The following is a 72,089-nucleotide window of genomic DNA, read 5'->3' as shown; positions in this document are numbered from 1 at the left end:
GAGCACAGGACAGATGTTCAGTCAGTACCTGGTAGAGGTCAGATGGCGAAGCTTCTACCAGCCAGAGGTGACAATTCCTGGGTATGTCAGTTCTCAGAGCCACATAGAAAGGTCTGCTCAGGAACTGATTTGAGACCCTCAGTTTGTTTTGATTTGTGATGCCGTATTTTTTGCTGTTCTCCCAAGTGACACGTCAGCTTTCATGATTTATTTTTCTGCCTTTTCATTCCATCGTTTCAATATTGGACTTTTGCCTAAGCAGCAAAATTCAAAGAAAACTCTCCTGTCGGAATTGCTGATGCAAAAGAAGACCGTAAGGCTCAAATGACCTCACGGCACGTAAAACGCTCAGTGAAAATGGTGACACTATTTACCGCCCAGGACAAAGAGGAGGTTGCTGTCGCCAGCTTGCAGGGTGCTGGTGAAATGGAAGCACCGGCTGCACGCTGCCTAACACTCAAGTCATATGATGTCATTAATACTAACAAAACAGACCTGTCTTAAGAAGGCCCATTATTATATATCATTTACGAAATTCTTGCTTTAGCTGCTTTCATTTTTAGCTACCCAGGACTACGATTAAGAAGCTGTTTAGTACAGTCTGGTCTAAAGCTTCTCGTTAGTCTAAGAGGAAATGCTTTTGTGTTGAAAATTAGCCCAACATTTTACAACATCTCAGTGTATAATTACCTTCAAGTGCCAAATATGTGTAATCTGATATAAGAAGCACTGATAGAAATTAGGTTATTAATTTTCTTCATTTGCCTTATGATTGCAGGAAAAGTACTTCTTTTTATAAATTAATCACTCTCTTTTGTAAAGACTGAATAAAATTATATCTGCCTATATCATTAATATATTACAAAGATGCATACGAGTGGCCTACAGAGTGGCATTTATGGCTTCTGGCTTTATGATATTTACCAATTAGCATTTTTTGTATAATTGGTGCTCAGGTCCCTGCTCCGCCAGTACATATCTGTGTCTCCTTGACTATGCTTCAATCTCTCTGTGCCTCAGTTTCTTTATTTGTAAAACGAATGTGTTGAGTTAGCTTATTTCTTACTCCTTGGGCTAAAAAATTACATGATTATAAAACAACTCTTGTCAACTACAGTTTTTTAACTTTGCCGTCAAAAATGCCTAACTATAAATAATGACACATTTACATTTGCCAAGTATTTATGGGCCTAATTCGTGTATACCCGGAATACTGAACTATATATCTTAGCAAGAAATGGGGGTTTGTATCCTAAACTTGCTTCTGTTCCTAAGAGAAAAGGTAAAGAGCTAAAGCTTATTTGTTTATCACCTCGGTTTAAATAATCCAAAGATTTTTGTTATTCTACTTCATGATCTTCCCCTTTTGGGGCGCCGAGGGGTGGGAAGGACAGGTGATAAAAGCAGCCGCCTCCCCCCCCCCAAGTGCTCAGCAGGTAACGGCTGGGGGCTAGGATGAAGGAAGTGACTCAGCAGAGAGCAAGGTGGGCCTGCTCCCCGCGCTCGAGTCAGCGAGGCTTAGCTGCCAGCCGCAGGCCCCGCTGGAGCTGGACGGAGGGACCCGCACGGGCCTGCGGCTGCCCCAGCGAGCCAACTGCACGGAGGGCCAGAGGAGCAATAAAGATCTCGGTGGACAGGCTCAATACGTAGGGGAGAAAAGGGTGCCGAGTTGAGGCAGCTTGTCTGCTTACTCTTCCCAGATTTACAAATTCAGTAAGTCGCTTCCCTTCTCACAGGAGACACAAAATGAGAAAAGGTCAGAGAGTTATCAGGACTGCGCTTAGGGAAGATCATCAGGAAGAGGGCGAAGATGTCCCCTCCCGAAATCCACGATCATAATCACTACTAGCTATGTCCCCCAGAAATAAACCTTTGTGAATTTTAAAAATCTTAGAAAATGCCAACATATGACATGTAAAGCAATTTAGTGTAACATTCCAAGTAGCTTTTTTGTCTGTAAGGAAACCACTGGTGGCTCTCTGTTTGCAGATGCTCTTTGCAAAGAAAAGTATGCAGCTGTTTAACATTTATCTCCAAATTTAACTGTGTTCGTATTACTATTGCTTACTTTGACATTTTAGTTTTAACATTTTTATTTAGGGAAATTAAAAAACAAAACACAACTTCAAAGGAGCTGTGAGTCATTTTCACAGTCTGAGTTCGCGTGTTTTAGAAGAAACTTCAGAAATGGCTTTGAATGGACTTGAAGAATGAAATGGTTTCTGAGATCATATTTAAGACTGTGCCATTTGGAACTTAAAATCCTACTTATGGGAATTGCTTCCGTGGAGATGTATATCAAGGTAGAATATATTTTGATAGAATAGGTATATTAGCAGAGCTTTCCATAGTGACTAGAAAAAAGACCTATAGTTAAATAATAACTAGCAAGGTAAGATCAAAGGAGCTGCAGTCTTAAGTACAGTTTGAATTTCATGACAATAGATGGAAATTATAGAGTGCAGATTTTATTTCAGCATAAAGATGAGCTCCCTAATGGTAGGAGCTGTCCAAGACTCAAATAAGCTGCCATAATCAAAAGCTGTACCATCAATTGGTGATGATTCTTGAAGGAGATTCGCTTGTATTGGGCGGCCTCCAAGTTCTCTTACAATTCTAATATTCTCTAAGCTACTGGAACATGTAATGATGTCAGCCCTTTACATTTTTTTTCTTTTATATTCATTAATGGAATAAAACTACGCAGCATGCCTCTGCTTACAATAGAAACAAATCCGGAACATTTAAAATCAGGGAAGGACAGAACCATTTGAAATTAATTTTTACAAATTAAGGTGTTAAGAACCATCTCTATTTTCTAGACATTAAAAGAAGATCCTTGCCAGTATGAAGTGTCTTATTCTATTATCATTCCATTGCTAATTTTGAAAATAGTTTCTGTGTATCGCTCCTTAATCAATGCTGCAAATGATCAAAATCCTCTCGGTAAAATTACTTGGCATAGTCTAAAATTTAAAAGAGGACACTCACGAACAAAGCTGCCCAGAGAGACAGTGATAATTTGGAAGCATATTCCTAAGGATTTGCTAAGTAGATGGATTCGAGTGACATGTCCATAATTTATAAACTAACCACAGCTTCTTGTTGTCAGGATGGATGGAGCAACACTGATTTACAGCCCGTGAGGCAGCAGTGGTCCAGTTGCATGACTAATTGCTTTATTCCAGCTTAGAGCCAGGCTTCACCAGGAACACGCCTCCTGATTTGATAATAAATGTCACACCCACAGTGACAACTAGGAGGAGCTGTTTGGTCTTTACTCTCTCAAAACCCACTTCCTGTGGCCAAAACGTTGCACCCACTTGAAATAAGTTCTCCTTTTGTATCTTTTGGTCAACTTATGTAAAGGGCCAAGAAAAATGCATGCATTTGAAGGTATTTGAAGAAAACACCATTGCTGGATTTTTTATGCCAGCAAAGATTCATTCCTCTGCCCTTTTTTGTACTCGGATACTTTCATAAGGTGTTTTGAAAGGATGAATTGTCAGCTCAATCATGAGCTCTCGGAGTTTTGTTTCTGTACATGGGAACTTACTTTCCTCAACTGCTGTTTAAACTGTGAAACATCTTTTCTCCCCCGTGGCCATGCCAAAACAAAATCCCCCATATCACCGCATAACTGAATCATTAACTGTTTGCATTTCAAAGGGCCATCAGCCTAAGCCTGAACATTGCAATGGTCACTTGTTAAGAGAGTATTACATTTAAAAAATTGTGCTGGAAATAGAGATATGATTTCTTAAGATCACAGTTGAGGACAGGCACAAGCTATGATATAGTTCATAATCGATAACAACATGACTAGAGGTTGGACACGTTTTCTCTGGTGTAGGACTGATGAAAAGGTCAACATATGTACTTTTAATTTTTTTTTTATTTTTGGCCTGCATTTTGGGGAATAAAGGACAAGATTGTAAAGCCTATGAACATTTATTTTTGCTCTCTTCCTAAGATGCCAAATCTATAAGAACCCGTATCAACTAAATAAATAGTATTAGATTGAATACATTCAAATAATACTAGGTTGAACCAACTGAAATAATTATTTCTGTAGATCAAAAATTGAATATTGACCATTTCATAGGGGTCAGTCAACAAAAATCTGTATTAGTTTTCTATTGCTGATTAACAAATTACCACAAATTGAGCAGCTTAAAATACCATTCATTATCTCACAGTTGTGTGGATCAGAAGTCTGGCTGGGCTCAACTGGATTCTCTGAGTAGGATCTCAGCAGCTGGAATTCAGATCTTATCTGGAGGCTCTGCAGCAGAATCTGCTTCTCAAGCTCAACTAGATTGTTGGCAGAATTCAGTTTCTTGTAGTTGTCGTCAGGGGTTGGTCTCAGAAACTAATCCTTGCATGTGGCCCCCTCCTCTTCAACCCAGCAAGGGTGTATCGAATCCTTGCACCTTAAATCTCCCTGACTTCTGCCACAAGCCTGAGAAAGATCTCTCTTTTAAAGGATTCATGTGATTTATTAGGCCAGATAATTTTTTTGTTAAGTCAATTGATTGTTAACCTTAATTACATCGGTAAAATCCCTTTGTCAAATATCAGAACTAATCAAGGCCTGAGCTCTTCATATTAGAGTGAGAAATCGTGGAAAACACTTTAGAATTTTTCTACCACATACATTAAACATGACCCCAGATGTCTTGGTTGTAAAATCCTTAATTGCCATAATTATGTTATTTGTGACCTGGAACCTTTCTCCAGCTACAAGATGTCCCTGAGAGGATGGGATGTATTTTCAAAACTGACAAACCATGAAGGATTTTTCTAATGCCTTCAATGTAGTCGGTGCTCCCCTAATACATTTCAATTTTAATCTTTGTTCCATTCTAAACTGTAACATTTGTTATTTATTTCATGAGTCAGTATTGAAAATAGCTGGAGAATGTTATGATAAAAATAAAAATCTCACTTTGCAATATATATTATGTATCAAATCATTACATTGTATACCTTAAATTTACACAATGTTGCATGTCAATTATAATCTCAATAAAGCTGGAAATAAAATTAAAATAAATCTTATGAGAATCTGAGAAAGTGCTCGAGAGTCCATTCTATATTTTTTACCTGGCACCAGTTTAAAACATAGCCAATATTTAAAATTATTGGTACATTTATGAAATTTAGAAATTACAGAAGACCTCTGCTTCTCAAATTTGAAAAAACTTATTTATAAATTTACTTGTAAAATTTATTTATAAATTTATTAATAAATTTATTCAAATTTATTACTCCTGCTAATAGAGGTAGTGATATTCAGCACGTTTCTACTTCTGGTTTAATTGATAGATTAAATTCAGTAACATATTAAGGGTTATGCCTGCCTCACAAGTTGTGGGGGCTGTGCCCTGAGAAGAAAGCACAGGGCATTTGTATAAGGCCCCAATATTGCAATGTAATCTTAGTCCCAGTTACATAATTTTGGTCGAGAAAATCTCTACCTCCTGGTCCACCCAGCTGTGTGTAGCGTCAGGCAGGCTGGCAGAGCAGACGGGCCCGTTGCTGGGGCTCACCCAGGTGGGCGGGTGGGAAGAGGTAGTTCTCGTCAGAGACGCAGAGATACATGCCAAAAGGCATTTGGTTCAGCCTCTAAGAACATTCTGGAATAGACTAATTACCAAAGAACTGCTCTCATTATTACAAAACTACAACAATAAAAATGTGTGTGAGTTTTGTAATCAGAGAATAAGAACTTTTTAAAACCTTGCTCTTTTGTTAAAGTCAGTGGCTGCTAGAAGCTTTTATTCCTGAAATAACTTTGGTTAACATTTAATAACGGAAATCCACGCAGCAAAAAATGTTTCCTCTAAGTCATTTGGAATAAGGGGAATCGTGCTCACATGGCACTTGGAGAGCCGAGGCCAGTTTAGTCACTCTTCCTCTCCATGTCGCCCCTCACGCTCCAGCCCAATTCCTGCAGCCAGCCCTACGCTCTCCTCTGTTTCCAGCCACCTTTCCCTAAGGCACACTCCCTCCATGAAATCATCGAATATATTGCTAAGTAGACCTTAGAAATGAATTAGAACAGCTTTCTTTTGGGATGATATGTTTCCAAGAAGTCAGTAATAGTAAAATATTTTAAAAAGGGAAAACCTAATTTTATCAGTGTTCCCCAAACAACTTGATATTGCAGGTACCATATCAGTTGTAGCTCAGACTGTGGCTAGTTGGGTCCTCTGTTTATAGACTTTATTCCCAAGTAGATGCTTTTTTTTTTTAGAAGTGAGTGGTCAACCTAGCTCAGCAATTACAGGGTGGAAGAGGCCTTGGAAGTTATCTAGTCCAACCCCATCATTTTTACAGAAGAGAGAACTCAGGCTCAGAATATGGAGTCCAACAAGTGAAACTAAGAGGGAAGAACATTCCTGGGAGGAAAAACAAAAACAACTTCAACAAAGGCACTAATTTGAGAAAAGATATGCTCAGGGACAACATTTTGACAACGATTAGGATGTGGCTTTGGATGCTCGAGTTGACTGTAAAACTTGACAAGTAAATGGTTAGGTTTAAATTATAGGAGTTTTTGAATGTCAATGAAAATAGGTGTTTTTTTTTAACTTATACAAAAATAGAGAAACTCTGATCAGGAACCTCATGGAGTTGCTACCCGTCTTCCACGATGACCAACATGGTCAGTCTTACTCCATCTATGGCTCCCCTCCCTCCCTCCCTCCCTTCCATGCCCCCAGATTATTTTAAAGCAAATCTCGGTCATAATATTAACTTATCTATAAATATTTCAGTGCATAGGTCCCCCCAAAAGGTTTTTAAGCCTTCTGTAAATAAGAGGAAGCCTTTGAATACTTTTTACCTGGGGAGCGACATGCTCAGAACTGTGCTTATTTAGAAAGGCCATGGTGGCAATTACCTACGGGATGGGCCGGACAGTACAGAGCAACGTAGCACTTAATACTTCACTGCCATTGTCGCATGTGCGGCGTTAAAATGATTTCCTAGTTTTCAAATTTGAAATATGTTGTATGGTTTCCTATGCTGGTATTTAGGGTAGAAATAATTTATACATTCTTGGCCAACAGAGCTATTTCCCTTTTGGAAGTTTTATCATCTTGATATTTCAGTTTCATGCTCTGTAATTCTGTTATTCGCTGAGGTGTGTGGCAATAAGGTAAGTGAATTTTTCAACTTCCGCTTATATATTAAATATTCATCTTTTATTTTATTATATTGCTCATAAGGACATTCGGAATACTAGCTTGATGTTTATGGGTGAAAACAGCTTTCTTAGCTCTAAAAAACTGCCTTTCGAGTTCCTCTTCTCCGTAAGTAGCAAAATATGTCCCATAAATTATTCAGACAATATGAAAATAAAATAAATACCTTTCAAGTCGCCATCTCAGAGATCGTTACTCTGTGTACTGAGTCCGCTTTCATGTAGACACTGAAAAACCATGAAAGATTGAAATGTTTTCTGAATAAAAAAGCTTTCAACATCATGCACCATACAGGGCATTGCGAACAGAAACTCAGATGAACCCTGTCTGGCCTTAGGGTTCATGTTGACTATTTAGAGTGGGAAGTACTCATTTTGGGGTACATTTTTCTTTAATCCCGTCATCCCAAAGTAGAACACCACCACGAGGGAAGAGATAAGAGTGTCGTCTGGCCAGCTGAACATGCTGGCCTTCGTGCTACTGAGAGATTTATAGGGTATGGCGGAGGTTTTTAAATCCTGGATCCATACATTACATCTTCTGCTTTTAATTTATGCTTTGAAGATTTACACAAAATAGAAAGACCAAATAACTCACTCTCCAGTTAGAGCGCTCATATTTCCATCTGGCTGACTGTTATGAATAACATGTCTGCGTTACGTAACAGTAAATGTTTCATACTGATGCTCGGCTGCCATCAATTATAATCAGAAATGTCACATGATATATTAAAAGAAATCAGCATTACACATGGTTGCTGTATTTGCCTCTATTTCTTACTAGAAGCTTTTCTCTTTTGCTGATTAGCTCTAAATTGTCAGGAACCATTACAGTAAAACCTAATTTCACAAAATGGTAAAAAAAAATTATTTGTCTGACCATCATAACAGTATATATTTTTAAACTCTTATCTTTTTGGGGGATACTTTATTTTTTCTTTCCTTTCCCTTTCTTCCTTTCTTTCTTTCTTTCTTTCTTTCTTTCTTTCTTTCTTTCTTTCTTTCTTTCTTTCTTTCTTTCTTTCTTCTCTTCCTTTCGGGGAATTTTGCCCATCACGTACATTTATTTATTTATTTATTTACTTACTTACTTAGTTGAAAATTTAGTTTTATTGAGCTGTAATTGACAACATTGTAAGATATTTAAAGTATACTTTGTGGTGATTTGATTATATATACATCGAAATTTAGTTATTTAGTTAGTTAACACAGTTTTGGATGTATTCTTCAAATCACAGCATGAAGTTGATAGATGACAGGTAATCAAGAATTTTCATGACCAAATTTCTCCCAGTACTTGAAAATTTCAACAGACCAGCAGGAAGTGATTATGAGTATGTGGTGATTACTATGATTGATCAGGCCAATATATCATGTCACCAAAAAAGTTTATTTTTTATTGAGATAGTCATGCATGCTTACAAAAAAAAAAATTCTAGTTACCCTACAGAATTTCAGCCTGAGCTCTCACTGCTGATCTCCCACTGGTGGGTTGTGTGGCCTTAGGCATGTTGTTAATTTTTTTGTTTTCAGTGATTCACTTTCTTTATTTTTCAAATAAGAAAGGATTTTAATTATAAAAGAGCACAAACATAAAAAATAGTAATTGCCATTACTTTTATTTACCTAAACCTGGGAAATCAAGACTGACCACAAACATTTAGCTACAAAAGTGTATTGGATATCCATTCAATAAATTGTTCTTGCTGCTGGGGATTTAGTAGTGAACCAGGCTGAGATCTTCCTCCACTGGGTATAGCGTGGGACAGTCACATGTTGATGAATGCAATTTTAAGTGCCACAGATATTTCAAAAGGTGGAGTAGAGGGGCTCTGCGGGACTGAATGAGAGGCCATGCTAACCAAAGGTGGGCAGTCAGGGAAGTCCCCCTAGGAGAATGGATGCACAAGCGGAGTCTCAAAGGATGACCGGAGTGAAGAGTTGGGGACTAGTGCTCCAGGCAGCGGGAACATCATGAGTGAAAGCCCTGGAGTGAAGGAGAGGCAGGTGTCTGTGGACTGAAAGGTCAGCATGACTGGGGTAAAGCGGTGCTTCCTGGTAGTTTTCACATCACCGCGCACGAGTCAGTGGACCAGCCTGTGCCTCTGGCAGTCCCAAAGGACCCCAAATCGTGCCTATCTGCAGTCACTTTGCAGAAGGGCTTTGAGCTTTGGCACACCGTGGCATAGTTGGTTGGACAGTTGTCACATACACCAAAGGGTGGCACATTCAATTCCCGGTCAGGGCACATACCTGGGTTGTGGGTTCAATCTCCAGTCAGGGAGTGTGCGGGAGACAACTGACCAATGTTTCTCTCTCACATGGATGTTTCTCTCACTCTCTCCCTTTCTCTCTCTAAAATCAATAAAAACATATCCTAGGGTGAAGATTAAAAAAAAAAAATCTATCTATCTATATATATATATAAATAGATAGATAGATACCATGACATATCAAATCATACGCAATAAAGTTGAAAAACTTAAAAGCCATCAAATTTTTTGTCTCATTTTTGCAATCGTTAAAAAGTTTTTTCCTGACTATGCTGGGAAGCTAATTTTTGGGGGGAAGGAAAGCTAGTTTTTAAAGTTAGTATTTAAGGTTTTACACCAGTTAACATTTGGTAAGTATGGATAGAGCACAAATCAGCTCTACTTTCTCCCAAGGGTCAATAATGTCATTTTATTTGGCTATTTTTCTCTTTTCTCTGAGTATTTTCTAGTTCCTTTGATAAGGAATAAAAGATGAATTTCTCTTCAACTCGTGTTACTCCAGTAGAATACCTTTCCATTTTGTCTACTTCAGACTTGAGATGGTAGCATCTCTATGAAAAATCTCTTGCTACACATAATCATCAAAAGATTTTGCTAAAATTAATGATGTGAAGCCATTCTATTCTGACTGACTTTTAGAAGTAGTTTCAACAATGTGTAAGTAACTAGCCCAAAGAATCCACTGGACTTGAAAGAAAGAAAACCTGCAAAAGCACATAAAAATCATGAACCCTAAGAGTTATCTAATTCACACATGGTTTCTTTTAATAAATTCAGGCATAAATATGAACTATTTTTCATCCCCATTTTTTTTGGTAAATTCTTTCTGTTACTGTGCATGATCATGTGTGGATTCAGTCTAGACATACCAACCATTAAGCAACCAATTTCACAGTCCAGTGAGTTGTCTGTGTTTAGATTTCCTGTTGGTATCTTAAACCCTATTGTCTCCTTCCCTTGTGATCGCCAATTATATACCACAGTGGGTATCTCATTTCAGAGATGTGACCCTGTGGCTCTGACTGAGTGGAGAACATTTCCAACAGAATTCCCATCCTCTGCTGTTCCACAGGATTTTCTTTTGCCCTTGGAGCAATTGTCTCAGCTTTACAATTGACTCTTGATAAGGGAGTCTTTAGGAAATTCTTCTATGATGACAGGCCTGTTTGTACTCCTAAAATGCTAAGGAGACAGACATGAACTCAGTCTTAAACTGTTACTGCTGTTAATTTCTAATTAATGTGCCTTTTCTTCTGACACCTTCTGTAAGGAAGCATATGTAATTTCTCTATCACATATCTTTCAGTTCCCACCATAAGAAGTGCCACTCTTTCTAAAATTTCACATATGAGTTACTCAAGTTGCTGTCATGAGAGATTTTTAAATCAAATATATATTCAAGTGTGAAGAAAATTAACTTGCTATGAAAACTCAAAAACAAGCAAAACAGCATGCGCGCACACACACACACACACACACACACACACACACAAAACAACTCGGGTACAACATAATGTATTTACCCACCAAGCAGCCCTTTTTCGATTTGGGAAAGCAGCATTCGGTTCCTCAGCCACAACCATCCGCCTGCCCCCTCCAGGTATCTGACAAGAACCTCTCTGAAGGGAATAGGGCTGGGAGTAGCCATTTACTTTGTCTGCAGGCCAGGGTCTTATGCTTAATGCTTATGGTTTGCAACTTGGAAATTTACATTTTATCCAATTCAGAAACATCTTAAAAAGCAGATGTTTTCCTGACTGAGACTCAAGAAAAACAGCTCATCCCTAAACAATACTGGTCAGGTCTCTTTCCATGCAGGGGTCCAAACTCTACTCTGACTGGCCTGAGCAACAGAGGGAGGGAATGTGTTGGCTTCTGTAACTGAAAAGTTCACAGGCATCAGACACAGCTAGATACAGATGCTTAATATCTGTCATCAGGACCCAGTCTCTTTCCAATATTTCTGGCTCTGCCTTCTTTTCATTGGCTTATTTTCAGAAAGAACATTCCGCATCACCCAAATACAGTGATAAGATGTCTACCAGCAGCCCCAGGTTTCTATTCTACTAATCTAATAACTCCAGCAGAAAGAATACCTCTTACCCCAATGATGGGACCTCTGAGGGGTTCAGGAAATAACATCATCCTTTCATGCCCAGTTTCTGAACCAATTGAGAAATAAGACAAATAATAAGGAGCCCAAATATCACCTTTATTACTGATAAAAGGCTATCAATTGGTATTAGATGCCAGTTGGTATTAGAGCCACATGGATTTCCTACTAGGAAGCATAGAACTGAGGAGACTTTTCTACCCAGTCCCGGGTCCAGGCAGTGCTGCACTGGGTTGGACCTCCCAAAGGGGCCTCTGTGTGCAGACTGGCCCAAGGAGTGACACAATTTATCCTGTTCACATTTACCATTCACTCTGCCTTTGAGGACTGTGGGGAGGGAGCAGGAGGCCAGAACGGTTACAGATAGTGGAGTAACTTCCATATGGAAGGAAATGTCATGGATGTGGGGAAAGTTCCTACTAGTATTTCCTGTCGTTTTCTTGATCTACTGAATTAACCATTAAACCCGTGGGCACCCAGGAGAGTGGGTGCCTCCCTCTAGGGACAGTCCTGCCCCCTCTTTTGTGGGGCCACTCCCAATATCAAACACTCCTCTGTTGAGGCTCCCCCTGGGACCTCCAGTGGGCAGGGTAGATTTGGTACCCAGAAAACTCTGAAGTGGGTCAGAGCAATGCATTAATTCAACTAACTCCAAAACCAGTTTGGATCCAATGCTGAATGCTCACATCCTATTCTATTTCTCAACCCACATGATGTCGAGAATAATCCTTTTTAGTCTTTCAAAGATCAAATGATACAATAAAGACACTCCAATAACAAAATACAGAGAAATACCAATAGTACAATTCCAACAATTGGGGGAGTTCCCAAATGTAAATATAACATTCTTTCAATGATCACAGTCCTAGAAAGAAATTATAGAGTCCATAAACAAAGCTTCCTCTCAAATGGAAATACATAGATACTAAAATCCATCCAGAGGAATTAAGTCCTATAAATAATCTCATTGTCCTTGTGAGCTAAAAGGCCAAAGTTCAAAATTCTTACATTAGAATTAAGCTCAAAAGCTATTCTCCCCAATTTACTACTCAGGGTTTTAGGCTTGGTGTGTGGGGCTCTGGATACCTGGGGAGAAGTGAAGTTCTTTGAACACATGCAACCTGGGCTGTTTTTTGTTTCGTTTTTTTTCCAGAAAAGGTTGTATGTGTTTTTAGGACCTCATAGTTGTATTAGATAATGTACAACTTCTCACTTTCTAAAGAACCCAAAGAGTTAATAGGACACGCAGGATATCCATAGCACCGGCCTCACATCCATCATTTTTAGGAAACAAGATAATTTCCAAGCCCTAAAGCAGTCATTGCCAGCAACATTATGTACCCAGAACTGAGTATTTAGTGTTGCCAAAGAGCATTACAGAGACATGAAAGTATCTGAAGAAAGAGGAGTAGATGAAACTCTTGGCTTTAGCTTTACCAAGTGCAGGTCAGTTGACGCTGGTTACCTGGAATCCACGGAGTGTAAGAATCTTTATAACGGGTAGATTATCCTGGTGTCAGATGGGTACTAGACTTACCAAGGTGACCACTACATAAGTTATATAAATGTATAATAACTATGTTGTACACCTGAGACTAATATAATATTGTATGACAACTGTAACTGGAAAAAAAATTTAATTACTTTTAAAAGATAATAAGAAGATTATCCTAGAATGTCAGGGTGGGCCCAATGTAATCACAAGGGGTTTTGAAAGAGGGGGTCATGAGGGTGAGACTCGGAGAAGGGTAAATGATAGAAGCAGCAGTGGGAGTGATGTGAGCCAAGGAGCGTGGTGACCTCTAGATGCTGGCAATGGCGAGGAAGCCTCTTCTCCCCTTGAGCCTGTAGAAGAAACAGAATTCTGCCAATGCCTTGATTTTAGCCTGGTAAAGCCCATTTTGGACTTCTGACCTCCAGAATTGTAAGGTAATAAATTTGTGTTATTTTGATCATTTATAACAGCAATAGGAAATTAATACGTCCCCCCACCTCTGCACTCTCCGTCTTCTTCACCTGTTCAGTCTGCTCTGTGGTACTTACCGCCACACGCATTCTATATATTTGACTCATTTATTGCGATTACTTTCTGTCTCTATCCACTGGAATGTTCCTCCGCGAGGGAAGGGAATTTTTTGTTTGTTATTGATCCCTGACATCTAGAATAGTACTTGTCATATACTAGACCCACAATAGTTATTTGCCAAATGGAAGGATTGTCTTTAAAAATTATATCATATCCTATCATTCTTAGTTGTTTTTTTCAAACAGCTTTTTTAAAACAACTTTTTCGTAAGAATGGCATTTTCTTCCATATAAAAAAGAATTTCTTTCTCCATTTTCAACTCTTTCAAATGCAAGAGAATAGGTAGTACTTCATTATTGATTTTCTTGCCATTAGTTTAGATGAATATTAGCAGTTCCATTTATAAAGTACCCCTACATTTTAAATGTTTTGAAATAGAAAAATGTTTTTCACATTTTAAATTTGTTTAAAAAGACTCATGTTCCAAAAACATTAGTAAATTCAGAAATTATGTCCTTACTTAATAGAGAAAACAATCTTTAAATTCCTGGCCAAATACCAGTTTCCTGAACTCATACAGCTTCAAATCTAAGGACGTCAAGGGTTCTAGTGAGAATTCCAAAATATGTTTCTCATAGATGTAGGGAGAGTAAATCATCTCGGAATAGTCCCTTCCTCCCTCCTTCCCTCCCTACTGTTGCATACTCTTTTCTACATTTCAAGTAGAGGGAAATGACAAAATGTGCTATGTCCTGGTTTTTATAAAACCTGCCATGATGTGTTTTATCATTATGACCCTGAAGTCCCATGTTGAATTTATGAAATTTCACTTCCTGCCCTGGCAGTTGAAGAATATTACTTTTCCTCTCACCTTTGGTAAGGACATACGCTGCACTGTGTGTGTTCCTTCCGCGCCAAGGTTCCTTGGCATTGTCATCAAGCCTGTATGTTATCTAGTGATAAAGCCGTTGTCTGCACAACTATTCCTAGCTTCAAGATGGCAATTTGAGCACATGTGTTTGGATCTTCCTTTTTCCCAAATTCCTACAAAAATGCAGAAGAAACTCTGGATCACTGCTGAGGCAAGGAAAGGGTACCCTTCATATGTTCCACTTGAATGAAATTCATGAGCGATATTATGCACCTAGATTGGCATGAGTGATGGGCCAAACAACCAACGGCTGGTTGGTTTACTGCGTAAGAAGAAGCCAGAATTACAAGTAGGTGGAAGACCTCCACTAGCACCTCCTAGCTCAGCAGGATAGGAGCTGAAGGGAACAGGGGCCTTTTGGGGGTCTTTGAGGTACAAATATCTGTGTTAATGGCCATAGCTCACACAGAGCACGACTCCTGCCATCACTCTTAAATTATTTGAGCTCACACTTGATGGAGATGGCCATCCCTAGGCAAAAAGCCAAGGCTCCCTCCCTTAGCTGGGCTCCTAATGAGGGAAGCTGTGCCAGTGAGAAAAGGGAAACGCTGCCATCAGCCAGCTGGCTGCCACAACAAAGGAGAAAAGGAATTCTCCCGAGTGAAGGGAGCTCTCAGCTGTAACAGCTTTTGGCTTGGAGTTCCCCCTACAGGCTAATGGGTCATCAATCTGAGAAAGCATGTACAATTTTATGGGTTTTTTTAAATTAGTGATTGGAACAGGTACACTTGTAATTTCTGATGAAAGCCTTTTAATCCACAAGAATGGATAAAACCATTCTTGCTTTTGGGAGGATGGGTAAACAGAGGTAAGTCACAGGATAGATATGTGAGAGTAGTCTGTTGTCAAAGGAGGGGATTATTCTGTGACAAGGTGTTTTTGTGAGACAGTGATTATGAGAGATTAAGTTCAAGGGTCATCCTCTACAATTGATTAAATCAATTACAGTGTCCATCAGCATAAAAAAGCATAGCCATTAAAAAGGATATTATTAGAAACTTTTGTTGGCATGGGAAGAGTTTTCACAATAGACTGCTAAGTTTAAAAAAGAGAAAGAGAGAAACTAGGTAACAAAATAAAATAAATTCATTGTGTTTATGGGTGTAGCTGGGGAGACGAGAGTGAGCATTGTCAATGAAAAGATGATAACTATTGGGGAATTACACAACCAAAATAACTACTAGGAAAAAATTTAATATGCATTCTAGAATGTGATATTAGGATGATTTTCTTTTCTTTTTGATGACCTGTATTTTTAAATTTTTGACAACATGAACATAAATGTACATGCTTTTCTCACATAATTATAAAAAGTAAATGTTATTGCTCAAAAAGCTTACTTCTAAAAAAAGTGTTGGACTGAGACAATTATATGGATGAGTTTTTAGCACTTAACAAAGAGCTGGATAATTCCCATTTGTTTAAAACATTCTATAACGCAGGAAGAGATGAAAAGCATACCAATTCATTTTATGAAACTATTACATCCCAGTATATCCAAGTCTAAAAAAGAGCTGAAAAAACCAACCAGGAGCCAATTTCACTTGTGAACATGATACAAAATTTAAGAAATGATAGCAATTTGTTTTTAGTATTATGCCAAAAAATGCCATAGCCAACTAGAGTTTATTCTAAAAATACAAACATTTCAATACCAGCAAGTGAGTTAAGAAAATGTTTGAACAGCAGATCAAATAAGATAAACTAATTGACACTGAGGTATCAATAGAGTTTGAAAATGCATTTGATGACACTTAATGTCCAACACATTAAAAACAAATAAAAGCAAAAAAACTAAACTCTTCACTGGAGACTAGAAGGAAAGTTCCTAAACATGATAGAGAAGGTTTATGTTAAGCAAATGCCCAACGTTACATAAAACAATGGGACAGTAAAGGCATTTTTGTTAAGACAAAATTATCATTATTTGTAGAGATGAGCTGTGAAGCTCTAAAGGTAGAATATGTAGACTACACCTAAAAGGTTTGGAACCGTAATTTGGACTTTAACTAACAGAGTAACTCCAGCCCATGTAGATATTCTATTTTATTTGATTTTTTAAGTTTATTGGGGTGACACTGGTTAACAAAATTATACAGGTTTCAGGTGCACAATTCCACCACACATTACCTGTGCACTGTCCTGTGTGTTCACCACCCCAAATGAAGTCTCCTTCCATCTCCACTTATCCCCCTGCACCCTCCTCAACCTCCCCACTACCCCAGCAATCCCCACGCTTTGTCCATGTCTATGAGTTTTTTTTTTCTTTTTTTCTCAATCCCTTCAGGCCCCACAGCCCCCCAGCCTCCCTCCTGCCAATCCCCTGACAGCTGTCAGACTGACCTCTGTCTATGGGCCTGTCTCTATTTTGAACGATAGTTCATTTTGTTCACAGATTCCACATGAGTGAAATCATGTGCTACTTGTCTTTCTCTGACTGGCTTTTAAGTACTTTAATCTTTATGGTAGTTTGAGTTATTTCTCTCAGACAAGTAACCTTCTTCCTCTCCTGTTTATTTTGTTAAATTACACTGAGATAATCGGCCTCCCCAAGTCTGCAGGGGCAGGAGCTGGAGGCAAAGGTAAGCATCCCCGTGCTTAAAGAAATGCATTTAATTGAGCTATGACCCAGAGATGGGTGCACTTGTGACACACAGAGCAATAGAAAATGGCTTTCATTTCAGTCTTGCACTTTTGTGGGATGGTAAGTTCTTAGTGTTTTCTGTTGTTTTTTTTCTACTGACACCAAGTAATTCTAACATCAACTAGTTGTTCCACAATTCAGTCCTGACACCAGCTATCCAGTGTTAGCATCAGGCTCCATAGGTTTAAGGGTTCAATCCCGTAAGACTGTCCTCTCTTCAAATGTCAGTCACAAGTACAGGGTCTCCAAGTGACCCACACCTCTGTCTGACTTGGCTACAAAATTGTGGAGGTTCCCAGCCCCTCTTCAATTCAATAATTTGCTAGAATAGCTCACAAAACTCAGGGAAATGCTTAACTTACATTTACCAGTGTTTTACAAAGGATATAAATGAACGGCCAGATGAAGGGGTACATAGGGTTAAGTCTGGAAGCATCCTGAAGGCAGGCGCCGCTGGTCTTTTGGAGTGGGGTGCACCACCCTCCTGGCCCCTGATGTGTCTGACAACTTGGAATCTCCTGAAACCCTGTTTAGGGGTCTTTGTGGGGGTTTTGTTACATGGGTACAATTGATTAAATAATTGGCCATTAGTGATTTAATTCAACCTACAGCCCCTCTCAGAGGTCAGAGAGTGGGGCTGAAAGTTCCAATCCTCTAATCAAAGGCCATGCAGGTAACTTGAAGGTATCTAGGGCCCCCACCAGCCACAGCCATCTCATTAGCATATTAAAGACATTTTATCATTGGAGATTCCAAGGTTTTAGAAGCTGTGTGCCAGGAACTGTAGACAAAGCCCAAATGTTTATTTTTTCGTTACACCACAGACATTCAAAGAAGGAGCTAACCCTAGCAAGGATTGTGCTGCCAGTCAGGGAGCCGGGCAACGGTAGGCGGCCTCGATTACCAAGGGAAAGAACTTCAGCTCAAGGGTGATGCCTTCAAATGTTGTGTATGCTCTCTTTCCCTCGGAATTTTGGTCCCCTAACACAACTAAATAAAACAACAACAACAAAAATCTAAGTTTTACCCTGCTCCCTTCTTTTGCAGGGACTTACACACTCTCTGACAAAAATCCCTTATAAATGGTCAATGCCAGAAACTAAAGAAAACTTTTAAAAACATGTAATTCATATTATTACTGAAAATTGTGAGGGCATTTGATTTGTAGCAAGGTGTGAAGTCAGGAAACATTTCCTTGAGGTGAAATGTGATGGTGATGGAAACAATGAGTAGCGGATTTAAATGGCAGGAATAAAATCCTGTGGATTGGGAGACAGCGCAGGAATTCTCCCAGCCAGAGACCTTTTCAACCCCCAAAACCTGGATCCTTCCTCTGTCTATTACCCAGGTAACCTTCATGTATTTCTCCATCCAATCAAGGAATGAATCCTAATGCACACCACAGCGATTATAGTCATACTGTATTACAAACTTTAAAGTTTCTTAAGCTGTTCTTAACACCAAAGAGAAGTTTGTACAACTCAGAATTGAAAAAGGTTCTATGTCAATTATATCTGAATAAAAAAATAAATCAATATAAAGAAATAAAGCAAAACTTTAAAAGAGGGAAGAGTAAGAGTTAAAAAGATTCTCGGTGATGTAAAGACCAGAAAACATGTTTAATGTCCAAGTAATTGTTAATATACTTATAAAACCTAGTCTAACTGCAAAAAAAAAAAAAGATTGTGAAAGAGAAAAATAATATAAAAGTCAGTTAACATAGGACATAATTATTGGCCATTCCTGTAAAGTGTGGTATGGAGTGAGAGGAGACATGAAAAGAGGGCTCTATTTCACTTTTTCCATAAACACTGCATTTAGATTCTGTTTATGGTGGCATGGGATCTTGTTGTTTGATATAAAATGGACACAATATTCTAAATATGTAATCACTGGCGTGTCACAAGCACTTACCTGTTGTGCTCGCGGGACGCGGAGAAACTGGAGACACGGAGGATGTGGAATTTAGGCGGAGACGCAGAGGGTTGGGGCCCTGGAGGCGCTGCAGCAGCCCTCCTCACCGTCCAGCGATTTTTATTGTGAGCTACAGAAAGGCAGGTGTGAGAGACAGTGATCAGCAGAAACCAGAGGATGCGCAAAAGCAAGTGGCTTTGTTCTGAGAGCTATATGCTTAATATTTTCCTTAAGGTCATAACTCTGCTGGGGGCGAGCTCCCTGAACGATAAGGATCTGGCTTCAGCTCCTGGCAGGAAGGTCCCCCTCGTTTTCAAGGGGACATCTGCGTCCTGGGAAGCTTGCTGCCCAGCTCCTTCAGAGTTTGCTTGTTGTTTGCTGACCTTTTCCTCCATTTCCCCCTTTTTGTTTTTGCTGAATTCGATGAAGCAGGATAGAGAAGGCAGCTACCTTGTGCTGTGCTTTGGTGATTAAGTTTTGCGATCGGCCAGCTCCTCTCCAGACTCTGTGTAGGAGACAAAAAGCAATACAACAGCGAATGGAAATTCCAGCCACACCTCCTCCCACTACTTTAAGACTATTAAGAGGATTTAACTTTTGTAAGCCTTCCTGCAGCCCTTGTATTAAGGCAGTCCCAGAAACTAGTTGTAGTTGATTTTGAAAAGTAGTAGAAATATGGTTTTGTAATTCCCCAATTTCTTCAGTCACGTTATGTGAGTGGTATATTAAATGTTTTCATACTATAGACCAAGGAGAGTGTGTTTGATTCCAAGGAATAGGAGTGACACAAAAGGTAGATGTGTTTCAATCACATCTAAGATGTATCTGACATTGTAAACTAACTATTTGATCTCCTAACATAACTACAGCTTGTTCTAAGTCTCCTAGTCTAGCATTACTTTCTGAGTCAGCCCGCCTCTGAGACGCCCTAAGTGCTCAGAGTTAGTGTGCCACTGTTTTATATAGTGTACAGTTTGCACGCCTTGGTGCAAGGCTACTCCAGCCGTAGCCGCCGTGGCAGTGGCAGCTAGGAGCCCCATGATAAGGGCAATGATCATGCCAATCATTCTTTTGCCTCTTTTCAGATATTCTACCAACCGATGAAACAACATCATGGTTGGGGAATCTTGCCAAGGACGGGACAGTTGGACTGGTATCCATATCGCAGAGCGCGCTTTCAGCAGATAAATGTCCTGTAAAGAACTATTAAGGGGGGTGGAGAAATTCACACAGGTATAAAAAGAACAATTATGACAAGTCAGAGTATAGTTAGTCGAATTCCATAATACCTGCCCAATCATTATAAGATATGGCAATCGGACAAGCCTGTGTCCAATGCGTCAAGTTCCTTGTAAATTGTAACTGAGTTTGATTAGTCGTAATGTTTTGCCCTATGTTCCCATTCCAAGCACACATAGGGTTTAATGCATTCATCAGTTTCCATAGGTGGGACTGAGAGGGCCCGCCGATTAGATGTGGAGCACTCGCAGACATGCGCCCCCATGCCATTGGATGGTGCCATTAGCACGTGTAGATATATTGCCATGACCAGCAGAACGCCACCGTAAGTCCAAACCTTGACCCTTCGCTCAGGCAGAACCGTGAGGGCTCCAATCAGTGACACTCCCATAGGAAGTATTAATAAGAACCCGAGCCACTTCACCTCTACATTGTTCTCAATGTACCCAGTCACTCCAAGATGCTGCCGTGGTGGTCCGGCATGGTGGCCATTCAGGAGAGGGCGGGCCGCTGCTGCTGATGTTGCCACTAAAGGTTTTTCCCTGGAGTAAAAATAATTTCCTCAATTTTTTATCTTTCCTAGTAGAATTTCAGACTATAGACACCCAGGCAGCAGTCTGTACCTTTAAGCAATGCTCAGGAACGCCTATGCATATGGGTAGACCCTCTACTCCTACTTCACAAAAGGGAATAATCACCCCTTCTTCGTGAGGAGCTATTGGGCCTCGAGTAGCAAAAGGTCCTGGCACCCACGATGTTTCACTAGTATAAATAGGAACAGTAGAATCCCACCCCCCTACTCCCCCGTTTAGGGGTGGATTAGGGACGTGTGCCCAGTAAGTGTGGTTTTCTGCTTGGGTAGGCGTTACCTGTGTGGAAATAACAGCCAGCATGGCAAGGAAAAGGGCCGTTGCATTTACTGGCTGTCCAGCCCCTTGCAACCCTTGTTCAGCTTTCTGATTCATCTTCTTTGGTTGGCCCCAAGTGGGAACCGTAGCCCTTTGTGTTTGAGGCAAAGGGACAGTGATGGTTTGTGCATGAAGATCTAACTTCTGCACGCTTCGAGTTAAGTTGCCAAGTTCACTCCTCCTTCGCTTGCTCATGTCTAATCTTGATTTCCCTTACGGGTGTCCAATACTTCTGTTGACCTGTGGAAACATAAGCATAACCATGGCCCCACCGCAAACTTCAGCGGGGATCCAGGTATTTGTAAGGACATCCCTTACATACGCAGGTTGATGTACTTCTGAAGGACTCTCACGAGTCCAAGGTTTCTCAGCTGCAGTAGCACCCTGAGTGTCTTTATTCAAAAAATTAATAGTAAAGAGAGCTCTTGCAATTCTCTGTCTAGGTGACTGAGTCCCTATTCCCCCTTTTTGTTTTTGCAGCATCTCCTTGAGGGTTCTATTAGCTCGTTCAATAATTGCTTGCCCTGTGGATTATAAGGAATGCCTGTGACATGTTGTATATGATATTTAGAAAAGAAGTGTTGCATTTTGCCTGCCAGGTATGCAGGTCCATTGTCTGTCTTAATGGCTGTAGGAAGACCCATCACTGCAAAAGCCTCAAGAAGATGTGTTATAACAGCGTCAGCTCTTTCATTAGGTAAGGGGGTCGCCCAAGTTAATCCAGAATAAGTATCTATAGTATGATGTATATATTGCCACTTTCCAAACTCAGACAAATGTGTTACGTCCATTTGCCACAAATTATTACTAGCAACGCCTCAAGGATTTACCCCTTCTGGCATTCGTGGTCCTTGTATTCGTGTACAGATAGGGCAATGACGCAGAATATGACGAGCCTGCCTCCAGGAAATATGATAATCATCTTTTAAGGCCCTTGCATTCTGGTGATGTAAGGCATGAGCCTATGTGGCTTTTAAAACTGATCCAACCAATTTCTGATCTATTTCATGATTACCTCCTGCCATGGGTCCAGGAAGTTGTGTGTGTGCCCTTATATGGGTGATATAGAGTGGGCATTTATGTGCACGAATTAACTGCTGTGGTTGTAATAATAATAAATTAATTGGTGAGGAATCCTCAATAATAGTGACTGTTTCTATATGTTTAACTGAGTTCAGCATACTGAGAGTCAGTAACTACATTGTTTGTTCTTGCTCTTACAGTAATAGGATAATGGCTGATATCCCCGCCTGCTGGACAGAGGTTAGAGAGGTTTTTACTACTCGGGAAATATTTTCCCCAGAATACCCAATCATTCCAGCCTTATTAGCATCTGTATAAAATGTAATTCCCTTAACGGGTTCCTTTTGAACTATAGTAGATAATATCCATTGTGTTTTCTTTAGAAATTGAAATAATTTATCTTTGGGATAGTGATTAGAAATTTTTCCAAGAAAATCAGACAAGGCAATTTGCCAATCTTCATTTAATTGCTACAATGTTAGAATTTGTGCATTATTGAATGGCACAATAATTACGTCAGGGTCTCTCCCAGTTAAATTTCTTAAACAATTGTGACCTCAGATTATTATATAACATATTTTTGAAATATACTCTTCCATTTTCTTCTGACTACGGTGTGGCAGAAATACCCATTCAATAATATTCATAGCTTATACTAGCAATCCTGTAGGAGAATGTGGGGTGTGAAATATTAGCAACTGGAAATTTTTCATTGACTCTATATGATGTATCTGAGCCCTTTGAACATGCTGTTCGATCCAGTTTAATTCCATTTCTGCTTCATGGGTTAATTCCCATGGACTATCTAGTTCTGGAGGGCCTTCTAGAGTTTGAAAGAGATGAGTCAATGCATATATAGGGATCCCTAAGGATGGTCGTAGCCAACTGATATCTCCTAATAATTTTTGGTAATCATTGAGCATTTTTAGACTATCTCTTCTAATGGTCACCTTTTGGGGTGTGATAGTCGTAGACTCAATTAACTGACCCAAATATTTAAAGGGTGTTGTAGTTTGAACTTTTTCAGGAGCTATAATTAACCCGTATTCTGTCAATTCCTGCTGAGCCATGTTAAATATCTGTTGTAAAACAGGCATTTCTGGATGAGCAAACAAAATATCATCCATATAATGATAGATTAAACTATCAGGATAAGCTTTTCTGATTTTTTGTAGGGGCTGGTGCACAAATTGTTGACACACAGTAGGGCTATTTAACATGCCTTGTGGCAAAACCCTCCATTAGTATTTCTCATTAGGCATCCCGTTATTAAGTATAGGGATCGTAAAGGCAAATTTTTCTCTATCTTTGGGATGCAAGGGAATCGTAAAGAAACAATCTTTTAGATCTACAATAATGATACTCCATTTTTGTGGAATTAAAGCTGGTGAAGGCGTTCCTGGCTGTGAAGGACCCATGGGTTGAATACGCTCATTACCTTTTCTAAGATCAGTCAGCATTCTCCATTTTCCAGATTTCTTTTTTATCACAAACACAGGGGAATTCCAAGGACTAGAGGAAGGCTCAATATGTTCAGCTTGTAATTGTTCCTGTACTAAGTCATGCAGCGCTTCTAATTTCTCCTGATGAAGGGGCCACTGTTCCACCCAGATGGGTTGTTCCATTTTCCAGGTGAGTTGTAAAGCGAAGCGCTGTACAGGGGCCCCTACTCTAAATTTGGAAATGCTATTCCTGCTGCAGAACTATGACAATTGAGCATGAACTGTCATTCAGATTTAGATATAGTAGGAATCTCGAAAGTGGCTCCCCATTGAGTCAACAAATCTCTTCCCCAAAATTTAAAGGAATCTCAGTCACATAAAACTGACAATGTCCTATCTGTCCCTCTGGCCCGACACACTGTAATTCTTTAGTACTTTGATATACATTGGTTAGTGTGCCGATTCCAGTAAATTGAGCCCTAACCGTTTGCAAAGGCCATTCTTTCGGCCAATTCTGATAAGCTATAATAGACACATCTGCTCCTGTGTCCAACAATCCTTCAAATTCCCTATTATTTACCCTCAATTTCATTTTGGGCCGTATATCATTAATGCCAGTATGCCAGAAGATCTGTTTGCCTGTGCTTCCAAACCCTCCTTGTCTCTGGAGTGGTGCAGCTTTCCCTTTTAATATATAGTAATATAAGCAATTGTGCAATCCTTTGCCCTGCATCGATATTAGTAGTTTTGGATACACTGATCATGACTAAGGTTTCACCTAAATAGCCTGAATCAATAATTCCAGTATGCACTAAAATTCCCTGTGTTGTCAAACTACTTCTACCTAACAATAGTCCTACAGTATTTTCAGGAATAGGCCCAAACACATTCGTCTGCAACTTCTGAACCCCTGCACCCGGGACTAGTGTAACATCGTGCGCACTAGGAAGGCCCAGGGCAGCGCTCCCCTGGGCAGCAGGCATTAGTTCTGAAACACTGGTGCGGGCATGGAGGGGTAATTGACTTCCCCCGGAGACTGGCATTGTTGAAAGGCCACGTTGTTTTCCCCGGGGCCCGGGCCTTGGGGCCCGATCTATAGTTTCCCGACAGAACATTCCCTTGTTTATCTCCATCAAAAACAGGCCTCTCATAATCTGTGCTGCGTTCAGAGTCCCACTGAAACGGGGCAATTGCCGTGGAGGTGAAATTGCATAATGACCGTACCCCCATAGGAGCAGGGTCCCCTAACTGCTGTGCTCTTCTAAGAGCACGCATAACTTGTCTCCGTACTTTCAGATTTAATTGTGCTTTACCTTTCGGTTGAAACCAATAACAGTGTCTTTTTACCGCTGTGAATAACTCTTTAAACTGTTTCTCTTTCACTTTTACGCCCCAGTTCACCAGCAAGCTCTGTAACCACCTTGTACACTGCGTTTCGGTGGATGGGGAGTCCCCAGGACTCTGCCCCCTCTTTCCCGGGAGTGTCACTTTCCTCTAGCGCATCTGTCCCCCTCGGGTTCCCCTTGACTTACTGAGACCGTCGCTGTGGACCCTGCTCGCTGCGCCAACTGTGCTCGTGGGACGCGGAGAAACTGGAGACACGGAGGATGTGGAATTGAGGCGGAGACGCAGAGGGTTGGGGCCCTGGAGGCGCTGCAGCAGCCCTCCTCACCGTCCAGCGATTTTTATTGTGAGCTACAGAAAGGCAGGTGTGAGAGATAGTGATCAGTACAGACCAGAAAATGCGCAAAAGCAAGTGGCTTTGTTCTGAGCTATATGCTTAACGTTTTCCTTAAGGCCATAACTCTCCTGGGGGAGAGCTTCCCCGAACAATAAGGATCTGTTTTCAGCTCCTGACAGGAATGTCCCCCTCGTTTTCAAGGGGACATCTGCGATCCTGGGAAGCTTGCCGCCCAGCTCCTTCAGAGTTCGTTTGTCGTTTGCTGGCTTTTCCCACACCTCCCAATTAGAATGTACACCAGCGGTAACAACCCATACCCATCCTGGTGCCCGGACAAGGAATTCAATCACGAATAAAAACGGTAATCCGTGGAATCTGCAATGCCTGAGTCATTAGGTTTTTGGAATTGAATTTTTACCTTCAGTTATTTAGTGAGAATATTGGCTTTGGGGAAACAATAAATACTGAGTGGATTAAAAGTTCCTAGCTTTGCTTTGCTACCAGGCCGTGGCCAAGGTAGATGATCTCATTACCTGTAATAGGAGACTAGAGCACCAGCGCTGAAAGCGGCCCCCTGGCCCGCTGCGCGTCCTGGGGCTGCACCCCGGGTGGTGTGTGGAGACAAACAAGCACACGCATTCTAAGGTGTTAGAGTACCGGGCCAGACCACTGCAGCTACATAGCCTTCAACGTCGCCGTCAAAGAGCACAAACAGGTGAAGTGAGTTTCTGCAGATTGTTGAAGGATGATCTCAATGCGCACTGGTCTTGACCCCAGGAATGAACGCAGAGGCTTTTTGAAAAAGCAGTCTAGACCATCGTGTGCCACTGCCTTGACTTTGTTCTTTCCATTTCCCATTTATTGGTTAAGAAGTATTTGCTAAGATGGGCAAAGATCAAACAATAAATAAACCAAATCCTCAAATCCAAACAACACTATTTTCCTGGGAATTGTTAACTAATTTATATATTTGCTTTATGGGAAATGTTGGCATTGAACCTCAGACTTGAAATTTGAAACAGTGACTCTTGCCCTGGTTGGCGTGACTCAGTTGGTTGGAACACTGCCCTGTGCACCAAAGGGTTGTGGGTTCGATTCCTGATCAGGATACATGCCCAGGTTGTGGGTTCAAACTCCAGTTGGGGTGCGTGTGGGGGGCAAACCATTGATGTTTCTCTCTCCCTTCCTTTATCTAAAATCGAATCCTTTTATTTTAAAAGAAACAATAATTCTTTCCTATGCAAGGTACAGACTTTAATATTTAAGACCTCTGAGTTTTATATTCTATTCCTTTGTTAGTGGTTATAGGATTGACCACTCTAGAAATACATCCTACCTTCTACTTAACTTGGAACCTAATTTCAGTGTTTTATCACTTGTAGGTTGTTGGCATAGAGCCGGCATGCTAATATTCATCTGTCTGAGTCTGACAATTGTATCCCTCCCCCCCTTTTCCCCACTTAATTATGAGCTGTACAGCTACTATCAATTAGCTTGTTGGCTATCAGAGTGTGTGTGTGTGTGTGTGTGTGTGTGTCCTATGTCTGTCCCAATTTACAAAATTTTCAAGTAACTTGAGAGTGTGATACCAAGGCAAATGTTTCTAGCATCCAAAATAATTTTTTCACCAGCCTGTCATTTTTTTGGCTTTTGCTTAGGAATAGTTTAGTTCAGTTACTTGGGTACAGTTGATTGAATACAGTTGTAACAACTAATAAAAAATCTGTTATAAGTTAGGGGCACTTTACATTTGTACTCCATTGTTTCCGATAGAATGCATTATTTTCAACCCAAAATTTAGGGCCTGCGCAAGTCCTCTCTTGGTCTGAAGCCTTGTCTAACGATAGACAGGATGAGGAGAGCGTTAACTCGCTTTGAGTTGAAGAATAGTTTATTAGTAACATAATATTCTATAAAAAGTCAACAGAAACAGATTCCTTCTCTGATGAAAACAGTCCAGACTCCCTTGCGATTAACAGGACTTCCTATTGCTGGTTGGTTCTGGCCAGCGGAGGCCCCCCCAGGGAGGTGGAGGCCCAGAGGATGGCGAGGCCGGGGTGCTTATGCGCCCATCTCCCTGTCTGGCAGGGTGCTGAGGGCTGGCTTTGTTCCTCTATCGAAGACCACAGTGCCTGTCAGAGAGCCTCTCCAGGTAGTTTTCCACCTGGGGTCTCACAGCCTCTCCCCCCTTTTATGTTTTCAGACCAAGGGCTGGTAACAGTTCCCCTGCACTGCTAGTCTCCAGGTTCTGTACCATGCCTTCTTGCTTCTCTTAAACCCTGTACACACCTCTGTAAAATGTGATTTTCATTAAACTCTCCTCAAATTTTCTAATATAAGTAGACCTGCTGTTTTGTTTTTGTGGGGTTTTTTGCCAGGTCCTTGGGTAAGGCACTAATTTTAAATAAAATAAGAGACATTTTTGACCAATATTAATGATGAGTGAGAAAGAATAAAGGGGCCATGGAGCACTCAATGAAATTTCTGTGTAGCCCCTTCCTACCTCCTCTCTCCATTTGCTCAATCTGATCTCTCTCCCTCCTTCTGGCCCCCAGTTTTTTCATGGCTGATCAAAACATTTTCTTTCCATTCTCCAAGGAATCCCCTCTACTCTGGATTAAGTTCAATATTCTAAACATAGCACTCTCTCCCATCTCTTGAACTTCTCATCAGTTTTCATCTCATCCTCTCAAATTAAATGGGAAACAATTTGATATACTAATCAAGCTACACTAAGCTACAAATGTCAATGCTTTGTGTAGCATTCCATGGTGTACTGACTTTAAACAGAGTCTTCTGAAGATAAAAATGTCTTATCTCAGATTACATAACATAAACAAAGGAATAACTCTCTACTGGTGAGATTACCCACAACAGAGGCAAGTTCCATTGGGGAAATCTTATGAAACAACAAGTGCAATTTTTGGGTCACATAACAGGAGTTGAGGCTCTACATGAATGTAAGGTTTGCACTGAGAAGCTGAGTGGTAGGTTTAATGTAAGGACTATGCCAAAATGAGACTATTTCTCTTCCTAGTAAAATGTAAAAAAAGAAAGTAGGATGGATATGCGCAACTGTGATATCAGAAATGATCAGACACTACAATAACACTACAATAATTCTTTCTGGATATTGGCCATCTCCATTTAGATATTGTTTGGGCATGATTTAATGTATCAAAACTTAAGCAGAATCTGAAAAGAGTATGGAATTTGATATGCTTTGGATAAAGTCAAGAACTGCCAGACGATCTGGACTTTTTTCAGAGCTGTGCTTGTTTTTGTTTCTCTGATATGAAAAGTTTGGAGTGTCATTAATACCTATAGTCCAGCTTCTGATGGTTTGCACTATTATGTGTTTGATGCCATTAATTCAGCACCTAGATGTGTTTTATATACCGTTTCTTAAAAGCCTCTGCTGATAATGCCTTCCAATCCAAACCCAGAGACAAATGAACAAATCTCACTTTGTCATAGTCACTTTAATCCAGTTAGATGAAGACATGTATGTAAATTGCATTGCAAAAAGATTTTAAGAGACTGAATATCAGTTCATTTGCATGGGGGAGGCTCAGTAATATCCCTCCTGTGTCAGTGTCTGAGCTCCAGTATCCTAAGCCCTACATCTCTCAGCTCGCCTAGTACCTGGGTAGATCTTTCTAACTGCCTCAACCAATAGAATGTGATGGATGTGACACTGCACGACTTTCAAGGCTAGGACGTACAAGGAAATCCAGCTTCTGCTTGGCTCTCTCTTTCTTGCTCAGGGCACTTGCCCCTCTGGAATCAGCAAGCATGTTATGTATGAGGAAGGTCAGATCACATAAAAAGGCCACATACAGTTGCTCTGACTAAAAACTTCTTCTAATAGCTAGGCTGACAGCTGGCATCAACTATCGCTTATGTAAATGAGTGAGTCTTCAGATGATTTCAGTCCTAGCCTTTGAGCCACTCTGGCTGAGTCAAGTGAAACAGAGATGGCTGTCCTCATTGAGCTCTGCCTAAATTACAGATTCGTGAGCAAAATAAACGTTGGCATTGCTTTAAGCCTCTAAATTTTGGAATAATTTAATATGTAGCCATAGATAACTGGAAGAGCGTTCAACAAGATGGTTCTTTGACACTGCAAAAATCACATTGCTCAAATAATTTGAGTTCCATTGCATCTCAAAAACTAATGCTGCATCATAGCAGTGCCTGGTGTACTTAGTATATCTCCCCTTTCACTGAATGTAGAATTCCCCCTTTTGTGATTGCCTTGAGAAGAGAAACAAGTGAGACCTCTTGAGAATAGGAAGTGGCCAGATATTGTTGCTTTATGGTTTTTGTGTATCCTTAGAACTAGAAAAAAAATTAATTGGCTTGCAGTAAAGTGCTTCCACTAATTCGGCTCTTGAAGGACCACCTTCACAGCTGGCAACTTGACGATGCCGCCCTGTGTACCTATTCTGAAGCAGCAATGACCCAGTCTTACCTTGATCTATCTCAGTAATTCTGACAAAAAAAATTTTTAGGGTGCAGATGAGTAAGCAGTAAGTACAGACAGAGTAAATAAGTTATGTTCTTACTTATTGTGCGAGTCCCCAGGTAGTCTGGAAACATACGGTTGTGGCAAGTTTAGAGTTGTTTCCCCATTTGTAACTCAATAGGATGGCTCTTGTGGTTGACCTAAGCATCACAGAATGAGCTGGAGAAATCTGTCAAGATGTGTTGGCCAACTTCTCAGATAAACACTTCAGTTAACTTAGAGGTCAGTGCCTCCATTTCAGCCTGATTTTCTCTAGTTTTGGCAGCTTGGATATGATTCCAGTTCAGAAAATCCTTAAACTTGATTAAGGTAAATTGCTTACAGCAATCTACAACAACTAGTGGTATGACTGCAAGCTGATTTCCAGGTGTTGTAAGGATTCTATGTCAGTAACAGTTCTTACATCGATGTGGTGCTGAGAAATCCATATGGACTATTGAGCAAATATAATCCTTGTAGAATAGAAGGGGCTTATATGCAGCAATGTAATCTACTACTGTAACATTTAAATCAATTGCAGTTCACCAGACAAAGCTTCAAGCCAAAGCTTTCATGCAAATACTCTCTGAAAGTGCCACAATAAAGTGGCCAAGACAATATAATAACCATCTGGAAGAAAAAGGTGGATAGTAGGATATTTAATATTATGGTCTCTGGAGCCAGCCTACCTGGGTTAAAATTCTGTCTCTCAAACTGGTTGTGTGATCTTTCTTTGCCTCAGTTCCCTCCTTTCTAAAATGAAAATGATAGAGTTGTTGTAATGTTTAAAAGAGTTAATAGATGTGCAGTGTGTACCACAGTGCTTGGTAAGCAGCAAATGCAGTAAATGTTAATGATTACTATTCATTTGTGAGTGAGCCACTGGGTGCCTTAAATTATTCAATATTTTCCTTTCTTTCACCATTACCAAGTATTTGAGAGTTCTCTGAAGTTAATCATCCAACTTGTTCAGGCACAAGATATGCTTCAGTCACATTGTTTAACATTGACACTTCTTCTGGAAGTGTCACAATTTGCCCAGAAGTTTCCTGTGATGGTCAGCTCTAGACATCAAGATTCCATAGTATTCTTTCCACTACGCACTAGGCAAGTGGAGAAAACATCATGACCACTGACTATGTGCATAGATAGTGAAAATGATAATTAATGATAAAAGCCTGCAACAAGAGTTTCAAGTGAGGTTCATGTTGTATTGGTGAAACTTGAGCAGTGGAAGATTGTTGGCTTCAGAAAGAACTCATGATGAAGATGGTATTCTTTGATGCACATCTCAGAGCCTGCCACCACTATTTTTTTCCCCCCACTATGTACAGCTCCCTCACCATAAGATGAAGAATTATTGGTAGGAAATTGTGGTTTATTCTTAACCTAAGAAACCGATTCTGACTGGGAAGTGAATATAACATCCTAGAAAGCAACATTTTGCTGAGACCAGCTCAACAGAATAATATCTTCAATAAGTCATTAAGTGACCCTGCGATGGCAGACTTCTGAAGAAGAAACACAGTAAAAGTGTGGAGCCCCAGGAAAGTTTAGCCTTGTTTAGCTCTAGATCATAGCCACACTGCACATATGATCACAGTTGGCCAAATGCTGATAACAGAGATAGAGTAATCCAAGAAGGTGCCAGTGGATGTTCTCGTTCCAAAACTTCCCTCATTATTGGATGCCCACTGTGTCCTCTTTTGATGAGATTATCAGCATTTTTTTTTCCTTCCTTGAAAAGGCATTAGTGTTTTTTACCATTATCAGCAGTTATGAAATTGTTTGCGAAGCTAAGATAGTTCTTCCCTTTATATTTGAGTTTTCTGTGAATTTGGCCTTCCTTGTTGAGGCCATGATTAACACAGTGTTTAAGTATTAGCAACTTCTGCTAGCCATTTGTTTGTTTTGCTCTCCAATTCATTCCTTGCTCTTCTCTGTATTGGAGGGAGCCCCATCTCCCAGGTTTTCTTGCACTCCGGCATTTGGGCAGGCTTGGTCAGTAAGAGGTACAGATGAGAGACTGGAGAACAGGAAGAAGGGAGAGAAAAAGGCATTATTCCACCTTCTCTTTTTCTGCTTTGAGCAACATCTCTAAGAGGTTGTGTGTCTCCTCTTGTGGCTCCAACTGAGTTGTCCATCATGGTTGTATTTGGCATTGGGCCTTGGCCTTGGAACTTCCCTAACACTAACGTCTCCCTCCCTTCTTCCAGCAGTAGCGGCTTCTACTTTTGCTAATCTCTGGTCTTCTCATCATCCTCTGCTTGCCTTCTAGCATCTTCCATCACCAGTGTAGAAAATTTTCTGTATTAAACTCCTTTGTTGGAAACGTCTAGAATAATTCCTGTGTTCTGACTGGACCCTGACTGATACATGCATGTAGAATCATTGTAAGATATCTGAAAGAAAACTCTAGAATGTTAGAAAATTCAAAGATTTAAATGGTAACAAATTCTAAACGATATTACTGAAACTATTTCTGGAACATTGATGGGGCATCTACAGTCACGCTATTAATGATCAGCTACTAGTAGGCATAGACAAGGCCAATTTTTGCAAAAATCTTAACCTCAGTAAGAACAGTGAGAAATTTATTAAGTACAAACACCACATATAGGAACTTCTTAGGGTCTTTCTTCAGTGTCCTTTTATAGCATTTACAGAGTTTAACAGAAAGCATTAGTAACCATATAATTGGATTAGTCCATAGTATACACAATTTATTCAATGGTACTTTAGTTGACTAGAACCCCAAATATCTCCTCTATGTTTTCCTTTAAAACAAAAGGTTTATTTCTTTTTAAAATTAAGTGTATTGGGGTGATATTGGTTAAAGGTTTATTTCTAATTTGGAGTAAATTACTACAGAGTCTGGAACTAGATAGAATGACACAGGCATACTTTTTGGTGCAATTTTTCTGAGAAACCTGTTACCATCTTGTTGAAGCTAAGACTTCCTATGGTTTTCAGTATCTTGGAAATTGATTCCTAATATTATAAGACAGTTTCTCCCCTCAAGTATATTTTGATGACAAATTAAAATGTGTCGTAACCACAACATAGCTTCTGATAATATCAGTTATTTGATTATAATCTTGAAGAACTATGAAGAGTGTTCATAGCAGTGAGGTAAAAGGTTTTGGAGAAAATATTATAGAAGGGTCCCAACCATACTTTTAAGCCATTTCTATAAGATTATCTCTCATTTATTCTGCAAGCCCCTGCAACCTGGCTGCCATGTCTCAACTCTGATCCTTACACCTCTCTACTGGAAGTGTCTTGAGAAGGCCATCAGTGCTGTGCTACATTAAATCCACTCTTCTTTTCTTGAAAATCTCTTCCCTCTGGTCTTGGTCATTTTGAACCATACTTTACCCTAGAGGCAGCTAATTAAAAATCTCATTTTCTCTTCCCCAAACAATGTAGTAGCCTCCTAATGTGCCTCATGGCCTCTGTGTTTCCTTTCTAATTTATCCCCCACCTTTTCATAGCATAGAAGACAACAGGATAGGGAAAAGGTCATGGTGTAGAAGCCAGCAAGACCTAGGTTTCAGTCCCAGCCCTTCCATGTAAGTGACTTAGCGCTGACCTCAATTCTGATACATCTTGTAAATGTGAATAGTAGAACTGACCTTGTGGAGTTGTTTGCAGAATCAGAAATAATAATGTCTAGAAAATGGCTTGTGCATGATACAAAGTCAGTTTTGATCCCTTAAATATCAACTCAGTTGTGAACATGCCTCTTTTCTGTTAGTTACAGGATAAACTGCAGCCTCCTTAGCCTGGCAGCATAGCCCTCCACAAGCTACAGCTTCTTTTCAGTCTTGGCTTCTACGCCACCATCCCATGTTCTGAAAACACAGATGGGCTTGCTTATTTCAACACTTGGCCTCTGATTCATGCCTCCATGCATTTGCATATATAGCTCTCCATCTGTAGTGTCCTTTGCCCTTCTATTTGAGTGGCAGGCTCCCAATTTATTCTTCAGCACCCTATTCAAATATTATCTCCCAGTCTGTTGGCCTCATTCTAAAAGATTTTGAACAGCTTTGTGCTGTTAAAGTGATCTTCTATTCTGGAAGGTTCTGCTCTTCACAGGCTGAAATTTGCAAATACAGTCTCTAGCTTCCTTGCTCAAAAATTAAATTATCTATGGTCTGTGACCCAATTGTCAAGGCCTGCTATTTCCATGTTAAAAACAGAAATTTTAGGTAAAAATTTTTAATTAAATAATTCTTGTTACCAGTGAATATAGGATAAGTATTCCCATAACACTTATGAGGGAAAGCAACTTTTGGAGAAAACAGTTTATTAATATATATTTAAAACAATACTTAAGACATTTAAGCTATTTTAGCCAGTGATTCTATTTCTAAAAATCTATTTAAAGAAAATAAAGAGATACCTGGACAGAGATTTATGCATAAGCATGTTCTTTATATAATTATAGTGAAAACCTAGATAGAATTTGATTATCAAAAAATAGGTTTTAATTATATAAATTATAATATATACATAAATAGGATAATCTGTAGTTATTAAAAATTACATTTGCAAAGAAGTTATAATAAAACAGAAAATTCTTATGATATAACATTAAACAAAAATCAGAATACAAAAGCATACCTTTGATATGACCAAAATGATATGGAATATCCTGTATACATAGAAAAAAAACTGAAAAGAATATGCTGAAGTGTTAGTGATTATCCACATCAGTCAAAGTTGGCTCTCTGCTATAATAAATAAACCCCAGTTTTTGTGGTTTAACAATAAAAGTTTATTTCTTGTGGTGTCACAGTCCAATGCAGGGTTGGAGGGTGACTCTTCTTCAGGCAATAATTTGAGAAACCAGGCTCTTCCCATCCTCTAGAGACTGAGTTCTTTTATGCAGTTACTAGGCAGGTGAAGGGAGTTTCAGAGGTATGGCCCAGAATCTAGACACATCACTTTTATTCATACACCACTGGCAAAAACTCAGTCACGTGACCCCACCTACTTTCCCAAAATTTGGGAAACTGTATTGGCTGCATTGCATGGCCTTCCGGAAGGAAGGAAGGAAGGAAGGAAGGAAGGAAGGAAGGAAGGAAGGAAGGAAGGAAGGAAGGAAGGAAGGAAGGAAGGAAGGAAGGAAGGAAGGAAGGAAGGAAGGGGGAGGGAGGGAGGGAGGGAGGGAGGGAGGGAGGAAGGAAGGAAGGAAGGAAGGAAGGAAGGAAGGGGGGAGGGAGGGAGGGAGGGAGGGAGGGAGGAAGGAAGGAAGGAAGGAAGGAAGGAAGGAAGGAAGGAAGGAAGGAAAGGAAGGAAGGGGGAGGGAGGGAGGGAGGGAGGGAGGGAGGGAGGAAGGAAGGAAGGAAGGAAGGAAGGAAGGAAGGAAGGAAGGAAGGAAGGAAGGAAGGAAGGAAAGGAAGGAAGGGGGGAGGGAGGGAGGGAGGGAGGAAGGAAGGAAGGAAGGAAGGAAGGAAGGAAGGAAGGAAGGAAGGAAGGAAGGAAGGAAGGAAAGGAAGGAAGGGGGGAGGGAGGGAGGGAGGGAGGGAGGGAGGAAGGAAGGAAGGAAGGAAGGAAGGAAGGAAGGAAGGAAGGAAGGAAGGGAGGGAGGAAGGAAGGAAGGAAGGGGGGAGGGAGGGAGGAAGGAAGGAAGGAAGGAAGGAAGGAAGGAAGGAAGGAAGGGAGGGAGGGAGGAAGGAAGGAAGGAAGGAAAGGAAGGAAGGGGGGAGGGAGGGAGGGAGGGAGGGAGGGAGGGAGGAAGGAAGGAAGGAAGGAAGGAAGGAAGGAAGGAAGGAAGGAAGGAAGGAAGGAAAGGAAGGAAGGGGGGAGGGAGGGAGGGAGGGAGGGAGGGAGGGAGGAAGGAAGGAAGGAAGGAAGGAAGGAAGGAAGGAAGGAAGGAAGGAAGGAAGGAAGGAAGGAAGGAAGGAAAGGAAGGAAGGGGGGAGGGAGGGAGGGAGGGAGGGAGGGAGGGAGGGAGGAAGGAAGGAAGGAAGGAAGGAAGGAAGGAAGGAAGGAAGGAAGGAAGGAAGGAAGGAAGGCAGCCAATTGTTAGATTTCTGAGAGGAAATCTAACAATTTCTATTTCTTGACATTTGTATATATTTTCCAATTTCCCCCCAGTAACTGTGTTAAAAGAGAAAAATGTATAATTAGAAGCCCTCAAAGTCTTAAAAGAAGTTACTCAGTTAATTTGTGTGACATTAATTTACACAAGTATCTCCTTGGAAATTCAAAAGATAAAATTTGTTTCAAGCAAGAGTTGCTGTTGCAAGATTTCATTACTAGCACCATAGGAAATTCATGCACTGTGAACAGTCCTTTGATTCAAATGATGGTATTAAACTATCTGAATAGTATTGAGAAGTACATTGATTATTGCACAGATTCATCAAATATTATTTGAGAACATAGGGAGCTGAGAGATCTAACTTTAAATCATGTTTTTGATAGAAAAAGATGGAGAGGTGAAAATATCTGATACCCAAATTCCTGAGCCTCAAGCCTTTCCTGCTATTACTCTAGAGTTCAATTGATCCCCAATTGTCCTTAGCCATCCAAATCCACCCTCTTCTTATCTGAGAGTAGAAAAGAAACAGAGGATGTTGGAGAAGTACAGTGGCCCCTTCCTTCAACTTCTCCCTTTAATGTCCAGAGGCCAACATTTATTCTGGACAGTATTAAAAACGTTGACCTTCAAACAATGGGGTGATAGCAATATTTTCTTCCTTCCTTCCTTCCTTCCTCCCTCCCTCCCTCCCTCCCTCCCTCCCTCCCTCCCTCTCTTCCTTCCTTCCTTCCTTCCTTCCTTCCTTCCTTCCTTCCTTCCTTCCTTCCTTCCTTCCTTCCTTCCTTCCTTCCTTCCTTCCTTCCTCTATTCATCCACCTAACCACCTATCCAAGACACATTGATTGAGACTCTATAAGGAAACAGGAAGTGTGCATTGTAACTTTTTTTTTTTTTTGGTCTTCTATTTTTATTTGCTACCTGATGATGAAAGTCTTTCTCAATAAACATATTGGAGAGCTGGTACACTGACAGAAAGTCCTTCTATTTGCTTTACAACAGCCATTTTAAACACAGGATCTACTCAGATCCCAGTTTGGGGTCTTTTCTTAAGCACCAGACTATTCTATTTTTTTTTTTTAATTTTTTAATTGATTTTTTTGAGAGAGAGGAAGGAAGTGGGAGAGAGAGAAACATCGATTTGTTGTTCCACTTAGTTATGCATTTATTGGTTGATTTTTGTGTGTGCCCTGACCAGGGATCAACATTAGTATATTGGGATGACGCTCTAACCAACAAAGCTGCCTGGTCAGGGCCTCCAGACTAATCTTTCTGTAGCTAGGAGAGCACCTCTCATTTTGCCCAGCAGCTGCAGCAGTGATGCTGCTACACTAGGAGATGCTGGTCTCCTCTTTGGGTTAACCCAAGCAGGGTTTTCTATACTCATTAGAATCTGCTTTCACAGTAGTTCACGGGCATCCTTTGTTCTTACATTGTTTAAGGAAAACATGTCTAGAACAAAAGTCCTGAAGAAGAAATTGGATTCATAACTTGTTTTATTCTATAATAGTCTACTTAAAATTAGAAAAGTCATGTCTACTGCCCTTCTCAGTTTATCAGATTGAGTAACACAGATTTTACTACATACAACCCCTTGGGTTATTAGCATTTCACAATCATTACCCTTTTTTACTCAGAGCACAAAATGTCACTAGAAACATGTGTGAAATATTTAGGAATCTCATACAAAATGTACAAAGGAACATGAAAATATTATTTTTTACATTTAAGAGAAATTTTTTTAAATGTCTTATTAGTTTTTAATTAGAATTTTTAAACTCTTGGTAAAATGCTAAACTCCATCTTGCCTAACTGAGTGGAATTTGCCATCTGTCTATCCTGTCCAGTCTTTTTTACCTCTGATTTACATTCTTGTATGTACATGGTTGGTTGTGTTTGCAGAGCCAGGAGAATCAGGACATAGAACTTTATTTTGTATTTGGGATTATTTGATCAACCACTTCATCCAGAGAACACTGGATTTTCTAAGTTGCCTGCTAAAGTAGGTCAAATTCTCGAGGTATTTTTTTCACCACACCCTCTGTTTTCCAGGAGACTGACTCAGGGATCTGTTCACTCTCCAGGTATCCTGATGGCTTCATTGAGTACACACAGTAAGTTATTGCACTATGCAAAAAACTAACTTTAGATTCAGCCCGTGAGCAGCAGGTACTTAAAAGGAAAAAACTAACTGCACTGTTACTGGAACGTAATTGCTTTAGTATACTGGCAAAAAATTCCATTTTTGTACTTTCAGCCAGCATTTCCTGGTGGTGACAATCCTGACTGTGCAATAAGATAAATAAAAGATTCCTTATTTCACAAAAGAATTCTTTATAATATAAATACGTTCATTGTAAATGACTGCACTTCAAGACTATTTTAACCAGATACTTGAGGAAAGCATCAACGCCCACTATCTGAGGTTAATGTTTCTCAGTGAGGCTGTTACACGAGAGACCAATGCCCAGTCATTTACTCCCAAAGAAAGGGTTTGGCCTGCTTTACAATATCATTTGCTAATAACGGCGAGTGAGTTATACTTGTAAACTGTTCAGGAAACCTAACAAAACCTAACACAAATCTGTGTTGGAACCGAGACACTGGAATAAAAACAATGGGCACTTTTCAGCAATGGTTTGAATTAAAGGGCAATGTTATTTCTCTTTTTAAATCTTCTGCATTTTCCAATCACCTCCTTGTTCCCCAGAGATGACAAGAAATGTGTAGTCATGAGAAGACGCAGATTCATCTTTCCTTTTTACCTCTGAGGGGTTAAAAGAGAAAGAAAAAGAGAAGTATTAGCCGTTTTCCTCAGAGCCACGCCGGCTCTCTGTGGCCTATGTCTTCATTTGCTCTTTTCCCCCAGCTCGGCCTTCTTCGCGCCTGTCTTCCCCTTGCTGCCTCGGATGTCGCCATAGCTCCATGGGAAGCCTGGGGGGAGAGGACACTTGGACCCCTAGTCCAGGTACACAGAGATTTTTGTCTGATAACACCACAACTACCCTACTGGCCCCCTCCCTGCGCTCGAGACTCACTATTTTCAAACACCTATCTGCCAAACAGGTTGGCCGTGAGCACGCAGCCTGCTGGTGGTTTGTCAGAGCTGGGATGTGTCTCTGTCCTTCTGACTCTTGGGCTTTCTTCTCAGTTCAGCCACACTAATAATATAGCTTTTTTGCGAAGTGGAGAGTCTAGAATGTTTTTCTCCCCCAGGTTGTGGAGAGAGTGTAAAAGAATGAACTGCTTTACTCCAAACTTCAATGTTGATGAAACAACTCACCACTCATCTGAGGTTGCAGAGTTTGAGGTGGAGGGGCTGTGGCAGCTTCTTGGTCACATGATAACATTATTTCCTGTCTTCTCTAGTCACGGTTTGGAAGTTAGGGGTACCTGAGACTCATCATTTTTATTTGGTGTTTTCAAGTGAACAGTGGTGCCCTCGATCCTTAATTAAATGTCTTCTCCTCTACCCACTCCACCCGCACATTTTTACTAATTCTGTTCTGCTCCACCTACAGGTGATTTAAGTAGCTATTCAATACAACAAATGAGAGCGAAGGGGACAGAACAGGAAAAATAAAGGGACAGAAGAGAGAAACAAAGCGAATGAGCAGAAAAGACAATTAAAATGTCCTGCTTTAAAATCTGGGAAATGTCACTAGGTACGTATAGTTTGGGTTCTGTCCTGAAACAAAACAAATAAGTTTTTATTAAGAAACCACATTTTAAGACTGGCAAAGGATATGTGAAAAAGAAGAACTAATGAGTCTCGTCTCTCTCTCGTCTGTCTCTGTCTCTCACACACACATGTGCGCACACACACAGAGGTAGAATTTGACAATCAACATTTAACCATGTAAGAGCAAGTGGTTTCTAAAATAATGATTCTGGGTCGGCAGAATGTCTCTGTCTTTGATTTAGACATTGCCTGTCATTTGGCCTTAGACGTGCCTTAAGGTCCCTTTGAGGTGTGGTCTCGCTGAAGCCAAAAGCTTAAGGCAAAATCAGACCTGCTTCCTCCCTTTTGATGTTCCTGCTACTTTAGCACCAAAATATACCCAGCCTCTATGGCCTATGGTGGTAGACCTTCCATGATCGCTTAACTTTAAATAGACAGATGGATAAGTAGATGGTACTTTCTCTTACTCAGCACTGGTCGGATTTTTACAAGAAAGCGCTTTCCAGTTTGGGGCTCCACATCTTAAGAGAATGCTGAGATTTGGAGAGGATTCAGAAGGGACTACGGATGTTGATGAGAGGGTTGGGAAGTGGAACTTATAAGAAAGAGTTAAAGGCATTGGAATTGCTTATCTTGGAGAAGAGAAGAAAGGTAACCTAATAACAGTCCTGCAGTGTCTGAAGGTATGTAATATCCATAATGGTTACCAGCTGTTTTCCTCCCCCATCAAAGAGAACCAGAGGCCAAGTGCTCACACTGCATAGATCAAATAGGGGAAATGCTTCTTGTTGCTGCTGGTAACCGTGTTAAAAAGGTAAACTGGTAACTGTTGAATCTGTAAAAACCATTCTGGAGTTATCTAAATATAGATTTTTTTTGGGGGGGGTCTCCTATTTTCTTGGAATTGGAAGATAAAACTTATGTCGGGGTTCTTACTGTTGCATCACAATTTCTAAGTCTATAAGAACAGAAACTTATGTTAAGAGAATAAGGGTAGATACTGGCCAACAATCACAGAACCTGTGATCTACTTTCCATGGAATAAGTGAAGTCAAGACAAGGAAACATGATCTCCATAAGTTTAGATGTAAACTTTTTAGAAAGGTGCTCTTTCTCAGAAACGTACTGCTGCTAATTGACACACTGAAAAGGAAAATCAAGAAACAGCAGAGATTAAAAAAATACGTCGATACCAAAATTATGTAGGCACTAAGAACCTCGGTTAGAATTATACTGGCGCGTGCACACACACACACGCACACACACACACACATCCCAGACTTTCATCTTTTCTATTTTTCTTTTTTATTACAACTGGCTAAGTCAATTCTTCCAAGTTGATCCACAGGTAGGTCTGTGTCTACACAAAAACCTCTGTGTGAACCAGTATGATTCAAATATTCCTCCTATTCCCAAGCCCGTGAGGTAAGTTGATTAATTCAATAACTAAAAAAATTAAAATGCCTCTGTAGTCTACAGTAGCCAATCATATTGGTTATTTAATTAACCTCAAGGAAGAAATAAAACACCCAATTTTTTGGCAAACTTCTACTTTGTGTTGTACTAATATCATAGTAACCTAGTCTCACTGTTCATCCCACTGTTCTAAATTCTGATAGAATGTGTCACATGATTTAGATGAAATATTGATATTTGTTGCTTGTATTTTAGGTGTCATATCGAAAAGATCATCACCAAGATCCATGTCAAGGAGCTTTATTCCTATTTTTTTCACCCAGGAGTTTCATGGTTTCTAGTCTTATGCTGAAATCCTTAATCCATTTCTAGTTAATTTTGGTGAATGGTGTAAGATAGGGGTTCAGTTTTATTCTTTTACATGTGAACATCCAACGATCCCAGCACCATTTAATAAAGAGACTGTCTCTTCTCTGTTGAGTCTTCCTGGTCAACTATAGCTGATTGCACATACTTCAGTTTATTTCTTGGCTCTCGTTTCTGTTCCTTTGGTCTGTGTGTCTGTTTTTATGCCAGTACAGTACTGTTTTGATTATTGTAGCTTTATAGCAAAGCTTGAGGCAAAAGCAGACAAAGTCAGGTGATTGGCGAGCTTAATTCTATCGGCAACCTTATTCCCCTTTGCCATGTAACCTAATGTACTCACCAGTTCCTGGCATTAGCACACGGACATCTTTGGGGACCATTATTCTGCTTTGCACACTGGGCATATTTTACACTGATTCACAAATGCACACTTAAGTCTTTCATGTTAAATATATAATGTAGATTTAATAGTCGTTGAGAAGTAGTGAAGAGGTATTTTGCTAATCCAATTGGTTGGATCTATCTCTAATTCTATAGACTGATTATTTAACTCACTGTTGAACTGGAATGAGCACAGTAGTAACTATCATGTCATTTGAACAACAACCAACCAACAAAACAAACGTTTGGTTGCCAACAGATCAATTACAAATAGAATAGCTTACCGACAGATTGCGCCTTCTAATGCAATCTTAACATTACAACCTATCAATGCATTTATCCCAGAGTATTTCTCCAGCTCTGTGGCCTAGCATACCTCAACCATCTGAAATGTTAGGTATTTTCTCTCTGGATTCTCAATTTTTTCTTCTACAGACTGCCCCAGGCCCCCTGCCGTATGCCCAAACATTCATTTTCCTTCTATTTTGTTCCCTAACATGCTTAGTGGGGAGGCCTCTTCGACTTGTCTTATGGTGAAGAGAGATGGTGTGATTTTACTGTTGCCCCCACTAGTAAAATTATAGACAGGAAGACTACAGATGTGGAACAGATGTGTATAATGATCATTTTTAAAATTCCATGTAGAGCTCTCATAAAAAAGTGACTGCAATAAATGTTTATATGTTTGGCCACTCATACTATTTAAACAAAATCATTCAACTTATTGTGTTTTGCAATCGACCTTATTTATTTCAACAAAAGCAATTTATGGCTACATTTTTTTTTTCTTTTTTGAGCTTGGGAGAAAGATAGCTTTGTCCTTCGAAATTCAGGATGAGTTGGTCTACCTGTTTGTTTCTTGGTTCTAGGTAGAGTTTCTCCAAAAGGAGGGGATACACCTTCCTTGCAAGGGGCATGTTCCATGGAGGAAACATGAGCATTAGAATTAGATGAAATCCCAGCTCAGCCACTTAAGCTAGTTCATATCTCTGAGCTTTCATTCCTCATATGCAAAATGGGGCTCACACTATAACTCACGAGATTGCTGTGATGAAAAACTGGGATCACGGATTAGAAAGCAGCTAATGCAGCCCGGCGGGGGGGTGCTCAGCGGTTGAGCGTCGACCTAGGATCCAGGCGATAGGGGTTCAATTCCTGGTCAGGGCACATGCACAGTTGCGGGCTCGATCAATGACTCTCTCCCTCTCCTTTCCTCTCTCTGAAATCAATAAAGATATATTTTTAAAAAAAGAAAGCAGTTAATGCAGTGCCTGGTGCATGAAGGGTCTGTTCTCTTCCCCTGCCTACGGAGCAGGAGGCCATGCCACTAGGAGAATACTTTCAGGACCACATAAATTTGTTTTTATTCATTTATTTTTTCTATGATACGTGCTCATATATTGCATTGTGTGCCCACCACCCAAAGTCAGATCATCATCGGTCACTATATATTTGGCTCCCTTTACCCTTTACTACCTCCCACCCCCCCTTCCCTTTGGTAACCACCATATTGTTGTGTCTATGAGTTTCAGTCTTATATCTCACATGAGTGAAATCATATGGTTCTTAGCTTTTTCTGACTCACTCATTTTGCTTAGCATAATATTCTCAAGGTCCACCCATGTTGTTGCAAATGGCAGTATTTCGTCTTTTCTTATGTCTGACTGGTATTCCGTAGCACATATGTACCACATCTTCTTTATCCAGTCCTCTATCACAGGACACTTTGGTTGTTTCTAGGTCTTGGCCACTGTGAATAGAGCTGCAATGAGCACAAGGGTGCATATATCTTTGCAAATAAATGTGCTCAAGTTTTTCGGGTATGTACCCAAAAGGGGGATTGCTGGGTCACATGGCAACTCTTAATTTTTTGAGGAACCGCCATACTGATTTCCATAGTGGCTGTACCAGAGTATATATCTACCTGCAGTGAATGAAGGTTCCTTTTTCTCCATAACCTTTTAAACACTTGTTATTACTTGCTTTGTTAATAATAGCCATTCTAACAGGTGTGAGGTGGTATCTCATTGTAGTTTTGATTTGCATTTTCCTAATAGCTAGTGAAGTTGAGCATCTTCTCATATATCTGTTGGCTATTTGTATTTCTTCTTGGGAGAAGCGTCCTCTGCCCATTTTTATTTTATTTATTTTTAATTTTATTTCTTTTTTTTTTTATTGTTGAGAGTATTACAGATTTCCTCTTTGCTTACCTTCCCTCCACTCATCTCCCACCCCACTGCAGGTCCCCACCTGTGCATTGTCTGTGTCCATGGGCTGTTCCTATATGCTTATAAGTTCTTTGCTTAACTTCTTCCCACCCTCCTGCCCACCTTCCCTCTGAGATCTGTCTTTGCCCATTCTTTAACTGGATTGTTTGTTTGTTTGGTATTGAGTTGTATGAGTTCTTTATATATTTTGCAAATATCTCGTCCCATTTAGTTGGTTCCCTTTTTGTTTTGCTGGAGGTTTCTTTTGCTGTGCAGAAGCTTTTTAGTTTATTATAGTCCCATTCATTCATTTTTGCCTTTACTTCCCTTGCTTTTGGGGTGAGATTCATAAAATCTTCTTTGAGACCAAAGCCCGTGGGTTTAGTACCTATGTTTTCTTCTATGTAATTTATTTTTTCAGATCTTATATTTAGGTCTTCGACCCATTTTGAATTAATTTTTGTACATGGAGACAAATTATAGTCTAGTTTCTTTTTTTGCATGTGGCTTTCCAGTTTCCCCAGCACCATTTATAAGAGAGGCTTTCTTTTCTCCATCATATGTTTTTGGCTCCTTGGTCAAAAATTATTTGCCCATATATATGTGGTTTTATTTCTGGGCTCTCAATTCTGTTCCATTGTTCTGTGTGTCTGTTTTTCTGCCAATACCATGCTGTTTTGATTACTGTTGCTCTGTAGTATGATTTGAAGTCAAGTAGTGTGATACCCCTGGCTTCATTCTTTTTTTCTCAGCATTGCTTTGACTATTCCGGGTCTTTTGTGGTTCCATGCAAACCTGATGATTTTTTTGTTCTATTTCTTTAAAAAATGACATTGGGATTTTGATGGAGATTGCATTAAATCTGTATGTTGCTTTCGGTAAAATGGACATTTTAACAGTGTTGATTCTTCCAATCAATGAACCCAAAATATCTTTCCATTTCACTGTGTTGTTTTTAATCTCTTTTAATATAACTTTGCAGTTTTCAGTATATAGGTCTTTCACATCCTTTGTTAATTCCCAAGTATTTTATTCTTTCTGTTGCAATTGCAAAAGGAATTGTTTTTGTTTTTTTCATTTATTTTTCTGAAATTTTATTGTCAGTATATAGGACAGCATTGGATTTTTGTACATTGATTTTGTATCTTCATCTTTCATCAATTCATCAAAATTGCCGTTTAAGTATTTCTATCAGTTTATGGCTCCAGTGGCATCTGCTCCAGGATTTCTCAGGGCCTTAAATATGCCCAGGTATTGTGAAATGTACAAGGAGGGTTTATAGCATTCAAGTTTTCCAAACTTACACTGATGAAATGTCACAGTGTGTCACTGGTTAAGAACTTGGGACCTGGAGTCAGGCTGCCTGTGGTTGAAGCTCAGTTCCTCAATTCCTAGTAGAGACCTGGGAATTGATATGGGACATACGGCATTTGAAAGAAGAATTCTCTGCATCATTATCTGACTTCCAAAGATCCTTTGAAGTTTTGTATGGTGGCCTCCAGTGTGAGCCCATTGATTAGATTTTAATGGGAATCAATGAAACTTTGATATTTTACTAGCTAGTTAACACTGTCAAGTAAAAAATGTTTTTATTAATCACTAGTTATTTATATTTAGTGTATGAACACTTTGCATTTATAATCATTAAAGTGTAATAAACCACAGTCAATTATTTGTAATAAACAAATACCTTTTCAGATATAATGGCAATAAAAGCTAGGTATTCATACCTACTGGCAGTTTATAATTCATAATGGACCATGCACAATAAAATTATATTTAAAAATTGTTTTTTAATAAAATTAGTTTTCTATTTGTGGGTATCATGTGAAAATGCCTGGATAAGTTTTCATAAAATTTGTAGGGTATTGTTTAGAAAGGTCTAATTTGAAACTTAGATTATGTGGCAGGTCATAAAAATTACTTTAAAGAGTCCTAAGGCACCTCAGAGAAATAGGCAGTCATCAACCAGGAGCTGAAAGTGGGAGTCAATGAGAGGTCTGAATAAGTATTGTTTAGGAGAGATAGTATACTTAGTAACATGCCATTGATGGAAAATAATAAAACACTGATTTCAAATAGGTCCCCCAAATGGCAAGTCCTGAGGATAGGTGCTCCTCAAAGCAGGTGTGATTTATTACCAAACTGCCTTTCTCTGCAGCAGCTCTTTTGTGGATTTCTCCGTGCAGAAGCACAGCATGAACCTGCTTTTTTATGAATGATGATGACTGAGTCTTTCAGACAATCGAGGATGACCAACATGAGATGTGGGTCTTCTCTTAGCTTCTCCACCATCCGTAAGTCATAACATCTATGGTTTTCCTGCATCGGTCACGTGGCCCATCTTTTGCATGTGGGAAGGAATGTAGTCTTCTGTGGGAACAGGAGACTCAGAAATGGAAACTATCCAAGAAAAATGTGCTGAGTAAACCAGAAGACTGAGCAGAAAACACTTTCTGATACGGTAAAAGATAATAACTTGGTGAGAGTTATACCAGCAGTTAAACAGTTGTTTCAAAGGCTGGGAAAATGCAGACATTCTATGTGTAGGAGGGAATGGGTGTTTCAGATTTATTAACATGGATTTAAGGGTTTAGGATTATTTGTGTTTGTGGTAAAGAGCTCAGACTGAAAGTCTTTGTTTACTGCCTCAAGATTTAGTAAGTCAATTTGTTTCCTGTGCTCTATCTTGTCCACAGATAATATCTTTTTAAATAGAATACTAGATTGCATGCATGAAGTTAAGCAAATGTGGAGTAGGAATATTACCTCATTGAAATAGACTTTAGGATGTCCTTAATTCACAGGAACATTAGAAACTTGTCAGAGTGCCTCACTAACCAAGGAAATAAATGTTTAAGGCAAGATTTCGTGCTATGCAAACCTCTGTGGTTGGAATCAATATTTTGTACTCATGGCAAGTCCACCTTAAGACTACCTTCCAAATCAGTTCTGTATTGAGTGACAGAAAAAAATGATTAAAGGAACCAAAAAAATAGCTAATATTACAAAGACATCCTCATGTATGATAAAAATTTAGAAATAAAAGGCAATTCTGCATTTGACTTGGCTTTAGATAAAATACAAAATAAGAATGGGAGGCTTTTGTTTTAGAAAGGTGGGGTGCTACAATTTGGGAGAGAAGACAATTTCATAAGTAAAGATTTCAAGAGTACATGAGAGGAAATTGCAATAGTAAAGAAGAAGTGATTTAAGCATTTCACAAGAATTTCAGAAGAACTAGGGTTGAGATGCAGTCACAATCTGACAGCTTTCAGCAGGAGATAGGAAGCAGACAGATAAAAAAGTGGTGGGAAGAGAGGTCAAAGCCCAAGGACATCCACTGAGTCAGCAAACCTTCCTTCTGGCTTGAGGAAGCGCTCCAGCTAGGGTGGTCTAAAGGGGGTGCATATGTGTGAAAATGTTTTAGATTTCTGGTGCCTAAAGCTGGAGTTTTGATGTAACTCAAGTCAGAGAATTCAGATAGAAGCAAAAGGCAGTAATGACCAGTTTACATCTTATATTAATGCCACTTTGAAAATAAAATCTTATATTTGTTACTATTTTAAATCTATCAAAACCTTTCATGGTTTCTGTATCCTTAATTTCCATGTGTCCATGAAACACTCAAACAGGTTGTGAATGTGACAGAAAGTGAGACGAGAGACAGAATGAATATTCTTAGGCTGCGGTGAAGTGGAAACCCAGGCCGGATGCTGTTTGCACTGTGGAGCAGGCGCATTCAGGGACTGAGCCTGGCGGGCAGGGTCAAACCCGAAGTTGAGCCTGAGGCAACTCCTTCTGGAAAATAGTGACCATTTGTTGCCTGTTCACAGACTAACGGCTGACAAACATAACGTTACCTCTTTAATCCTAGAATGAGATTGAGGTACCAAAGTCTGGGAGATACTACGTAACTTGCCACACAGCCAAAATTGGTAAAACTAGAATACGTGTTTAGTTCTGTCTGGTCCCAAATCTGTGTTTTCCTGCTATGTACCCTACCCACAGTGAAGTTTCATCATTTTGAAACAGTGTGCATTATCAAATGTCTACTTCATACCAATCAAGTATAAGACAAAAATATATTTTATTTTTAATGTGTCTACCTTTTATATCGCTTACTTCCCTGCTCCCTTCTGCAGAAGTTACGGAGTAAGCAGAAAACATAGCTCACTATACTTTGCTATCTTGAACCCGTTCTGCAATTCTCTTAGTGCAGCAGTGTAGATGCACTTCCATAGAGTTTGAAGGAGGTGAGCACTGTTGGAGAAACCCAGCTGCTGGTGATCTCCTTCCACCACCTTGTGTAGTTACTCGTTTGCTCATGTCTTGCAGTAAATGACAAAGTACTCCCTGTCTGCAGATCCCTGGATATAATATTAAACTGGAACAATTCTATTATAGAGCAAGCTGAAAAATTAGAAACATTGACTATTTTAAAAATCAAAGACTAAAACCTGCGGAGGCTGTGATGGACTCATTCATTAGATTTTATTCAACCACACGTGTTTCCAGCTGGGACACCCTTTTAGCCCTTTGAATGGAGGCTGCTTTCTACTCTCTCGGCTTTGATCACTTTGGTGTGAGGGTCCATGTGATTTAAACTCAGTGGTCATCTCCCAGCCTTTTCATAAGATTAGTCAGTTTTTCAAATCCATTAAGTAAATGGCACAAAGTTTTGGTTTTAGGCAATTACACATTTTACTCAAAAGACCACGGGGACTAATGGGAGAGGGAAAATTTTCATAACATCCTTATACCCTTTTTGATAAATTTTTCATCAGTGCTTGAAAAACCTTTTGATATGTCACTAGAAATTAGGACAAAGATGTGAGAGGGCTTCTGGTAGTTTTTGTATTCTACTGAAATATACGTGACCAGCAGAGGCACTTGCACCTGTCTTCATGTGTTCCTCCCACCCAACTGCGTGGCCCTTTGCTGGTTAGAGCCCCACCTTTTGCCTCCACCCCCAGAACTTCATTTCTTTTGAATAAACGCCCACACCCCAGAATTCAATCTTTTCCCTTTGAGTTGCCAATTCTTAACTGTCCCATCTTCTCAAGAGCTAGGTAAGTGACTAATCTGTTAAACTATTCAATCTGTTAAACTAATTTTGTGCATCTGTTAATGAGTGTTAGGGTTTATCAAATGATCCCCCTTCCAGATACAACCGGTTGGTCTACACATAAATGAATGACTCTCCAGCTAGAACAACCAGAAGTTTTTGCTTAGTGTATTTTCAAATCACAGCTCCCTTATAACCATTATTCTGCCTGAATATAGATTAGAAGAACCATTTGTAGCCCACAAAAAATATAAATAAGAAACAATGAAATTATGAATGGGGTTAAAAGATAAAGAACATAAAAGAGCCGATTAACCCCAAATCCAGTCAGCACGTGAGAGCGGCCACTGACCCTAGATACCTAGAGTAGAGCAGATGCTCACAACTTCCTCAGCCTGTGGGAGTGTAATCAGATGATCTAACTTTCAGGGTCAGTTTATCCATTTGTTTGTTCTTTTATTTCTTCATCATTTACTTTTCCTGTGCAACGTCTGGTTAAATACATTAGCAGCTCTGTCATTTTTACAGTTGTAAAAGAGGAGACAGTTTGCAACAGAGATAAAACAAAACTAGGGAATGTGAAATAGACATTCTAAGATGCCTTTTCCATGCAGGTGCAAACAATCTTTTATATTTATTTCCCTAAAATTGACATAGAAGAGAAGAAACAATATTTATAAATGTATTTTTATAAACATGCACCATTTAATTACCAGCTAAATGATAGTCTTATTCCATGAAGAGCTATCACAGGTTTTAGGGTAATAACAATAATCAGTATTAATATTTACTGAGTGATTATTACAGGGCTTAGCATGAATTTTTACATTTTCTCACTTTGAAAAAATTCCATGAGACAGGTTTATTATTTCTTCTCCTCTCAGATGAGAAAACAGACCTAGAAACGCTGGTCTCACCACTGGTATTTATAGTCTGGATTTGAACCCAGGCAGTCTGACTGCAGAGTCTGCAGTCTTTTGTTTTTACCTCTCTTTACTCCAACTATTTATTTGGAAAATGTCAAACCACAGAATTTTGAAAAAAAAGTACAATGATCATTATCTTTTACCTAAATTTACTGAATACCTATTACGTGTGTGTGTTTTGGCAAAATCATTTGAAAGCAAGCTGCAGGCCCGGTGGCCCAGGTGGCCGTCTTCTCCACCGCTCAGGCTTCAGCACCGTGTGCTGGCTACTGGGCTGCCCCTTCCCCAGAGCACAGGGCTGCCTCCTTCAGCTTCGCCTGCCCATGTTCAAAGAGTCCGGGAAGGAAAGAGAAAGGAGCAGGAGGGGCAGGGAGGAGGAGGGAGCCAGCGAGCACTTTGGAAAATGTGTTCTGAAGTTGGGTAATATCTCACAGAGAAAGACAAACGTCACATCACACAACAATCAAACTGAGTTCTCGATACTTCAAGTCTAACGTTATAAAATGAAATGTATAAAATTAAAGAGTACCATGACTTAACTGAGCAAAACCTCTAAAATAAAAAAAAAAAAAAAAAAAAAATGGAGCAAACATACTTAATGCTTTTAATTAAACTTTAAAGAGATTTGGTATAGTTTTTAAAATACAATTTACACAATTTTTCACAAGAGTGAATATTAAGCATTGGACATCTTTATTTTCCAAGTAAATCCTTTTGGAAGGCTTGCATTTTTTCCAGAGGTAATCTTAGAGGAAAATAAATGTCAGTCTGATATAAAAACTAAGTAGTTTGGGTAACTGTTATGGAGAAAAACACCAACACCTATTACTTTTATTACCAATAAAGTGGAATTTTATTTTTTTCCTTCATCACTGCAAACACCACTGTCTGCTGTGTGCTTTGTAAAGGCAGAAAGTGTCATTTCCCAATGTCCTAATGGTTCTGGGCACCAGCAGAAAGAGGTATATTTAAGACGAGAATTTCTCTCTGTATTCCAGAGTTTTGTCTCACTCAATGAAATAATTAAGCTTTGGGGAATGACTAAAGTGTGAAAGAAAAGAGAAAAATATCACAATTTGGAAATGATTTGTATGTTGGCATAGAAAAGAGTTATACTAATAATTATTACTTGGAAAATCCTTGCTTAGTAATTAAATACATATTCTTCAGGTCTGTCAGTCTCTGAAATTAAAAAAATAAAATGAAACAAAAACACAGTACACAAAGAGTGTTACTGCAATTTCAAGAGATTTTGATTTCAGGTCTGTATAAGCTATATGAACTAGAAAATTTAAGTGATCTAAATAATTTAACTTTAAAATATGTCTACCTCAGGTCTTTGGTATTCATATAGAATACATTTGGGCCCTGGATAATTAGCTTAAACCACCTTTTTAATTTGCTTGCATTAAGAATAACTTTGTTCCTACAGTTTTATAGACCTTCAGGGGTCTTTGAAATATGCAGATACCTCAAGGGCTCATGGGCAAAATGCTCAATGGCATAAAACGGACCACTCTTTCCTCTAGATGCTTATAAGATTATATTGTCAGCAAATTGGCATAATACCCCCTCAAGGTGTTAGCTGAGAGACAGGATGTTTTAATTTAGTGTCAGGGAGAGGGACAAAAATTTAGGTTGGTTGTCAGGATAACTTAGAGTCAGAGATGAAGATCCTTGTGCAGGAGAAATCTGTAGAAGAACTCGCACCCTCTTTCCTGAGGGTCCTGACCTTTTGAGAACTGTGCCCTTATTAGGTCATGGTCATGGTGACTGGCCACAGTAAAACTGGGCCTGAGCATACCCAGAGATAACCCAGAGAATCCCCTACATGCTACACATATTTCTCCCTTTTCCCAGCATGCAGTGGATGTTCTACCTCCTTGCAATGATCAGGGTCAATTTCCCTCACCAATGTGGGAACTCCCTTGTGACCAGGTGGCAGCCAAAGATTTATGTTTAGAGTGACTCTTACTGTGTCCTCCTGGTGGAAGAATTCCCCCTTCAGAAACCAGAGACTAAAATTGCTATGGTCAACTCAAGAGCTAACACCTAGTCTAAAAGGGAAGTGCCAGTAAGTTATTGCCAGTGTTGTTGCCAGATTTTCTAATTTTTCATGAGATTATGATAATCCAGATTTATTTTCATGCAAAATCTCTCAATTTTTAAAATGTTGACAATCATTGTTAGTCTTCCTAACAGAAAACAGATACTCAAATTAGGATAAATAGAGCAGGGAGAATGGTGGAGAGTAGATCTGCAGGAGCAAATGGAAGCTATCCAGCATAATGACCAATTCAGATTCTTAAAAAACACTCTGGGTCAGTAGCATGCAAATATTGTATTAGTCTGCTTGAGCTGCCATAACAAAATATCATAGACTGAAAGGCTTAAACAACAGAAATATATTTTCTTATGATTCTGGATGTTGAAAGTCTGAGATCAGGGTGCAAGCACTGTTGGTTTTTGGTGAGGGCTCTCTTTCTGGTTTGTAGTCAACCACCTTCTCATTATGTCTCTACAGGGCCTTTCCTTGGTGCATGCAAGTGGAGAGAGAGAGAGAAAGAGAGCTTTCTCATTTCTCTTTTTATAAGGACTTTAATCCTATAGGATTAAGGCTCCACCCTTATGACCTCGTTTAATCTTAATTTCTTCCTTAGAGGCCCATCTCCACACTGTGGCTTTGGGGCTTCAACATATGAATTAGGGGGAGACACAATTATTCAGTTCATAATAGGTATCAAATAAAATACTTAGAGAAAACAAAACAAAACAAATGAAACATGTCTTCCAACCAGCACTGAACCACCAGTGTTCATTTGACCTCTGATACGAATAGCAACTAACTGCCTCCATAAAGAGCTGGCCCTAAGTCTGATGCATTTGTGTGTTCCAAGCTGTGAGTCAGTTAGACAGCATTTGGATCACAATAATTGATTTACTGTTTAATTGATTACCCCAAGTTTTCACCTGTAAAAAGAAATAATGAGAAATCTGGGAAAATTACAGAACTGGAAAATATGTTGCTGTGCTTTTCACTTGAGATGAATTATCTGGATCAACAAGTATTGACCTAGTAATTTTCTTGTTCTTTTTTACTTCAAACTGAGCTCTGCATTCAAAAGCAATATGCAGAGGAGCAGAGAACTGAAATCAATGTAGAAATGTAGATAAACCCAGTGCAGACAGTCAGTCACACAGCCGCTTGGCCTTTGGTCCAGGATTACCCAGTTTGAAGTTCAATCTTTTCGAGAAGCTCACAGTCTTTTAAGCATCCACCACTATCAACACAGGATTTTAAGAACTGAATCCCGGAAGCTGAGTCTCTGAGAAATATTGCTAAGAATGGACTTAGGTCTCAGAACCTCATTTTTATTTGAACCCTGCAGGGATGACTGTGGGTCAAAAAATATGGACTTTAAACCCAGCCAAAAACCTACTCTCTGAAAGGCAAGGGGGTAGAGTCTCTAGGTTCCAGAACACTCAGCTCTGCTCATTTCAAAACAGCAATAACTCGTGTGCAAGGCAGTAACTGCAAAGACTCTATAAGTCATTTCAGTAGTAGCTGCAGCCAGGAAAACATAGCAAGGATCAAATTATTTTTCAAGTGGTCCTGTAACAGTTTATGATCAATAGGCACTGCAGTGACAGGTCCACATTGAAGGAAAAATGGGAATCAAGTGACAGAAACCTGGAGACATTCATGGAACATCTGAGTGATGATTGCATGGGGCCCCCTGCTTTGGTCCATGTCCACATGCAGGAACAGGGAGCTGTCTTTTCCGAGACTATGCCCTTAAGAGAAGTCATTGTTCATCTAACAAAACAATTGTCAGTAGCATCCCCTACAGAGGCAACCCTGAGGACACCATCCTGGGCTCCCCAAGATACTTCTCTACAAACAGGACAAGGAGATTAAGGTAAAGAAAAGGGTGGCAACATTTCTTTGAAAACTGCTGAAGTAAATGACAGCATTACTAGTCAAGGCAATCAAACACCTTCCCTACTCATTACCCAGGGAGAGAACTGTCCTGGGCTTGAAGAGGGAGGTGTTTCTTTGGAGAATCCACTCAGCTCCAGAAGAGCAAGTCTAGACACCTCCAGGTCCCAGGAAGGGTCCCTGAAAGGACCCTCTTATCAAGAGGTCCTCATGGAGGTGGGAGCAGGTCACCCCTGAGCCTGTTCTACCCACCAGAGCTGTGCAGGAAACTCCACACATGGGGGACACCAAGAAAGATTCCATGGAGCCCAAAAGTCATAGCAATGTGAGAAGCGTCCCAAGATCTTTAGGTATTTCTCTCTGTTAAAAGTCCATCAGAGAAGACTCAATAATGAGAGGATATTTAAAAAAAAAATGTATCTTTATTGCTGAAAGTATTACAGATGTGCCCTTTTTTCCCCATTACCCCCCCCACCCACCCACCCAAGGCCTTCACCACACTATTGTTTGTGCCCATGGGTTATGCATATATGCATGTAAATTCTTTGGTTAATCTCTACCCACCCCTACCTTCCCTCTGAGATTCGTCAGTCTATTCCATGCTTCTGTGTTCTGGATCTATTTTGTTCATTGGTTTGTTTTGTTTTTTAGATTCCACATATGAGTAAGATCATATGATACTTCTCTTTATCTGACTGGCTTATTTCACTTAGCATAATACATGAGAGGACATTTATTTGTGCTGCACGAGACAAGTCTTCTTCCAAACCTCAGACCTACTCATGGATCAAAAGATTCATGCAGGAGAGTAGTCTCTCAGGTGCAGCATGTATGCCAAGTCCTTCAGCAATAGAACCAACCGCCTGGCTCATGAGAGAATCTACATGGGAGAGAAGCATTATGTGTGTTCAGTGTGACAAAGACGCTACCTCCAGTCATCCATTTTACCACTGCCACCTGAGGACACACCAGAGAATTGCCTTGAGACGTGTTTCCTCCACACCAGAAGCTTCCTTGATGTAATGTATATAAATATGTCACGATATGTATACTTCCATAGTACTTCTCTATTTAAAACATACTTTATAACTTCCAGATTATATTTTCTATTCATTGTCTCCCCTACTAAAATGTAAGTTTAAGGAGGACAGGGAATTTCTGTTTTGTTCACCAAAATATCTCAGGTGCCTAGAAAGTGGCTGACACATTTTAAATGACCAATGAATGCTTGTTGAAAAAAATAAAATAAAAATAAAAACAGTGTAGAACTGAGAATAGAAATCAGGCATAATGTCACCATCAGCATCAGGGTAAGTTAGGATGTCTCAGCTGATGTATTTAATATTGTTTTCAATCAGAAACCAAAAGCTAAGACGTTGTCCTCCAGCATCCAAAAGGAGTTGCTCTGCATCTATAATGTTAAAGTGTAGTCCACAGACAACTGGGAACCATCCGAGAACTTGTTAGAAACACAGAATCTGGCCCTACTGCCAACTCACTAAACAAAAAACCCTGGGGATGGGTCTCAGGCATCTGTTTTACTAAGCCCTCTAGCTGATTCTGGTACACAGAGCAGTTTGAGAGTCACTGCTCTAGATCAACAAGTTGATGGAAAGAGGTAAACCCAGGAGTAAGAAACTAACATTTCACTGAGCTTCTACAATGTCTCATGGGCCTTATGAGGGGGCTCAGTGGTGGCATCGGGACATGAACACAAGGCTATCCCACTCCAAAGACCATGTGCTCATTATATTTAATCAAATGTCCACCTTAAAATAAGTATTGACTATTTCTATTGGGCCAAGTGCTTCACATGGTATCTTATTTAATCTTTACAGGGAGGGTTTCCTGAGAGGAAGGCTGTATCATTCCCATTCTACAGATCAAGAAAATCAAGCTTATAGAAATTAAGTCATTTTGACACTGTGGTCTAGCCTGTAAGTGGCAGAGATGAGACTTGCATTCAATTCAGATTGCCACAAAGCCCACACCTGCCTCCCTACACCAAGCTGTTTTCCTTCATTTGTTAAATTCTCTACATCTGGTTGCCATTGCCTACCTACTGCTTCTCCATTTTCCATGTTAGAGAATCCAGTCTTTCTCAACTGGTGTACCTCTTCTGAACTGCAGAACAAAGGACATGATTTGTGTGACTATCCTCTCCTCCCAGCATGGTCCTTAACTTGTGCCAGGCTAGATGCATGGGTGAGAGTAGGGAGCGGGAGGTGCCAATTCCTTACACACAATGGAAGCCTTGGGCATTAGGACTCAATTCTCTCACAGAACCCCCTGGAGAAAGCCTAGAAGACATATGGAAAACCATTCTTATTAACCCATCTGGCAATTCACTTTACTCTCCCTTTTCCAAGTTCCTCTTTGAATATTTTCCTTCAGCCAAAAATTTGCCGAGAGGAAGCATGGTATAATAGAGAAAACACTGAGCCAGGGTCAGGAGTTTCAGACCCAACACCTCTGCTAGGTACATGTGCCTCACTTGATAGTTTACTTCTATTCCCTGGCTTCTGTCTCTTCACAGGAAATATCTGGATTGATGAATATTGAGGATTCTGTCCAGCTCCAGCTCTGTTTATGAGAAGAAGCTAAGCACTACTGTCAAATCACCCCTCATTCCAGCAAGAGAAAAAAGAAGGGAAAATACATGTCTCATTATTGTTTTGTGTGTGTATGTATATCTTTATATGTAATTACCTGAGGCCCTTTAAATATTACTGCATATGGTTTCCTCCTTGATAGTGGAGAGGTTTAAAAAATATGCCACCCCCAAAATATGGCACCTTGGCATATTGAGTATTTTAAGCTGAAGGAGTTTAAGAAAATGACAGGAGCAAGAAGGTGACTTTGACCTCCTTCCCTCTTTACCCTTCTTCCCTGAAACAGGTTATAAAACCCTCATGTGAGAGGTGACCCCCCTGTACCCAGAGGAAAGGAGGATCCTTACCTCTGAAGACAAAGGGGTGCCAAGAAGAATTCTAACAAATAGGCCTTGCTAAGTTCCCCAGCTTACTACACTAACCTCATACTCCTTAACTGGTCCTGTTCCTCTGCAACTGGCCACTCATCATCAAACTTAGCATAAAAATACACCAGTTGAACTGTTTCTTCCTAATTTCCTTAGGAAGTCTCCCACGTCACATAAAACTTATATTCGATAAATTTGTATGTTTTTCTCTGTTACTAAATCTGTCTTCGTCAGTTTAATTTTCAAAGCTGGCCAGCAGCCTTAAGAGGGTTGAGGAAGACGTTTTCCTTTCCTGCATTAGTCACAATTATTTCCTTGGAAATGTTTTTGTAAAGACCTTTCTTTGTTCATGAAATAGCCTCATTTAGAATTCACATTAAGATTAAAGGTGAGCGTTATGGTTAGCCTCATGGTTCTGAAGAAGTCTTTAGGATGTCCTGAATCTAACCTGTTTATGGTACGTCATCTGGTTAAGTTCGGTCCAATTTCACCCACTGCACTCTGCAATATTTTGCAATGTGCGTCTCCTGTAAACACATTAACTCATGGAAAGCTGGGTAGAAAGTCTCTTCCAGGGAAAAAGTTAGTGCCACAGTGACTATCCCTGCAAATTAATAATTTTAGAGGTTATGGTGGAATGTTCCTTAGTAGGAGATTATATTTTGGAAGAGTAGAGTCCACTTTTATTCTCATCTTGAACAATATACATGATATGAAGCACTTCATATCTCATCTAAAGCCTTAAATTAGCTGTTTTTGGTTGAGTTTTAAAGAGCATTTCTTCCAGAAAGAGAAAAGTAAAAAGTATTGCCTTTTATAATCATCCACCTTCTATAAGTCTTGTATCCACCAAATAAAAAGAATTTTTTATAAAGGAAATCTAAAATATGCTAATTAAGCAAACCTAGACAAACGCTGCATACTTTTGTAGAAAATTAGATTAGTCAAAATAGACTTAGAGAATGTTCCAAATCTCTATCAACTGGGTTGTTTGCAGATTCATCAAAAAGGTATTTAAATGACCAAAGGGAAGGGGCAGGGCAGAATCTCCTCATGCTTAACTGCTTGCAGCTGCTGTCTTAGCATCCCGCCTGTAAAGATTTACAAACAGTGCATTCTTTGTTTCATGCTGAGGTCCTGCAGCATACAGAAGAGAGGATGAGATTCTGCGTGCTTACTTTCAGCTTAGGACAACTGGGGACAAGCTAATAATTTACAGAAAACACAGAGTGAGAAAGCAGCACTCCAAGAAAGAACTGGTATCAGGAATTAAACGGAGAAGAAACAAGATGGCGGCGAGGTAACAGCTGCCCCCGCCGCCTCCTGAGACCACATCAAAATGACAACTAAAACACAGAACCACCATCACTCAGAGCCCCCCGAAATCTGGATGCACAGAAGCCCCACAACCCTCAAGAAGCACTGAGACCGGGAGGAGGGGCGGAGACGCGGGCGAATCGGGGCTGGATCAGGAGACTCCGCCTCGGGCCCACACCCGGTGCCGTGGGGTAAACCCGGGAGGGAATCTCGGCGGCGGAGGTTCCCAGAGGAGGGAGGGGTCCCAGCCCCACAGCAGGCCCCCAGCCCAGGGCTCCAGGGTCGGGAAGAGACGTCCCCACAACTCCGGGCTGTGAAACCAGCGGGAACTGTCCCTGAGGGTCACAGAGGCTGCGGGAGCCCCAGCAGCTCCTCCTAAAGGGCCCGCGCACGGACTCACTCGGACGCGCCCTCTGAGCCCAGCGCCGGGCAGCAGCCTGAAAGGACCCGGGACACTCGGGGAGGAACTAACCTGCCTGAGATCCGGGCAAGAGGCGGAGGGCGGCTTCCTCCAGGCAGAAGGGCTGGCGGAGGCCATGGCTCCTTTGGCGAGTCCTCCCCGCACAGCCGGCAGGCAGGCGCCATGTTTGAGTCGCCAGCACCTGACTCACACCTTTGGCCCCGCCCCTTGAATCCCGGAGGCCCCGCCCCTCCCCACCTGCAGCTCATCCAGGCCCTTTCCAGGGGCTTTTCTGTGCAAGTGGCCTCTCGAGCCTCATGCTTAGGACTTTTCTAAAGTCTCTCAAACAAGCAGCAGCAGGCCCCACATGGCTTGATAAGTGGCCCCAGGCCTGGCACTAGCGGCAGCTGCATTGGCTCATAGCTTGGCCTCTCCTGGGCGCCTCCAAGCCCAGCACAAGTAGCAGCCAACTACGGTTTGCTGTGTAGCTCATGCTGGGTGGCCCTGGGCAAGGCACTGGCACAGGCTGACTTTGTACCTCCCGGGAAGCCCCAGAGAACAGTGCACCTGGTGGTCAGACTCGACCACCCTGGATTACAACCCTTCCACATCCATGAGTGACATTCAAGGGGTGCACTTGGTGAACACCAAAGCTCCACTGAAGTAAATCCTGCTCCATAGAGGTGTCTCCAGCACAGCAGCTCTTTGGTTGTAGTCCCAGCCAATTCACCCAGGGGTCAGTTCCTCCCAGTGACACCAATAACAACCAACGCTCAACTACAATAGGTCAGAACATACGGCCCATACAGGGGAGCACCTGGAAGGCCCAGCTCAGGTGACTGGGGAGGCTGAGCCACTGGACCCTACAGGACACCTACTACACAAAGCCACTCTACAAATCCCAGGAGACATAGCAGCTCTACCGAATACATAGAAACAAACACCTGGAAGCAGCCAAAATGTGGAGGCAAAGAAACATGTCACAAAGGAAAGAACAGAAGACATCTCTAGAAGAGAAACTAAATGTAATAGATCCAAGCAAGCTAACAGATACAGAGTTCAGAATTTTATTTATAAGGATGTTTATGCATATTATTAGGGAAATAACTTAGAAAATTGATAACATAATAAACTACCAATTTGAAATGAAGGCTACAGGAACTGAAATGAAGAATAATTTACAGGGAATCAACAGTAGAGTAGAGGACATTGCGAATCAAATCACAATTTTGAACATGAGTAAAAAAAAAAAATACCCAACCAGAAGAGCAAAAAGAAAAAAGAATCCACAAATATGAAGATAGTATAAGGAGCCTCTGGGACAACTTCAAGTGGCCCAACATTTGTATTTTTGGGGTGCCGTAAGGGGAAGAAAGCAACCAAGAAATTGAAAACATATTTGAAAAAATAATTACAGAAAACTTCCCCTACCTGGGGGAAGAAATAGACTTACAAGTCCAGGAAGCACAGAGGGTCCTAAACAAGAGAAACCCAAAGAGGCCCACAGCAAAACACATCATAATTAAAATGCCAAAGGTTAAAGACAAAGAGAGGATCTTAAAAGCAGCAAGAGAAAAGCAACTAGTTACCTACAAGGAAGCACCCATACGACTGACAGCTGATTTCTCAACAGAAACTTTGCAGGCCAGAAGGGAGTGGCAAGAAATATTCAAAGTGATGAAAAACAAGAACCTCCAACCAAGATTGCTCTACCCAGCAAAGCTATCATTTAGAATAGAAGGTCAGATAAAGAGCTTCACAGATAAGAAAAAGCTAAAGGAGTTCATCACCACCAGACCAGCACTACAGGAAAAGTTGAAGGGTCTTCTTTAAGAAGAAGCTAATGAACAAAAAATCTGACAAACTAAATAGATCCAGAGACATTGAGGCATGCAACAGACGATCATATTTCAGAGGAAAGAGGGAATGGGGGTGGAGGGTGGGAAGAGATTAACCAAAGAAGTTATATGCATATATGCATAACCCATGGACACAGTCAATAATGGGGTGAAGGCCTGGGGAGGGCGTGGGAGTGAAGTGGAGGGGGTCGATTGGGAGGGGAAATGGGACACCTGTAATACTCTCAACAATAAAGATAAAGGGGGAAAAAAAAGGAATTAAATGGAGTGATCTCTTATAACCATCCCCAAGGTAATCAGCTCTACTTTTACATACTAATAAATACTTCTGCTAAAGCATTTCATCTGCACATGTCAGGTCAATAAAAGTGTACTCCCTTTGCCAAAGTTGCAAATATACAGATTTGCCAAAATTGTATAAAGCTCTCCCAAATAAAATCAGCAGTGTTCCTTCTCTTTCTAAGAATTGGAAGCCAACAGCTTTCAGACATGATTAACTAACTGTGAGAGTTAGACTATACAGACATGCATACTAAGCATATGTATGTCATAGGTATACAGAGAGTTCTATTGTGGTTAAGGAAAATTAACAACAATGTTTATCCTGCATGTTGACAATTAAGCTTAATCATAATTGGGCTAAATTATAGACATAAATAATTATGTTTTAACTTTAATTGCCATTTTTAGATTTTAATATTCTACATATAGTCTATTGTATAATGTTGGTACCCATTCATTCATTCATTCATTCATTCATTCATTCATTCGTTAAATATTTATTGAGTTCTTACCATGTGCCATGCACCATGCTAGGCATTGAGAATACAAGTATTAGGACACAAGAAATCCCAGCTCATTGCATTTTAGGGTGGAGACAAACAGTAAACAAACACACAATTAAGTAAAAGTAGTGATTTTTAAACAGGAACTCAAAGGATGAGAGAGTCAACCATTCAATGAATTAAGGAAAGAACCTTCCAGGTAACCAGAGGTGACAGAGGCTGGTGTGACTGGAGTTAGGTCAGGCAGAGGGGTGCTGTAAAGGAGGTAGTAGGAGCAGAGTCATGGGGAATTTTGTAAGATATGGGGAAAAATTTGGATTTTACTCTAATACAATACAAAGCCATTGAAAAGTTTTTAATCAGTAGAGTAGCATGAGATAATCTCTCATTAGCAGTGATGGTCTGGCTGTTATGTGGAGAATGGATTTGAGGGATATTTCAGTTGAAGAAGTAAAAATACAGATTAGGTGAATATTTCAGTAATCCAGGTGGAAAATGTTGAATAAAAATATATTTCATAGGTAGGACCATCTATATCTGTTCAGGATGACACCCAGACTTCAGACTTTAGTAACTAGATAGAAAATGATCATGCCATCTCCTAAGGTAGGAACAACTAGGTAACAGGAGTGGGAGGGAGAAGGAGAAAGTATCAAGAATTCCATTTTGGATGAGTTAAATTGTAGATAATAGTAGGCAGTTGGCTACTCAAGTTTGAAGCTCAATATCGACGTCTGAACTAGAGATACAAAGTTAGAAGTTATCAGTATATAAATTGTATTCAAAATTATGTGAATAGAAAAGATATGCGTGGGTGAAAAAAAATAGCAAAGAGAAAAGAGGTACCAGAAAGAAGTCCTCATATGCCAATATTTTTAAGCTAAGAAAAGGGTAAGGAAGCAGCGAAAATTAGACCAAATAGAAGAGGCCAGAGAAAACCAGAACAGTAGGAGTTGTGAAGAAGCCAGTTTTAGGAAGAAAAGTTTTCACTGAATTAATATTAAACATTCTAGAAATTCTAGCAGAGCAGATTCACTCAGTACTGACTAGGCCAGATCAAAATTTTAAACTTTCCCCCCTTACTTATTCCATTATTTATAATCAATATTAGTGTTAATAGCTTTCCCTATTTACATAGACTAACAAATTACCTGCACTGTCATCACACTTACCCACATTCAGAAGTATTCAGAGATCCTCGACCTTCCTCAGAATTCAAGCTCTCTGGTCCATTCCTGTGCTCCACCCAGCCAATTTGTTCCGTGTTCAACCATGAGCTCAAGTTTCCAGAACTATGAACCCTATGGGGAGGAAGATGGCTTGGCCATTTTTGCTGGAAAGACCTGGGGAGGTAGGGAGCAGATCAAGGTTGGTGGCACAAAAGGGGCACACAATTCAAATGGCCTTTATATTCCAGGTGTCTTAAGACAGAGGGATGAGAGGGAAAAGGCATGAGTGAAGACAAGGGGCTGGCAGAATTCCCTCCAACTGTTTAAAGTAGATTTTATCTTTTGGGGCCAATTAAATCTAAATGTTAGCAAGAACATACTACACGGTGAGCAAAAATCAGTTATACAGCATCCCCCTAGAAAAACAGCAGACACAAATGTTGTTAGAAAGTATTTCAGCCTGGAAGTTGTTTTCTCCCTGCCGTGGATTTGGATTTGAGAAGCCTGCACAACTCTACCCAGCACAGCAGAAAAGATTTAAAAAAAAGGCATTTTCACAGATCAGGGGAATGCAAAACCTTCAGCTTTTGCAAGGACGTGTGAAGCAGCATGTCTGAATTTTGAACAATTGGCTTCTGACTGAGAATTCATGTCTGTAACATGTCCAATGCTCAGCAGGAAAGTGATTATTTTCCCATGGATTAGCATGGGATATGGAGGAAAATGACAGATGACCCAGAACTGGAGTGGCCTTGGAAGACGTTGACCTGAAGAGGAGACAGCACAGCCCAATTGCCTTGACCACACCCTGCTCAGGGTTATATCAATACCTCAGTGAGGAGGCACAGCCATTGAACTCCAAAAATAGTGAGAAAGAATGATAAAATTGTAAGCCACTTGCTGTCATAACAGTAAGTTATAAAAGTGGGGAACTGAAAGAATGGCAGCCGAGGAAGGAGAAGCAGAACAGGGCAGCTGATGATGCAAATGACAAACTTCAGAACCAGCTTCGCAATTTTACATATTAAAACAAGACTTACCTGCTTGTGCACCCTCTTTGCTCTAGTTCCAAAGAGATATGTATTTTCGAATTTTGGGTAACACTCCCCACTTCTTTCCTTCCACTTCATATAATTTATCCCTTTAATCTTCCAAGGTCAAGGAAACCTAGAGAAATGATATGATTGAATATTGATTCAGGGAAAATATAGTTTAACACTACAGTTAAAAGTTTATAATTCAGGCAGCTGTGCTAATTATGTAACTTGCGGATACTGGTGACCTGGCAGAAGCCTCTTCTCTCCAAGTTTCTGTGGCCACAGTGGAGGCTGGCAGTAGGCAGTGAACCCGTGCCCCAGCTAGTTAGGGTGTCCTGTTTGAGGGTGTTATGATTGGGCTTGGGTTCCAACTCACCAGCTGATAAGATCCTGGAGGTATTAGGCCACCCAGAGGATTCTTTCTTAATTTTGTTCCCAGAAACAGGAATAAAAAACTATGAATATATACGCATAGCCCATGGACACAGACAACAGTGTGGTAATGGCCAGAGGGAGGGGGTGGGGGTTGGGTGGAGGTAGATAAAGGGAAGGAAAACAAGGGACATCTGTAATAGTGTCAACAATAAAACAAAACAAAACAAAACATGCATATGCAAGAGAATGAGGAGACCTTGGAATCCAAGGCTAAAATGTAATAACCTGAGTGAATGACCCAAAGCACCAATCCTCTTATTATGTCGTTCCTGGCTCCACACAACGCAAGTGGCTATAATGTCTATGTTGGAAACTAGACAAGTGCAGGACTGAAAACAGTGGGTTGTTGGCATAAGATCATGTACTTGACAAAAGAAAGCTTTTCTTGAATAAAAAGTAGAGAATTACATCAACTGTTTGGATTGACTATGTTGCTTCAAGTTGAGCTTTTTCCCCCAAAATCTCCTCCAAATTTTTTTTGAATTAATTTTTATTATATCAACAAACATTCTAACAATAAGCCAGTTTAGTAAAAACAATTAAATTGGGCAATTAAGACACACAAACAAAAAACATGTTGACCTTTTCGTTAGCTACATAATTTGGTGAAATCCCTTTTGGTTTTAGAAGACTGTTAGTAGTATCTTAAATGAAGTGTACACTGAACAAAGGGAAAAAATGTCCTATGAAATAAAAGTTTTGATAGTTTAGATTTCAAAGCAGATTCCTTAGTTAATTGTGTCTATACTATCCATTGTTCATTGACTAGTTGTATACCTTGTTTTGTGATATGTATGTGTTTGCATATGTGTATGTATTTATTTTTGCCTCTCTCTCTTTCCCCTCTCCTGAGCTGAATTCCTGTGTTGTTTTTAAACTTGCCAAAAGTATAAAATGGACATGTCCTAAAGTATAAAGTATATACATATATGTATATGTAATGGCTACAAATGTATGTAGGTGGAGGATTTGTCTTTATCTTGAATGAATCATATCTTTGGAATCAATAGGTTCAAGGTGAAAATGATTCTCATTTTTATATGTTGAATCTACTATTTATGCCTGAAGCTCTGGGCTGATTCCAACTTACTCGGTGACTCATTCAGCCGATTTTTCCCCACAGGATGTGAGGAGGTGGTGTGTCTGGGCCATAAATATCCCTAAGGCATCATCCCACCTAACCCTAGGACATAGGTTGAGTTTTCTGACACACAGGGAAGAGGTTGGCCCTTGTATTTCTGCCATTCCCTCTAGAAGCTAAAACAATAAACCACTGTAAGAATGGGCATAATCTCTTTCTTTTCTACATAGTTGTATAGTCTTCTGCTAAATATTCTACCCTCCTGCCTGTAGTTCAGTCCGTTTACTCACTCTTTCAATAATGATTATATTTCTAAACTTTTGTATGTAGTGGAAAGCATGTTGGAATTATGTACACGTACAGACTGAGAAGCTGACAGTCCATGGAACAGGTGAAAACCTGAACTGAAGAGAGTCTGATTGTGTCTGAACTCCACGTCCCCCCACATTCATATATTCAAGTCCTAACCCCCAGTACTTCAGAATATGACTGTATTTGGAGATAGAGCCTTTAAAGAGGTAATTAAGGACTTATGAGCAGGCACTTATCTAATCTGACTGGTGTCCTTCTGAGAAGAGGAAATTTGAACACTCAGGGAGATACCAGGGGTGTGCTCATGAAGACACAGTGAGATGACAGCCATTTGTAAGCTAATTAGAGAGGCCTCAGAAGAAGCCAACCTGCCAACATCTTGATCTTGGACTTCCAGCCTCCAGAAATGTGAGAAAGTTAATTACTGTTGTTTAAGACACTCAGTCTGTGGTATTTTGCTATGGCAGCTCTAGCAAACTAATACAGTTGTATAGTAGAAAAACTCAACTTTGAACAGCTAAAATCTGAGTAGAACTTGCAGCACTAGTATAATCTTAGGGAAATTATTTAAAGTCTCCGAACACCAGCTTCCTCATTTGTCAGTGAGGATAGCAATAACTACCTATCAAGTTTATCTTGAGGATCAAATGAATGTATGTAAAGTGTTTGACATGAAGTAGGTATTTAAGAAATATTTTAGGGAGGTCGCTACCCACTGGAGGAAAGGTACGAGATTTTCAGTAAATTAGACTTGGGTTTGAAGCCAAGCGAGGTGACCTTGGGCAAATAAAAATCCCTAATCTATAGATCCTGTATATAAAACACTTGGAATATATTACAACATACATGTCAGTATACTTGTTAATTAGTCAGTTAGTATACATGTAGATACATGTTCATTCTCCTTGGAGATCCTCTTGGAGAGTCCTGCAGTTCCTATTATTTCTGATTACCAGAGTCACAATGAAAGTGCATTTAGTGGGAGAGATGAAAGGTGGGAGTTTAACTGGAAAGATGAGGCTTTGATCACATTATTTACATTTTGACCCTATACCCTTACTCACCACAGGATGAGTAAATGTCTTTCTGAAGAAGGAACAATCAGACTAGCAATTAAAAAGAAGACTTTACCACCAGGTTGATAAAAAGCTCATTAATAGTTGATCAATAAAAAGGCCATATGAAATCTTATTACCAAATTCATGATTTCTACATGGGAAAATGAGTGAAAGTAGGACTGAAATAAGTAAAAAATCTACTCCTATAAGTACATATACTTTTCCCCCAAAAGAATAAAAATTGTCATTAATTTTACCACTGAGAGATAACCATCATTGATTTGGTACAATTTTCAAAATTTATGCCAGTTAACGGTACATGGTGTATATGTTAAGTATTTCTATCTAAAATTTTATAAATACTTTTTGTGCACAGTATTTGGTAACTACTTTCCCCCCACCTATTATTAGATCATAACCTATTTCCAGTTATTAAATAGTGTACTTAACATTTTAAATGATTGAATAGTATTTCACTATTGAATGTACCAGAATTTTAAAACAAATCCCTTTTTTTGGCCATTTAGGTCTCACAAATCTTGTTTTTAGAAATCAAGATGTCCCTTCTCTGGATGCCCATGTGAGTGAGGACTCAGAGGTGCATCGAGTGAGTTAAAATAGCCTGAACGTGCAAATGTGAGCTCATGAGGGAGAGAGGGGGAGACACATGTCTACTACAGTTCTGGGTCCTGGGGGGAAAAACAAGCAAAGGGAAACATTGTGAGAAATGCACCTCCACTTTAAATTTATTGGGACAAATAATTCTTTTAGGGCCCAATGAAGCATCCCTCCCTATCCAAAGATCCACATCTCATTTGGAATTACGGTGTTTTGGGCATCAACTAAAGACTACCATCTTGGACTGTGGTTCAGGGGAAATGGAGCAGGGTTTCAAGGGAGGCCTTTTCAGCCTTAGAAATTGGAAAAAGAGAGACGACTTGTATACTTATGATTCATCATTGTGACTGTAAGAAAATGATCACAATTCTCAATAAGCATTTTATTTCTCATTAAAATCATAGATATCCTTTTAAAGATAAATTTTAGTTTTAGATATTATAATTATCTATTCATTGGTGATAACATATTCTTTCCCTCTCTTTCTCACTCTCTCTCAATCTCTCTCTCTTGTTTCTTATGCTTATAAAACAAAAGTGTCTTTCATGGAATCAAATACCCAGCTAGGAAAATGTGTCATGCTTACCAGCTTAGCTTAGAAACGTGTAAAAGGTGAAGTCTGTTTAACTTCTCAAAACATTTTCCTTTCCCTCGCTCCCAGATCTGTGAGTCACCATTTTGTGTAAAAAGTATTTAGAGGGAGAATTATTCCTTGACAAGTCATGAGGTTAGATGAACTTCCCTGTCACTCAAAGGATCCTTATCTCTTTGTCTGCTGAAAGAATGTCTCATAGTGGCATTTAAGCTAGTCCAGAATAATTCCTTATGCTTCTCAGGGATTGACTATCCTGTTTTCAAGTGATTGTGTTAATTCCACTATTCATTTTAAAGAAAAGAGCTGCTGCTTTCACTTTCTTGGTTAGTCAAGGTTGGTAAATCCCATCAGCTTGGTTTTATAAAGACAGGCCCTAACAAACAATTTTATTAAGAGGAGTGATTTAATATAATGATTCATGAAGAAAAATGCCTAGATTAAAATATTTTTAAAGAATTAAGTGACTAGATAATATGCCATTTCACCAGGAAGTGTAGGTACAGACTAACATAATTATATCTTTGAATCCACTGAGAACACTAAAACCATCCTTCTGAGAACTTAATAGATTTCCTGACTATAAGAAAGATGTTTTTAGAAAGTATATTTATTATAAAAACACCCTGTGCCCACTTACCTTTTCCCACCCACACTCCCCTCCGAGAAGCAATTACGTTTTAACCAATGCCAGCCCTCAAGGGATGTTTGCATTGACAACCTATTTGACTCTAAAGAACAGAGATTGTGAGTATCCACTAAACAGAAGTCCCTCTCATTCTTGCTCCAAGATTAATGTTTTAATTGTCACTATTAACAAGAATAAATCAAGGGTATTTTATTCTCTTTTTAAGCACCATTTTTGTTCCATTTCTCCCCATTTCTTTTTCATGTTGATGGTAGGTTGTATTTTCCTGTGGCCTGAGTTATTCAGTAGCTGTGTTTCACAGTTGCTCTGAATTGTGTAGCATGGCAACAAATCTCTGAAGCAACGATTTCATCTTCATGATGCTTGCAGATGATAGGTTGATAATAAAATATCATAGGTGCCCGCAGCATCTGCTAACAATACATTTCATTGACATGTTTGGGCAAACCAGACCTGGATTCCTATAATTAGCTATGGTCACTGGTTGACAAGTAACAAGCAGACAAGGCGAGTGCATAGTTTTATGTCCACATGCTTACATGATGAAGTGGCGGAAGGGTGGAGTGTGTATTTTGGTCAAGAGAATGTTTTAATGATATTTTCTTTTCCATGTTGATTATAATTGAGCTATCCTAGAAATCTAAACACATCCAAGTTTACAGGTATTGTTTGTTTTGCAAAGACTGATTTTTTTACACAAATATGTAATAAATAGTACATGGGTCTTTCTGCCTATGAATTAAAAAAACAAAAAACAAATAAGCTTTATGTCCAAAGGAGCCCTATCAGGAATGATTTATATGTAGTCAATATCAGGAATAAAGGACTCATTTGTTTTAGGCAGAAAATAGCTTTGTATTTGGGGGAATCATTTTTTAAATGTTTCATTTTCCAACCACATTGCCAAAAAAAAATTCCAGGAATGGATTACTGAGATATCACTAATTGTCATTGTGTTTTCTTAATTTTTCTAAGTGAAAACAAAATTAATACATAGAAATATATGGTGGTGCTTGAGAGTTTAAACAATTGTTACAGTTCAAAGTGCTTTGATCTGAGGCACAGCATTTGAAATCCCTTGCCCCCCCTGCACTGAAAATTTGCAAGTTAAGTGCCATAGAATGTCCCTGTGGGAGCCCAACCCTTGGCCAATGGTCATTCCTTGCAGATTCACACTGTTTTTCAGACAGCAATGAGATGTGCAGATGCCCCACATTCCATAGACCAATGTGAAAATTCCTCAGGTGTACAGCTGAAGGCAAAATGCGCTCATTTTAGATGATGCACAAGAAAGCATTGCCAACCCTGACATCACATGCTTATGTTGAGAAGGTAAAGGAGACACTAACAGACTGCTGTGTGAAAAATATAAAGATGATAACCAGCTTCTGCCTGCATCAGCAGCGTCAACTTGTCCCATTCTGTCCATCACCCAGTGTTCTTCACCCTGTGGCCATCCTGCAGTCTTCGGAAAGCTCATGCTCATTTCTGACTCAGCTCTTTAAACAGACTGCCTAATACGCTCTTCCTCTCCTTGGTTATCACCAAACTTCAGCTTAAATTCAATTTTTTTCTGGTTCCCCAAACCAGAGCATACTCCCCTGTTATACACTCTAATAGTACTTTATTCCTCCTTCCACCTTTATGACTTCTATTGCAATTTAAATGTATAAGTATGTAATTCTTTAATTAACGTTAGTCTCTGACACTAGATTATAAAGGCCCCTGAGGGCAAGGTAAAATTTTATATTGTTTCCCACTGTATTCCCAACACACAGTTCAGTGATGGCACCTTGAGGAGAATCAATAAATGTTTGCTGAATAAATGACTGAGAAAACTTTTATACTGGAATTAGAGAAGGTCCAAGGGATTATATGCCTTAGTTAAGGACATAAAAGGGTTCTTAGTTTCTGTGCTTCCTCTGTCTCCTAGGAAAACCAATTATACCTTGAGCCTGTCCACTTGCCCTAAGAGTGAGGACTCAGATATTAAAAGGGTATTCAGCATAGAGATTGAGTTGTTTCTAATATTAACTCGATATAAGAAGGAAATGCCCATCTTCATCTAGGACCTAGTGGAGATCTTGGGGTATTCAACCAAGAGCATCTATTAGGGGTAGGGGGTGAGAGAAAGCGACATACAGATTTTAACATCATTTTTAAAACATCCTCTAGCTCTAGTATATGATTACATTAAAATAAACTTGTTTATTTAATGTGTACCATCCATAACTTAATGATTTAACTTTGTATAGAGAAAAACAAATTTTTGCTTCAACTTTTACCTTGTAGTGTGTGGACCCAGTCTAGACTCTTATAATAGAACCATTGCAGTCCTTGCCCAAATATGGTGACACAGCACTTTAGGTTGAGAACGTTGACTTCGATTTATAGTTGGAAATCCAGACTGAATGTAACAAGACCCCAGTGAGTCAACAGCTGTGATTGTTCCAAAAGTCTGGAGAAAGGTCAGTTGTTCATAGCTCGGCATTTCCAATAAGATTTCAAAACATGAGTAATTTTAGACTCATCATTAAAGAAAACAATGAAATAACTAAAACTAAGTAACAAACTCCAGTTAAAGATGTAAACATAGCCCGGCTGGGTGGCTCAGTTGGTTAGAGCATCGTTCCATACACCAAGAAGGTTGCAGGTTCAATTCCCAGTCAGGGCACATACCTAGGATGTTGGTTTGATCCTCAGCTAGGACATGTATGAGAGACGACTGATCGATGTTTCTCTCCCACATTCATCTCTCTCTCTAAAATCAATAAGCATGTTCTCGCGTGCAGATTTAAAAAAAAAAGTGTAAAATATACATTCGGATTGCTTAAAACATTTGTGATATCATTTATGTTCACTAAGATTATTTAAATAGCAAAGCCCCTGTATTATAAAATCTGGCGCATCAAGAATTTAAGACAGCCCGGTCGGGCATGGCTCAGCGGTTGAGCATCGACCTAGGATCCAGGAGATAGGAGGTTCAATTCCCAGTCAGGGCACATGCCCAGGCTGCAGGCTCCATCCCCAATGACTCTCTCATCATTGATGCTTCTGTCTGTCTCTCTCTCTCAGTCTCCTTTCCTATCTCTGAAATCAATAAAGATATAAAAAAAACAAAAGAATTTAAGACAAAGTGTTGACTGTTCAAAACAGGATATAGAGTCATAGAAACTTGTCAACACACTTAAAATTAGAATTTAACTGTATAAATTACCACTTATTTTTAGACCGTTTTCTCGAATGCTGGGCCAATGTTTATAGAACCTGGGCTGAGCTGAGCGGCAGCCAGTACATTGTGGTGTGTGGCTGTCTTAGACGGTGCTTCCAGGATGGTCTCGCTCCAGCCCTGCCCTCCCAGCCAAAAGTCTCTTTCATACCTGCACAGGCCCTGGAATTTTACCATTAGACATCGATATTTTTAAATGTCACAGGGTTAAGTAGCCTGCCTTCTATGAAAATGTAGGCATTGCTGGGAAAGGCAGTAAACACATCAGCTGGTTATCAATCACTGCCAACTTACCTGAAAATAAAAGACCAGAAGGTCCATTATCAATAATTCATTCTTACCAATTCAAATTAAATTTTCTATTCTTTTAAAAGAAATAGAATTGGTTTTAGCCTCCTTAATATTGATCACTGTAGGTAATGCGAAAGGCATGTGTGACTTGCTGTTTGTCAATCACTTTCACACACAGTCTCCTGACACACAGCACAGGAATATTCTGAGTGAAAGGAAGGAAGGATACATGCCCGGAATAGCAGGCAGGGGTGAAGACCAGACTGAGGACCCTGTGTGATAGTGGGGTGGGGTGAGGAAATGAAGAGAATAGGACAGGGAACATACA

The 72,089-nt window shown here is 39.9% G+C and overlaps 2 long non-coding RNA genes and 1 pseudogene across 2 annotated transcripts; all 3 read left to right on the top strand.

Annotated features, from left to right (window-relative positions):
* Positions 1-21,920: 21,920 nt before the first annotated feature.
* LOC107524842 (uncharacterized) lies at positions 21,921-23,846 on the top strand. Its single transcript, XR_001602013.2, has 3 exons — positions 21,921-21,955; positions 22,482-22,602; positions 23,780-23,846. It is a non-coding gene; the product is annotated as an uncharacterized LOC107524842 (long non-coding RNA).
* A 13,818-nt stretch (positions 23,847-37,664) lies between these two features.
* Positions 37,665-39,550, top strand: LOC107524738 (uncharacterized). Its single transcript, XR_001602003.2, has 3 exons — positions 37,665-38,077; positions 38,833-38,931; positions 39,485-39,550. It is a non-coding gene; the product is annotated as an uncharacterized LOC107524738 (long non-coding RNA).
* A 12,602-nt stretch (positions 39,551-52,152) lies between these two features.
* Positions 52,153-54,972, top strand: LOC148092557 (zinc finger and SCAN domain-containing protein 4-like; annotated as a pseudogene).
* The last annotated feature ends 17,117 nt before the right edge of the window (positions 54,973-72,089 follow it).

The sequence above is a fragment of the Miniopterus natalensis genome, chromosome 8 (assembly GCF_054644295.1).
Source record: "Miniopterus natalensis isolate mMinNat1 chromosome 8, mMinNat1.hap1, whole genome shotgun sequence".
NCBI classification, from domain to species: domain Eukaryota; kingdom Metazoa; phylum Chordata; class Mammalia; order Chiroptera; family Miniopteridae; genus Miniopterus; species Miniopterus natalensis.
The sequence above is the reverse complement of the archived record's forward strand: the minus strand, read 5'-3'. Positions and strand labels throughout refer to the sequence as shown.